The 72,089-nt window shown below is 42.0% G+C and overlaps 1 long non-coding RNA gene across 1 annotated transcript; it reads left to right on the forward strand.

The window, feature by feature from the left end:
• Nucleotides 1-34,573: 34,573 nt before the first annotated feature.
• LOC139574168 (uncharacterized) lies at nt 34,574-57,343 on the forward strand. The gene is made up of 3 exons (XR_011674734.1): nt 34,574-34,736; nt 39,725-39,932; nt 54,554-57,343. It is a non-coding gene; the product is annotated as an uncharacterized lncRNA (long non-coding RNA).
• Nucleotides 57,344-72,089: the final 14,746 nt, after the last annotated feature.

The following is a 72,089-nucleotide window of genomic DNA, read 5'->3' on the forward strand; positions in this document are numbered from 1 at the left end:
CTTCAGATCTACACAACATTAGTTTGACCTCCTCCCCTGCTCAACTCAAACCTCCTGCAGAGTCAGTGAAACTATCTTGCCAAGTCTCTGGCTATGCCCTGACAGACTATGGTACAGGTTGGATACGACATCAGCCAGGGAAAACACTGGAGTGGATTGGGATCATTTGGGGTGGTGGATCCATCAACTCTGGAGCCTCTTTTAAGAGCAGATTCACCATCTCCAGAGACAGTAGTAATGTACTGTACTTAGACATCACCAGTCTGCAGGCTGAGGACACAGCTGTGTATTATTGTGCTCGGTAGTCACAGTGATACAAATCAACACCCGACCTGTATAAAATCTCACCCACCACATAAACGGTTGGAGTTATACCCTCACTATTAAACATTTATTAAAACGTTATTCAAATATTGTGGGATTGATTCAGTGGTTGTTTCAGAAGTATCATAACATGATAACAGATTCTATTGTCATGAGTAATAGTTTGTACAGTAATTCTGAAACTGTCCTTACAACACTTCCTCAGGTTCGTGTTGTAAGTGAAATGTATTCTCCATCAATTTACCTGGTAAAATAAATACATAGAAACACAAACAGCAGGATTTCTTCCTCATTACAGAGCATCTCAAGATGACCTCATACCACGTGATCTATTAATCAAAGCCTCTTGTGATTGGTCCTCCCAGTGAGGAGGAGCTCATGCAAAACTCTCCTGTCCTCCATCTTTATTTATGTCTCTGTTGAAGGCTTTTTCTGCTGAGGACTGTCTCAACTATCTTTAGAGAACTACACAGATCACCATGTTTCCTACCACAGGAATACTCTTACTGACATTCTATCTAACAGGTGAGGATATTAGCTATGTTTATCAAATGAATAAGTCAACACATCAGAATTTATTTACTTCATCATGACCTCTCTTTTATATTTCCACAGGTGTTCATGGTCAGACACTGACTGAGTCTGGACCAGTTGTTAAAAAGCCTGGAGAATCCAACACACTGAGTTGTACAGCCTCTGGGTTCACATTCAGTAGCTACCATATGGCTTGGATGAAACAGGCTCCTGGGAAAGGACTTGAGTTTGTTGCCTTTATACACACTGGTGGATCGAGTCCATTCTATTCCCAGACAGTCCAGGGTAGATTCACCATCTCCAGAGATGACTCCAGCAGTAAACTGTTTCTACAGATGAACAGCCTGAAGAGTGAGGACACAGCACTGTATTACTGTGCCCGGTACACACATTGAGAGAGAGTGGTGAAAAAGCTGTACAAAAACCACTTCCCCATTCAACACAAGCAGCATCAATACCCTCAGATTAATGTTCTAGAATGACAATGTTCACAACCATGGAAATACATTTGGGCAATGGCTATAATTGTAATAATTTTGTTCAACATATTAGGATTACTAACAATGCAATAAACTATCCATGTCATATGTCCCATAACCAAGGCCTTTTCTAACCCCCACCATTTTCCACTAATATTGGGAGTTATTTTATTCCTGTAAATATCACTTGTCGCTCGACGCCTCTCACTCTCTCCACCTCTCTATTATACAAACAGTCTCTCATTTTGTGTCCCACAGTACGTCCCTCCGAGTCCTGGAGAGGAAAGAAGTGCAGTTCCAGAGAACCAGTTCAGCTTCAACACAAACCATGTTCACTGCATCTCTACTGCTGCTGCTGGCAGCTGTGTCCTGTGAGTCTCTTTGGATCTGGGGGAAAAAAACACATTCATGAAAATTTAATTAGACTGATATAATTTGACACTATTTGGAGCTTGTAATAATCTCTTCCTTCTTTCTCTTCCCAAAGGTGCTCATTGTGAATAACTCACTCAGCCAGCCTCTATGACTGTTCAGCCACGCCAACCACTGACCACCTCCTGTAAAGTTTCATGCTCTTTATCTAGCTATTGGACAGCTTGGATCCGACAGCCTGCAGGGAAAGGACTGGAGTGGATATGGCAAATATATACCGAAAACACAGTCTACAAGGATTCACTGAAAAACAAGTTCAGCCTCACTTTAAACTCCTCTAACAAGATAATGACTATAACAGGGCAGAACCTGCAGACTGAAGACACAGCTGTTTAATATTGTGCCTGAGACTCAGTTATTCAAACCAGGGCCAAACATGTACAAAAACTCACTCATCCTTTAAACAGTTGGAGTTACATGTATCAATCAGGTGGGGTGATATTAACCTTCTTAACAAGAAATGTGTGGAGTGGTTGAAAAACGAGTTTTAATGCCTCCAACCTAAGTGAATGTAAACTTCCGACTTCAACTGGATAGTAAACTTTTTTTTTCAGCCAGCCTCTGACTGTCCAGCCAGATCAACCACTGACCATCTACTGTAAGGGCTCATAATATTTAGGAATCTATTACACAGTGTAGCGGCTTTCTTCCAGGGGTGAAGGAGAGGACCAAAGTGCAGCGCGGTTAGTGTTCAACATGTTTAATTTGACGGTAAACTGTGAACACTTACAACAATACAAAACAACAAACGTGAAAACCTATACAGTCCTATCTGGTGCAGAACACAAACACAGAGACAGGAAACAACCACCCACAATCCCCAACACAAAACAAGCCACCTATATATGATTCTCAATCAGGGACAACGATTCACAGCTGTCTCTGATTGAGAACCATATTAGGCTGGACACAGAAACAGACGAACTAGACACACAACATAGAATTCCCACCCAGCTCACGCCCTGACCAACACTAAACAAGCAAAACACATAAGAACTCTGGTCAGGACGTTACAGTACCCCCCCCCCCCCCCTGAGGTGTGGACTCCGAACGCACCCCCTAAAACTCAAGGGGAGGGTCTGGGTGGGCATCTGTCCGCGGTGGCGGCTCCGGCGGTGGACGAGGACACCACTCCACCACTGTCTTTGTCCCCCTCCTTAGCGTCCTTTGAGTGGCGACCCTCGCCCACGACCTTGGCCTAAGAATCCTCCCTAAGGCCCCTACATGATTTAGGAGGTAGCTCAGGACAGAGAGGTAGCTCAGGACAGAGAGGTAGCTCAGGACAGAGAGGTAGCTCAGGACAGAGAGGTAGCTCAGGACAGAGGGGCAACTCCGGACTGAAGGGCAGCTCCGGACAGAGAGGCAGCTCTGGACTGAAGGGCAGCTCCGGACTGAAGGGCAGCTCCGGACTAATGGCAGCTCATGACCGGAGGGCAGCTCATGACCGGAAGGCAGCTCATGACCGGAAGGCAGCTCATGACCGGAGGGCAGCTCATGACTGGAGGGCAGCTCATGACTGGAGGGCAGCTCATGACTGGAGGGCAGCTCATGACTGGAGGGCAGCTCATGACTGGAAGGCAGCTCATGACTGGAAGGCAGCTCATGACTGGAGGGCAGCTCATGACTGGAGGGCAGCTCATGACTGGAGGGCAGCTCATGACTGGCTGGCGGCTCTGGCAGCTCCTGACTGGCTGGCGGCTCTGGCAGCTCTTGACTGGCTGGCGGCTCTGGCGGCTCCTGACTGGCTGGCGGCTCTGGCGGCTCCTGACTGGCTGGCGGCTCTGGCGGCTCCTGACTGGCTGGCGGCTCTGGCGGCTCCTGACTGGCTGGCGGCTCTGGCGGCTCCTGACTGGCTGGCGGCTCTGGCGGCTCCTGACTGGCTGGCGGCTCTGGCGGCTCCTGACTGGCTGGCGGCTCTGGCGGCTCCTGACTGACGAACGGCTCTGACGGCTCGGGACAGACGGGCGGCTCTAATGGCTCGGGACAGACGGGCGGCTCAGATGGCGCTGGGCAGACGGATGGCTCAGATGGCGCTGGGCAGGCGAGCAGTGCAGACGGCGTTGAACAGACGACCGACTCTGACCTGCTGAGGTGCACAGTAGGCCTGGTGCGTGGTGCCGGAACTGGTGGTACCGGACTGGAGACATGCACCTCAAGGCTAGTGCGGGGAGCAGGAACAGGGCACACTGGACTCTCGAAGCGCACTATAGGCCTGGTGCGTGGTGCCGGCACTGGTGGTACCGGGCTGAGGGCACGCACCTCAGGGCGAGTGCGGGGAGAAGGAACAGTGCGTACAGGGCTCTGGAGACGCACAGGAGGCTTGGTGCGTGGTGCCGGAACTGGAGGTACTGGGCTGGAGACACGCACCATAGGGCTAGTGCATGGAGGAGGAACAGTGCGTACGGGGCTCTGGAGACGCACAGGAAGCCTAGTGCGTGGTGTAGGCACTGATGGTACTGGGCTGGGGCGGGGAAGGTGGCGCCGGATATACCGGACCGTGCAGGCGTACTGGCTCCCTTGAGCACCGAGCCTGCCCAACCTTACCTGGTTGAATGCTCCCCGTAGCCCTACCAATGCGGGGAGGTGGAATAACCCGCACTGGGCTGTGGAGGCGAACCGGGGACACCATGCGTAAGGCTGGTGCCATGTACACCGGCCCAAGGAGACGTACTGGAGACCAGATATGTTGAGCCGGCTTCATGGTGCTTGGCTCAATGCTCAATCTAGCCCGGCCAGTGCGGGGAGGTGGAATAACCCGCACCGGGCTATGCACGCGTACAGGAGACACCGTGCGCTCTTCCGCATAACACGGTGTCTGCCCGTACTCCCGCTCTCCACGGTAAGCATGGGAAGTGGGTGCAGGTTTCCTACCTGCCCTCGCCACACTACCCTTTACCCCCCCCCCCCCCCCCAAGAAATGTTTGGGGTTTCTTCTCAGGCTTCTTACCGCGCTGTCGTGCTAACCTCATTCGGCGGTATCCCTCCGCACATTGCTCCATCAAATCCCAGGCGGGCTCCGGCACTCTCCCTGGGTCAACCGACCACCTGTTTATTTCCTCCCAAGTGGTGTAACTCAGATCAGGCTCTTGCTGCCGAGCTAGCTCCTCAAACCGCCGCCTCTCCGCTTTAGCTGCCTCCAGCTCTGCTTTGGGGCGGCGATACTCCTCTGGCTCTGCCCAGGGTCCTTTACCATCTAGCTCGTCCTCCCATGTCCAGTAGTCCTGTATACTGGGCCGCTGCTGCTGCTGTCGCTGCTGCCCGTTGCTACGCTGCTTGGTCCTTTGTTGGTGGGTGGTTCTGTAACGGCTTTCTTCCAGGGGTGAAGGAGAGGACCAAAGTGCAGCGCGGTTAGTGTTCAACATGTTTAATTTGACGGTAAACTGTGAACAATTACAACAATACAAAACAACAAACGTGAAAACCGATACAGTCCTATCTGGTGCAGAACACAAACACAGAGACAGGAAACAACCATCCACAATCCCCAACACAAAACAAGCCACCTATATATGATTCTCAATCAGGGACAACGATTCACAGCTGTCTCTGATTGAGAACCATATTAGGCTGGACACAGAAACAGACGAACTAGACACACAACATAGAATTCCCACCCAGCTCACGCCCTGACCAACACTAAACAAGCAAAACACATAAGAACTCTGGTCAGGACGTTACACACAGCTTGGATTCTACAGCCTGCAGGGAAAACACTGTCGTGGATTGGAATGAAATATACTGGAGGAACACATCACAAAGACTCCCTGAAAAACAAGTTCAGCCTCACTTTAGACTCCTTCGGCAATACTGTGACTTTAACAGGACTGAGTCTGCAGACTGAAGACACAGCTGTGTGTTATTGTGTTTGATGACCACAGTGATACAGACCAGCACCAGACCTATACTAAAACTCACTCACCCCTTAAACAGTAGGAGTTATATGTAATTACCAGGAGTGGGCGATATTAGCCTTCTTAGTAAAATAAATCCAAATCCCCTCATGGAATGACGAATTTAGTTTATTAAGTTACTAGTTTATAATAGTTTGATAAGATATAAAATTCAAAAGGCACTCGCACATCTGAGCAATCTTATTTGCAGGTGCATGGCAACAATTGAACAAGATGAAGGAAAAAGGAAACCGCACCCTGCTCTTGATAGTATCACTGATATTTGATAAGCTTACGTATCGGCCTCACGGCCTGTGTCAGAGCTTTCGTAATTTTTTAAAATTTTGCACCTTATGTAGACCTAGCCCCACCCACATCCGTTCCACACATCGAAGGGGGTTGGAGGCAAAGGAAAAACAAATAAGTGCTACCAAATATAACAATATGCATTTCATAAATATTACAAAAGTGTAAAAATAAGACTTATTAAACACGTCTGTAAAACCACAATGAGGACATAGCAAGTTTCCATTAGTCAGTGGGTACATCGTACGAAAAACATCAGTAATCTTCAATAGGCACATAATTCATGTTCAAATTCACAACATAACATACATATGTTTTCCACATACAATATATAAGGATATATTGAACATATATTACACAAACCTCAACCACAAAGCAACTATCCAGGCAGACAAGTGCTCAGATTTTTTTTGTATGTGCAAAGATTTAAACTCATCCAATGAACCATTGCATTTCTGTTCAAAATGTTGTGTTAAGACTGCCCACATGTGCCTAATTTGTTTATTAACTTTACATGTTCAAAACTGTGCACTCTCCTCAAACAATAGCATGCTATTCTTTCCATGTAATAGCTACTGTAAATTGGACAGTGCAGTTAGATGAACAAGAATTTAACTTACTTCTCAAAGCCATGCATGCAAGAAGCCTTGAACTGGTGCACATATATGTATCTGACCTCAGTATGATAGAAGGTCTCAATTTGTCTTATTGCCTTGTAACTGATTGCTTCTAGAAAGAGAGAAGGAACACCATGATCAAGATGAGCTAGCTACTAGTTTAACTTCTCTGGGATAGGTGGGACGGTAGCGTCAAAATCCAGAAAAAATGTAGCGCGCCAAATTCAAATATATTACTATAAAAATCAATCTTTAATGAAATCACACATGAAAGACACCAAATTAAAGCTACACATGTTGTGAATCCAGCCAACATGTCTGATTTCAAAAAGGATTTACGGGGAAAGCACACCAAAAAATTATGTTAGCTCAGTACATAGCCACAGAAAAACAGCCATTTTCCCAGCAAAAGATAGTAGTCACAAAAAGCAGAAAAAGAGATAAAATGAATCACTAACCTTTGATGATCTTCATCAGATGACACTCATAGGACATCATGTTACACAATACATTTATGTTTTGTTCGATAATGTGCATATTTATATCCACAAATCTCGGTTTACATTGGCGCCATGTTCAGAAATGCCTCCAAAATATCTGGAGTAATTGCAGAGAGCCACGTCAAATAACAGAAATACTCATCATAAACGTTGATGAAAGATACATGTTTTACACATAATTAAAGATACAATTGTTCTTAATGCAACCGCTGTGTCAGATTTAAAAAAAACTTTACGTAAAAAGCACACCATGCAATAATCTGAGAAGGCGCTCAGATTTAACAACATTTTTCCGCCATGTTGGAGTCAACAGAAATACGAAATTACATCATAAATATTCCCTTACCTTTGATTATGTTCATCAGAATACACTGCCAGGAATCCTAGTTCCACAATAAATTGTTGTTTTGTTCGATAATGTTCATTACTTATGTCCAATTAGCTACTTTTGCTAGCATGTGTAGTACACGTGTCCAAACGCTCGCACAGATGCAGGCAAACGTCGGACGAAAACTTCAAAAAGTTATATTCTAGGTCGAATAAACTGGTCAAATTTAGTTAAGAATCAATCTTCAAGATGTTGTTATCATTTATATCCAATAACGTTCCAACCGAAGCATTCTTTCATGTCTGTATAAGTAATGGAACGCATGAAGATATCATGAGGAAAGTGCGTGACCAAGAACTGGCAATCTGCCAGACAGCTGACTCATTCCCCTCCCATCCGGTCCCACAACACAGCATAAACTTCATTCCACGTTCTACTGACTGTTGACATCTAGTGGAAGGCGTATGAATTGCAAACAGATCCATATATTACATGGAATTGAATAGGCGATGACTTTAACAACGACCACTCTCAGAATTTTCACTTCCTGTTTGGATTTTTTCTCAGGTTTTTGCCTGCCATATGAGTTTTGTTATACTCACAGACATCATTCAAACAGTTTCAGAAACTTCAGAGTGTTTTCTATCCAATAGTAATACTAATATGCATATATTAGCATCTGGGACAGAATAGGAGACAGTTCACTATGGGCACGCAATTCATCCAAAAGTGAAAATGCTGCCCCCTATATCAAAGAAGTTAAAGCAATTAAAGATCTAATTGATACAAATAATGAATGCATGGGCTACATTTATGAGAATAATATATATGCATTTGCTTACCATATCAAGCTTGAAGAATGAACAGTCATTTATCACTCAAAACAAGTGTTGTGATTGCACCACAAACATATTTGTATGTTTGTGGTGTATGAGGCAGTTCACTATGGGCACGTAATTCATCCAAAAGTGAAAATGCTGCCCCCTATATCAAAGAAGTTAACTTCTTGTTTATCCAGCCACTGTTTCAGATTTCAAAAAGGCTTTACGGCAAAAGCATACCATGTGATTATCTGAGGACAGCGCCCCGCATACAAAACCATGAAAAACATTTTTCAACCAAGCACGTGCTACACGAAAGTCAGAAATAGCGATATAAAAAATGCCTTACCTTTGATGATCTTCTTCAGTTGGCACTCCAAAAGGTCCCAGTTACATCACAAATGGTCATTTTGTTCGATAATGTCCTTATTTATATCCATAAAAACTCAGTTTAGCTGGCGCGCTTCAGTCAATAGTCCACCCAGTTTCCCTCCATCAAAATGCATACAAAATGGATCCCAAACGTTACCAATAAACTTTTCAAAACAAGTCAAACAATGTTTATAATCAAACCTTAGGTACCCTAATATGTAAATAAACGATAACATTTAAGACGGAGAATCGTTATTGTCTTTACCGGAGGAAAATACCAAAGAACGCGCTCTCATGCACGCGCTTGGAAATACTACAGCCAAAATGGGAGCCACCTAGAAAAACGACAATTTCTGGCAAATTTTTCCAAAAACGAGCCTGAAACTTGTTTCAATGACTGTTGACATCTAGTGGAAGCCCTAGGAACTGCAATCTGGGATGACTTCATGACAGCCATTGAAAATAGTGGTAGGCTGAATTTCTTGGGGGGGGGGGGGTTTGTCCTCATGGTTTTGCCTGCCATATCAATTCTGTTATACTCACAGACATTATTTTAACCGTTTTGGAAACTTTAGAGTGTTTTCTATATGCATCAGTTTAAAACTCTGTATGTATCCTATGGGTCGACATGAACTGCACGCGCCTTCCCCTGGATGTCAGTAACCAATGAGAATTGGAATGGAATTTCTAGGCAGATCTGAGACCATATAAAAGCCCATGGCATGGGGGGTGCACTCTTTTCATTGTTCGTCATGGCGCAAAGCAGGACCTCAGCATGGCGTTCTGAAAAGCTCAAGTTATCGGCCTTAGATATATCCTGCTCTGATTTAATTCGATATAGGTGTTAGAAACATCATAACGAAGTTATTTTAAACCAAGTTATATATATATAGTTATGTATATTGCGATTTTCGGAATTTCCTTAGTATTGCGTTTTGAAGATTTGGGCATGTCTGCGCCACATAGCTAATGTTTGCTGCTCTTTCCAAAGTTGAAGAGGACGTTCTACAACCGAGCAACGATTATTTTGGACAAAGGACAACTTGCCCAAGATTCTGATGGAAGCTCGTCCAAAAGTAAGAGCTATTTATGATGTTAATAAGTATTTCTGTGGAAAAATGTAAAATGATTTGTCCGCCATTAATTTCGGCACTGGTCTGGCTGTAACGCACACTGTATGTCTAGTAACGTTAATTTTAAAAATCTAACACAGCGGTTGCATTAATAACTAATGCATCTTTCATTTGCTGTCCAACCTGTATTTTTTAGTCAAGTTTACGATTAGTTATCGATTAGATTAGGTGCCTCTCCAAGATGGCGCCGGCCAGAATGCCTGAAATGTTGCTACTGATCACATTGTATAACCACGATTTGTGCTGCTAAATATGCACATTTTCGAACAAAACCTATATGCATTGTGTAATATGATGTTACAGGACTGTCATCTGATGAAGTTTATCAAGGTTAGTCAAAAATTATATATCTTTTGCTGGATAGTTACGATCGCTAACCTTTGCTGCTGGTAAATTGCTTGTGTTTCTGGCTATTGTGGTAAGCTAATATAATGCTATATTGTGTTTTCGCTGTAAAACACTTAAAAAATCTGAAATATTGGCTGGATTCACAAGATGTTGGTCTTTCATTTGCTGTATGCTGTGTATTTTTTAGAAATGTTTTATGATGCGTATTTAGGTATTTGACGTTGGTCTCTGTAATTATTCTGGCTGCATCGACGCTATTTCAGATTGCAGCTGCAATGTAGAACTGTGATTTATACCTGAAATATGCACATTTTTCGAACAAAACATATGCTATACAATAAATATGTTATCAGACTGTCATCTGATGAAGTTTTTTCTTGGTTAGTGACTATTTATATCTTTATTTGGTCGAATTTGTGAACGCTACCTATGCAGTAAGAAAATGGTGGAGAGAAAAAAGTTGAGTCTTTTGCTATCGTGGTTAGCTAATAGAAATACATATTGTGTCTTCCCTGTAAAACATTTTAAAAATCAGAAATGATGGCTGGATTCACAAGATGTGTATCTTTCATCTGGTGTCTTGGACTTGTGATTTCATGATATTTAGATGCTAGTATTTACTTGTGGCGCTATGCTAGGCTATGCTAGTCAGCTTTTTTACTGATGGGGGTGCTCCCGGATCCGGGATGAGTACCAAGTAAAAGTTAAAGAAGAAGTTACAGGTCTGTGAGAGCCAGAAATCTTGCTTGTTTGTAGGTGACCAAATACTTATTTTCCACCATAATTTGCAAATAAATTCATTAAAAATCCTACAATGTGATTTTCTGGATTTTCTTTCCTCATTTTGTCTGTCATAGTTGAAGTGTACCTATGATGAAAATTACAGGCCTCTCTCATCTTTTTAAGTGGGAGAACCTGCACAATTGGTGGCTGACTAAATACTTTTTTGCCCCACTGTAGATATCCGCCATGTTGGAGTCAACAGAAGTCAGAAATAGCATTATAAATATTCACTTACCTTTGATGATCTTCATCAGAATGCACTCCCAGGAATCCAAGTTCCAAAATAAATGTTTGTTTTTTTCGATAATGTCCATCATTTATGTCCAAATTCCTCCTTGTTGTTCGCGCGTTCAGTACACAATCTAAACTCACTAAGCGCGTGCAAGTTCAGCGGACGAAAATTCCAAAAAGTTATATTACAGTCCGTAGAAACATGTCAAACGAAGCATAGAATTAATCTTTAGGATGTTTTTAACATAAATCTTCAATAATGTTCCAACCAGAGAATTCCTTTGTCTGTAGAATTGCAATGGAACAGAGCTCGCTCTCACATGAACGCGCGAGACTGAGCTCGTGGCTCCCTGGCAGACCTTTGACTCATTCCCCTCTCATTCGCCCCCACTTCACAGTAGAAGCATCAAACAAGGTTCTAAAGACTGTTGACATCTAGTGGAAGCCTTAGGAAGTACAATTTGACCCCATAGACACTGTGTATTCGATAGGCCAAGAGTTGAAAAACTACAAACCTCAGATTTCCCACTTCCTGGTTTGATTTTTTTTCAGGTTTTGCCTGCCATATGAGTTCTGTTATACTCACAGACATCATTCAAACTGTTTTAGAAACTTCAGAGTGTGTTCTATCCAAATCTACTAATTATATGCATATTCTATCTTTATGGCTGAGTAGCAGGCAGTTTAATTTGGGCACGCTTTTCATCCAAAGTTCCCAATGCTGCCCCCTACCCTCGTAAAGTTAATATCTTTTTTAACTTTAGTTTATTATTGAAGACACAGCTGTGTATTGTTGTGGTCGCCTCCACAGTAATACAAACCAGTACTGGGTCTGTACTAAAACCCACTCCTTCCTTGTAGAGTTGAATTTTGAAGTATATACCAGGAGGGGGCGATCTGAGTCTGATTCTAAATCTAAATATTAAACATCCTATGATCTAATGATTACAACATACCAGTGGAGGCTGCTGAGGGGAGGATCATAATAATTGGCTGTAACGGATCGAATGGAATGGCATCAAACACATGCAAACCATGTGTTTGATACCATTCCACTCATTCCGCTCCAGCCGTTACCATGAGCCTATCCTCCCCAATTAAGGTGCCACCAACCTCCTGTGCAACATACACTACTGGTCAAAGGTTTTTAGAACACCTACTCATTCAAGGATTTTTCTTTATTTTTACTATTTTCTACATAATAGTGAAGACATCAAAGCTATAAAATAACACATTGAATCATGTAGAAACCAGAAAAGTGTTAAACAAATCAGAATATATTTTATATTTGAGATTCTTCAAATAGCCACCCTTTGCCTTGATGACAGCATTGCACACTCTTTCCAAATCATGTCCAATCAATTGAATTTACCACAGGTGGATTCCAATCAAGTTGTTGACATTAATACCTAAAGGGGTCATAAAATTCCAAATCAAATAGCTAAATTATCCATAGAATGAAGGTCTTAAAACAATTCCATGTGTCAGCTTTGCACCCCCACCCTCCCCCAACATCTTAGACTCTAAAAGCTACTGTACAGGTAGGATACGACAGCCTGCAGGAAAAGCATTAGAGTGGGTTGATAGAAATGTTGCAGTAGTAACATATATTATAGTGAAAAGCTGAAAAACAAGTTCAGTATCACCAGAGACAGCACAGTGCTGATCACAGTGATACAAACCAGGACAGGACCTGTACAAAAACTGAATACCCATGTGAATCAAACACAAGTGCCACATATGGCCCTCATTGATTCAATATAATATGATATAATAATATCAATCAAAGAACTGCTCCATAAAATAAAACGTTTTATTGATACACTGGCACAATAAGTGGCTATGTCACTATTACATGAACACCTTGAGTTTTCACCAAAACATTTCTTAACAGTACCAGTATATATATAGTATTTTAGACCACTAGATCTACGGGGAGAAACATTTAACACCATAGAGATGCAAATGTGTTTCTGTTCACATAGACCCAAGGTCTCCTCCCATTTCAATAGTCTGATATAACTGCCCTCCACAGACCATCTCCCTCAGTCAAGACGACCACTCCCAGTCTGTGCTTCTACTTTTACAGAATTTTAGATCCGTCCCACAATGAGAGTTCTAGAATGTGTGTTCCTCCTGGCTCTCATCTCAGGTGAGTTATGTCTTTCCAGGGTAGGAGACAGGAGAGGAGCTGTGCTAATTGGCTGGTGGGTGATAGTCATCTAAACTCTCTGTCTGTGTTTCAGCTGTTCAGGGACAGTCACTCACCTCCTCTGAGTCAGTGGTGAAGAGCCCTGGAGAGTCAGTAACACTGTACTGTACTATGTCTGGATTACCCCTGAGCTGGTTACACTGGATCCGTCAGAAACCAGGGAAAGGACTAGAGTGGATTGGCCACATTGACACTGGCACTATATTTGCCCAGTCTCTACAGGGCCAGTTCACCATCACCAAATACAGCTCCAAAAACCAGCTGTACTTAGAGGTGAAAAGGCTGAAGACTGAAGACTCTGTTGTTTATTATTGTGCCAGAGACAGTGACAAAGAAGCCTGCATCGCCATGCAAAAACGGGCAATAATGCATGCCAGTTCTTTAAACACACACACACACACACACACACACACACACACACACACACACACACACACACACACACACACACACACACACACACACACACACACACACACACTACTCAACAGCAGTGGAAAACACACTGTCCACTGATATCAATGTTATCTAAATAAAACATCCACACACACATTATAAACAGTGAAAACATACTATTTACAATAACACAGAAGTACATTTTATGCAACTCAGACTTCATATTAGCTATTATGTTTTGAGCATCTTTATCAGACAGAATTATATTAATGTGATCATCAAACAGAAATACACTCAAACTAAAAACAGTCATGAACCAATTATAGATCCCTGGGCAACTCCACAATAGATTCCTAAGAGGGGATAAGCAGTAATAGATACATATAATTCAATACTAATTGTATTGTCCCACATTGGGAAATATTCCTGTTTCTTAGCTCTTCAGCATTGTATAAAAAGAAAAAACACACATCTCTTGTGAACACCGCTTATGAAAAATGTGACAAAGAGAGAAGAATGAAAGACGGAGGGGAGGGAGGGAACCAGGGAGTAGAGCTGAAGATATCTCTATCTTAGTCTCCATTTAAACCTCTAGAGGGCGGTCTATGCAACGTCTCTCCCCCCTTCATCCCTTTATAATCAGACACTCAGCTCTGGAATTTTTTATTATAGCCAGCTTGGACTGACATTACAACAAGTCCTGCACTAACCTGACTATCACTGAACAATGAGGACTGTCTGGAGTTTAGTTGTCATATACAGTAAGTTAAACATTACAATGAGCCCTGCACTAACTAATACTGAACAATGAGGACTGTCTGGAGTTTAGTTGTCATATACAGTAAGTTAAACATTACAATGAGCCCTGCACTAACTAATACTGAACAATGAGGACTGTCTGGAGTTTAGTTGTCATATACAGTAAGTTAAACATTACAATGAGCCCTGCACTAACTAATACTGAACAATGAGGACTGTCTGGAGTTTAGTTGTCATATACAGTAAGTTAAACATTACAATGAGCCCTGCAATAACTAATACTGAACAATGGAACTGATGAGCCTCTGGAGTTTAGTTGTCATGGTGATGTCCATACACAGTAAGTAAAACACTACATGGTGACTGAAGAATGTCTGAGTATCATGGTTAAACTCAATATTAGTGTAAATGCCACATCTTCAACTGAATATTAAAATGTTTTTGTTTTGCAAGTGTTTGTTGTGATATCAGACTGGATCAGTCAAGGAGACTGTTAAATTATCATGCAAAACATCTGGGTTTACAACGACAGACTATTATATAACCTGGATAAGGCAGCAACCAGGAAAAAGACTGGAGTGGGCTGGTATAATTAACTCTTGTTCAAACTCTGCTACCTGCTCAGACTCCCTGATAGGACAGTTCACTCTGACTGAGGATGTCTCCATAAATACACAGTTCTTAGAGGCCAAGATTCTGAGAGAAGAGGACTCTGCTGTTTATTAATTAATGTGCTGGACAGACACAGTGACTGGAGCTGGTGAAGCAGCTGTACAAAACCCTCAGCTCCAGTCTCTGTTAACATCAATCCCATGACCCCACCAACACTATAGGGTTGAGTAAACACATCACACTGTAAATTATAACCCGAATATAAAAAAGATATGTATAACTTGAAAAGCATAAAATATTCCTGACAACCTGTCAAGATAACTGTATGAATATCCTGATGAAATCCTGATTTCATATATGCAGTCAATCTGTCAAATATTTATCAATCTCTAGCAGCTAAAACCATTAATTTAGTCATGTCTTTCAATTTGGGGATCTTAATTGCGTGAAACCAGATTTCAAATTTCAGCAAACAGAATTAAGTTATGTGCACAAGAACAGTGTAATGCCTCTCTTACAAGCTCCAAACCCAACAATGCAGTAATCAATATCAATGTAGCACAAAACAATAACATAAGGTAGAACAAAAACACACATGAAATAAAAAGAACATGAGAAAGAAGAGAAGCTTCTGTATATACAGTCAGTTCCAAGACCATATTTACAATGTGCAGGGATACTCTAGCCATTCTGTTAGCTATTTAGCAATCTTATGGCTTGGGGATAGAAGCTGTTCAGGAGCCGTTTAGTGTCAGACTTGATGCTTCGTTGCTGCTAGCCAAGCGGAAGCAGAGAGAACAATATGTGGCTTCGGTGGTTGGAGCATTTAACAATTTATTTTATATATTTTCCGGGCCTTCTTTTCATAGAAGTCCTGGATGTCAGGGGGCTCAGCCCCAGTAATGTATTGGGCTGTCCAAACCACCCCCTGTAGCACCATGTGATCAAGGGCGGTGCTGTTGCCATACCAAAAAGTGATGCAGACAATCTAGATGCTCTCATATAGAACAGTGATGATCATTTATGTTAAAGAGCAATGGAACAAGTATGGGACAAGTTTATTGTATTAGTCCCAATAGATTCTGTCATCATGTGCTGTTCTGAGAAACAATGCTGGCAATATAAACCTTATAAGAACTTCTCTCCCTCTCAGTCTGTATTTAAACCTCTAGAGGGCGGGCTATTCAAAGTCTTCCTCCCCTTCATCCCGTTATAATCAGACACTCAGCTCTGAACTTCTCATTATAGGTAGCATGAACTGACATTACAGTGAGCCCTGCTCTAACGGTCACTGAATAATGGAACTGATGAGTCTGGAGTTTGTCATGGTGATGTCCATAGACAGTAGGAATAGACATGTACATGTAAGTTCAAAAATGTTTAATGTTTATAATAAGGTTAAAAGAGCTGGAGGGATTTTCAATGCACCGGCAGAACAGAGAAGCTACGTCTGTTAAGACGAGGGGTGGGGGTGTGTGTCTTCGTCAATAACAGCACACTATCTACCAAGAGAGTTCTCATCTGTATAATTCGTAGCCGTCTATTTACCACCACAGACATATGCTGGCACGAAGACCACACTCAACCAACTCTATAAGGCCAATAACGGAACGGTCCACAACCCTATACCCTAGAAACCCACCGGAATGGCACTGAATCAGATGTTATAGGACATGCAACCCTATCTACCCTCCGACGCTCATGGAGACGGTTGTTGATGCGGATAGTGAGAGAGATGAGTTCATCAAGTCCATTCGGCTCATCCCTGGACACCAACTCGTCCTTGAGGGTCTCTGTGAGCGCGTTCTGGACTGCTCCCTGAAGGGCCTCCTCATTCCAGACACTCTCAGGGGTGAGGGTGCTGAACTCACATGCCATCTCAGCAACACTATGGGGGCCTTGACGGAGGGACAGGAGTCGTTTAGCGGCATCCTTACCACAGACCGGGTGGTCGAAGACTTTCTTCATCTCTTCCGTGAATCTGGAATAGGAGATGCAGATGGGGGACTGTCTCTCCCACACCGCCGTGGCCCAGGAAAGTGCTGCTCCACTGAGGCAGCCAATCAGAAAGTAAATCTTGGCCCGTTCAAATGGCATAAGAGTAGGGCTGTTGCTCAAATACTCATGAACATTGAACCAAAAATGCTCTGCACACTCTGAGGTTGCCATCGTAATGCTCGGGAGTCAGAACAAACGGCTTCCGGAGTGGTGGAGAAGGACTTGGAACTGGTCGTGAGCTCTGGGCGAAGGGTCTTCAGCGCTTGGTCATGTTGCTCGAGCAGGGCGCCTTGGCTGACGAGGGTTTGGTAGAGAGTAGCTGAGTCTGCTGGGTTAATCTTTTTGGCCCGGTCATACTGTTACGCAGAGTGGAACACGGGAACCCAAGAGCAGACTCAGACGAGGAGACTGGGATGAAGTAACCAAGGTATTTATTGAGACACAGGGGGAGATGGAGTGCAGGTCATGGGAAGCTCGGGTGGGTTGCTGGAAACCAGGAGTGGAGGCTGAAGCTGGAGCTAGAGGGGTTGAGACAGGGTAAGCAGGTCCTTAAGGGAATCCAATGGGGTAGTAGAATGCGGAATCCAGGACAAAATAGCAGGATGACGAGACGTGTGACTGGAAACAGGGACCAGAGTCAGAGTGGGCAGAACTGTAGAGGAGAGGAAAACAGAGTCAGGCAAGGGAAAACAGGGACAAACGGATAACAGGATCTGAATAGTAACAAACGGCTAGGACCGTAGACTGACTGAGCAGAGATTACAATCTGGCAGTGTGGAAGTGGCAGGACTGAGTATATGTAGAGGTCTTGATTATGGAACAGGTTGAAGTTGGTGGGGATCTGCTCTGATTCACAATACTACTTTGCTAATATAATAATTGCTTGCCATAACGTAATTTTGTTAATGGCGAAAGTGGAGAGAGGTAAAAATCCTTTGCATATATTGCCTGCATTAATAAAAATATGAATAGTTAATTATGGAAAATAAGATTAACAGGATTTTTTAACTATATATATTTTTTTCTAAGGGTTTATATAATATAAATGCATTTGGCGGTTGATCTGCTTCTGTTCTGTGGGTGGTACAGTGTACTCTTTTCGAAGGATGGGTCCCGGTCTCTCCGGGGCTATGGGATCCGGGGGGTCGGGGGTGGTCTGCCGGGCATTGGGATGACAACCCAACACGGGATGAGGAGGGATTTCAGCGGGTGGAATAGTGGGGACCAATTGGAGGTTTACCAAGTAGCAATGTAAAGATCATGGTACAGCTATATAGACACTCAATCATCATGTTACTTTTTAAAGGGACGTTTACAAACATATATGTTGATAAATAGAATTGAAACTTGTGTCTCATGATGGTAAGTGGTGAAATAAGTATAGCCAGTTATAATTGTAATGTAATAAGAAAAGACCATCAGTATTGACCTGGGTAAAAGAGAAGGAATATAATATCTATTGTTTACAGGAAACTCATTCAACAATTTTAGATGAAGTTTTGTGGAAAAAGGACTGGGGGGGTGAAATATATTTCTCCCATGGGCAAAGAAACTCAAAAGGGGTGATGATATCAATTAACAGTAATTTTGATCCAAATATGCAAATTGTCCAAACAGATCATCAAGGTAGATGGATTATTTTAAATATGTCATTGGACTATAAACAGATATGGTTTATTAACCAATACAGTTAAATAATGATGATCCAAGCTTCTTTGAAAATATATATAAGAATTTATCAACTCTACAAGCAACACCAGACTATATTATTATAGTGGGGGATTTTAATACAGTTTTAAATACCTCTTTGGACCGTAAAGGAAATCACACTACAAATTATCACCCTCAGGCACTTAAGAAAGTCATGAATGTCATGGATATATTGGAATAAGTGGATATATGGAGGCTTAAATACCCTGACCTAGTGAGATATACATGGCGGAGGCTTAATCAAGCTAGTCATCTTGATTACTTTCTTATGTCATTCTCTCTGTCACCAAAAGTTCAAAAAGTATTGATAGGGGACAGAATGCGGTCGGATCATCACATAATTGGATATATATTACTCTTACAGAATTTCCACGTGGCCCTACTGGATGATAACGTTTTCCAACATAACAGATCCCCTTATTGTATGGGACACTTTTAAATGTGCCTTTAGAGGACATGCAATTCAGTACTCATCTAGAAAACAAAAGCAATTTAGATCAAAAGAGTCCATATTAATAAAGGAAATTGAAGGAATAACAGTATAGTTATATAGCAATAAAAACTGTCCTATAGATGCACAGAATAAGTTAGAGGAAAACCCCCCAAAAATTCAGGAACTTATTCAAGAAAGATCCAGTGTAATATATTATACAAATAAAGCGAACTGGATGGAATATGGGGAAAAACGCACCAAATTATTTTTCAATCTTCAACATATAAATGCTTCGAAAAGAAATGCATTGAAACGTGTTACAAATGATGGAGTCATGCATGATTCACCAAATGATATTTTGAAACAGGAAGTAAAGCACTTTAAGAATATGATTTTGTTTCAGTCTCCTCCATCTCCACTAACCGAAGCTAATTGTATGGATCTTTTTCCTATTAATAATAGGAAAAAGATATACCAAACTTATACCAAACTTTTTTGATATACTCAGAGGTTAAAAAAACATGAGCTGGCGCACACCCAGAAAAAAGTTTGTGTGGAGTTGCTGACCAACAGCGAATAAACTATCAAAATAAAGAAGGTCGCACACTCCATGTAACAATCTCCCAGCAATTTAATTTAATTCACCAACGTTTCGGCATCCCGGCTTCCTCAGGGTAATGTCATACATACTTGAACCAGGTTATATAGACACACAGTGCAATTAGTGTAACCAATGACAGTAGTGAGGGGTGTGTCATTATGATTAAGTTAATATGATTAAGTTAATATATACTCAGAGGACCATTATTAGCATGTTTTCTATGTTTTCTAACAAGAAGGTCTGATTTCATTATTACTGGAACAGGATCCAAGTGGAATATATAAAGATCCAGTCCATTTACAAAATCTGAGGCCTCTTCCACCTCAGTGTTGTGATGCAAAATTCTAGCTAAATGCTTGGAGCATAGAATTAAAAAGGTATTGTCAGATATGATTCATCCTAATCAGACAGGTTTTTTACATGGATGATACATTGGAGATAATATAAGACAAGTACTGGAAACAATAGAATACTATGAAATATCGGGGACATCAAGCCTGGTTTTCATAGCTGATTTTAAAAGGCTTTTGATAAAGTACAACTGGAGTTTATATATAAATGCCTAGAATATTTCAATTTCGGAGAATCTCTTATACAATGGGTTAAAGTTATGTATAGTAACTCTAGTAGCCATTATTTACTATTTTACAACATCTCAAAGTTTTAAACTGCCAAGTGGATAAAAAAAAGGTTGTCCACTATCGGCAAATCTATTTATTATTGCCATCGAAATGGAAGGCCAGACAAAATTAAAAGAGCTTATTTATATAACGACTATGAATTCGGAGGGCAGAAATGATTAAATATTAAAGCATTAGACCTCTCACTAAAGGCATCAGTCATACAAAAGTTATACTTTTATCCGAAATGGTTCTCTAGTAAATTAGAAAGAATGTCTCCCCCCATGTTGAAGAATAGCCTTTTTCCCTTTATTCAGAATACAACTGCTCACTTTAGGTTATTTGAAAACGAAATCATCTCCAAAATATCGTTATTTTCTAAATAAGCCTTAGAAAGTTGGTTGCAATTTAAGTTTAATCCAGCTGAAAAGACAGAACAAATAATACAACAAATATTGTGGTTAAACTCAAATATAGTATTACGTTATTTTTCGATAAAATGTTTAAAAAAGGTATAATTTTTGTAAATTATATTGTAAATAAGAGTTATGTCACACATGCAGCTAACACAGACATATGGAAATGTCTGCTCTACCCAAAATTACAACCAACTGATTGCAGCAATACCACAAAAATGGAAGAGGCAAGTAGAAGGGGGGAAAATTAAGGAACTTGTCTGTCGGCCCTGCATTAAAGACCATAAATGGTTAAAGAAAATTGTGATAAATAAAAACATATACCAATTTCAAATAAGGACCAAAAAATTGACAGCTGTGCCATATAAATTGCAAAATAGTTCGGAAGAGACTTTCGATGTACCTATTCCATGGCACATGGTTTATGAATTGACACGCAAAACATTCAAATTCAAAACTTCAAATTTTAAAATTAAATTATTATTCAAAGTTCTTGCAGCCAATAGAATGTTATATATATGGGGGATACAATCTTCCCAGCTCTGCAGATTTTGCTGTGAGGAGGCATTAGGTCATTTATTTTGGTACTGTCCATTTGTAGCTCGTTTTTGGTTACTGGTCCAGGAATGGCTGAAGAATTGCAACATTTACCTAGTCATAGTCAATCAATCAATAATATAGTAATTATTTTAGCAAAAATGTATTTTATTTCTGTAGAAGCTATAAGAATAGAAAGGTTCAGGACTTTTTTGAAGCATCACAGCACAGTTGAAAAATATATGGCAAATAGAAATCCAAATGGATGGTGTTAAGAGATAGATGGGAGTGGTTGAATTGAGATTAATAGTGGGACTAATAAACAAGATAACCAATGTAAAACATACGGGGTCTGTAAAATGTATATAGGTTCAGAAATGTTGTGAAATAGCACAGTTGCAAATATAAATCATTGTGGTTGGACATCAGAAATGGAGGAAGCGCTAAAAACAAACAAAATATAACTATTGTAAAATAGATTGTCTGTAAAATGTGTATATTATGTATACACTGAAGGTAGAAGCCTAAGTGTTATTGTTAATTAGTTTACTCCAATTGGGGGAGTGGTGGTAGGGTTTCGGGGAATAATAAAGGTACAGTTGAAGTCGGAAGTTTACATACACCTTAGCCAAATACATATAAACTCACTTTTTCACAATTCCTGACATTTAATCCTAGTAAAAATTATCTTTCTTTGGTCAGTTAGGATCACCAATTTATTTGAATAAAAATGAGAAATGAGAAAGATTTATTTCAGCTTTTATTTCTTTCATCACATTCCCAGTGGGTCAGAAGATTAAATTCACCCAATTAGTATTTGGTAGCATTGTCTTTAAATTGTTTAACTTCGGTCAAATGTTTCAGGTAGCCTTCCACAAGCTTCCCACAATAAGTTGGGTGAATTTTGGCCCATTCCTCCTGACAGAGCTTGTCACGTTCCTGACCTGTTTTCTGTTGTTTTGTATGTGTGTGATGGTCAGGGCGTGAGTTTTGGGTGGGCAGTCTATGTTTGCTGTTTCTATGTTGGTTTTGGGTTGCCTGGTATGGCTCTTAATTAGAGGCAGGTGTTTTGCGTTTTCCTCTAATTGAGAGTCATATTAAGGTAGGTTGTTCTCACTGTTTGTTTGTGGGTGATTGTCGCTGTGTCTGTGTTTGTTGCACCACACGGTACTGTCTCGTCTCGTTCATTCGGTCGTTCCTGTTCATGTGTTCTTCGTTTCATGTAAGTTCGTAGTTTAGGTCTGTCTAGTTCGTTTTGTTATTTTGTATATTTAGTCAAGTGTATTTCGTGTCTGTCTTCGTCTTACAATAAAGTCATTATGTATTCATCACCCGCTGCGCCTTGGTCTACTCACTCACCGAAAGAGAGCCGTTACAGAATCACCCACCAAACCCAGATCAAGCAGCGGGTTAACGGACAGCCACGACAGCAGCAGTGGGAAAAGGAGGATTGGACATGGGAAGAGATCCTGGACGGTAAAGGACCCTGGGCAGAGCCAGTGGAGTGTCGCCGCCCCAAAGCGGAGCTGGAGGCAGCGAAAGCGGAGAGGCGACGTTATGAGGAGGCAGCACGGAAGCAAGGCTGGAAGCCCGCAAGTACTACCCTAAAATTTCTTGGGGGGGGCTAAGAGGTAGTGGGCCGAGGGCAGGTAGGAGACCTGCGCCCACTTCCCAGGCTAACCGTGGAGAGCGGGAGTACGGGCAGACGCCGTGTTACGCAGTAGAGCGCACGGTGTCTCCTGTACGGGTGCATAGCCCAGTGCGGGTTATTCCACCTCCCCGCACTGGTAGGGCTAGATTGAGCATTGAGCCAAGTGCCATGAGGCCGGCTCTACATATCTGGCCACCAGTACGTCTCCTTGGGCCGGCTTACATGGCACCAGCCTTACGCATGGTGTCCCCGGTTCGCCTACATAGCCCGGTGCGGGTTATTCCACCTCCCCGCACTGGTCGGGCGACGGGGAGCATTCAGCCAGGTAAGGTTGGGCAGGCTCGGTGCTCAAGGGAGCCAGTACGCCTACACGGTCCGGTATTTCCGGCGCTACCTCCTCGCCCCAGCCCAGTACCACCAGTTCCGGCACCACGCACTAAGCCATCTGTGCGTCTCCAGAGCCCTGTACGCACTGTTCCTTCTCCCCGCACTCGCCCTGAGGTGCGTGCCCTTAGCCCGGTACCTCCAGTTCCGGTACCACGCACCAGGCCTATAGTGCGCTTCGAGAGGTCAGTGTGCCCTGTCCCTGCTCCCCGCACTAGCCTTGAAGTGCGTGCCGTCATCCCGGTACCTCCAGTTCCGGCACCACGTACCAGGCCTACTGTGCACCTCAGCAGGGCAGAGTCGGCCGTCTGCCCAACGCCTTCTGCACTGCCTGTCTGCCCAGCTCCGTCTGAGCCATCTGTCTGCCCAGCTCCGTCTGAGCCATCTGTCTGCCCAGCTCCGTCTGAGCCATCTGTCTGCCCAGCGCCGTCGGAGCCATCTGTCTGCCCAGCGCCGTCTGAGCCATCTGTCTGCCCAGCGCCGTCTGAGCCATCTGTCTGCCCAGCGCCGTCTGAGCCATCTGTCTGCCCAGCGCCGTCTGAGCCATCTGTCTGCCCAGCGCCGTCTGAGCCATCTGTCTGCCCAGCGCCGTCTGAGCCATCTGTCTGCCCAGCGCCGTCTGAGCCATCTGTCTGCCCAGCGCCGTCTGAGCCATCTGTCTGCCCAGCGCCTTCTGAGCCATCCGTCTGTCCAGCGCCTTCTGAGCCATCCGTCTGCCCAGCGCCTTCTGAGCCATCCGTCTGCCCAGCGCCTTCTGAGCCATCCGTCTGCCACGAGCCATTAGAGCCGCCCGTCTGTCCCGAGCCATTAGAGCCGTCCGTCAGTCAGGAGCCGCTAGAGCCGTTCGTCAGTCAGGAGCCGCTAGAGCCGCCAGCCAGTCAGGAGCCGCCAGAGCCGCCAGCCAGTCAGGAGCCGCCAGAGCCGCCAGCCAGTCAGGAGCCGCCAGAGCCGCCAGCCAGTCAGGAGCCGCCAGAGCCGCCAGCATGTCAGGAGCCGCCAGAGCCGCCAGCATGTCAGGAGCTGCCAGAGCCGCCAGCCAGTCAGGAGCTGCCCTACAGTCATGAGCTGCCTTACAGTCGTGAGCTGCCCTACAGTCGTGAGCTGCCCTACAGTCAGGAGCTGCCCTACAGTCGTGAGCTGCCCTACAGTCGTGAGCTGCCCTACAGTCGTGAGCTGCCCTACAGTCGTGAGCTGCCCTACAGTTGTGAGCTGCCCTACAGTCGTGAGCTGCCCTACAGTCGTGAGCTGCCCTACAGTTGTGAGCTGCCCTACAGTCGTGAGCTGCCCTACAGTCATGAGCTGCCCTACAGTCATGAGCTGCCCTACAGTCATGAGCTGCCCTACAGTCATGAGCTGCCCTACAGTCCGGACCTGCCAGAGTCCCTCAGCCCGGACCTGCCAGAGTCCCTCAGCCCGGACCTGCCAGAGTCCCTCAGCCCGGACCTGCCAGAGTCCCTCAGCCCGGACCTGCCAGAGTCCCTCAGCCCGGACCTGCCAGAGTCCCTCAGCCCGGACCTGCCAGAGTCCCTCAGCCCGGACCTGCCAGAGTCCCTCAGCCCGGACCTGCCGCCCCTTATCCCGGTGCTGCCCCTTATCCCGGTGCTGCCCCTTATCCCGGTGCTGCCCCTTCATTTAGGTGGTTTTAGTTGGAGGGTGGTCATTGGGAGGGGGATACAGAAGCGGGGAGTGACTATGGTGGTGTGGGGACAGCGTCCGGCGCCTGAGCCACCACCGTGGTCAGATGCCCACCCAGACCCTCCCCTGGACTTTGTGCTGGTGCGCCCGGCGTTCGCACCTTGAGGGGGGGGTTCTGTCACGTTCCTGACCTGTTTTCTGTTGTTTTGTATGTGTGTGATGGTCAGGGCGTGAGTTTTGGGTGGGCAGTCTATGTTTGCTGTTTCTATGTTGGTTTTGGGTTGCCTGGTATGGCTCTTAATTAGAGGCAGGTGTTTTGCGTTTTCCTCTAATTGAGAGTCATATTAAGGTAGGTTGTTCTCACTGTTTGTTTGTGGGTGATTGTCGCTGTGTCTGTGTTTGTTGCACCACACGGTACTGTCTCGTCTCGTTCATTCGGTCGTTCCTGTTCATGTGTTCTTCGTTTCATGTAAGTTCGTAGTTTAGGTCTGTCTAGTTCGTTTTGTTATTTTGTATATTTAGTCAAGTGTATTTCGTGTCTGTCTTCGTCTTACAATAAAGTCATTATGTATTCATCACCCGCTGCGCCTTGGTCTACTCACTCACCGAAAGAGAGCCGTTACAGAGCTGATGTAACTGAGTCAGGTTTGTAGGCCTCATTGCTCGCACACATTCTGCCCACAAATTTTCTATGGGATTGAGGTCAGGGCTTTGTGATGGCCACTCCAATACCTTGACTTTGTTGTACTTAAATTAAGCCATTTTGCCACAACTTTAGAAGTATGTTTGGGGTCGTTGTTCATTTGGAAGACCCATTTGTGACCATGCTCTAACGTCTTGACTGATGTCTTGAGATGTTGCTTCAATATATCCACATAATTTTCCTACCTCATGATGCCATCTATTTTGTGAAGTGCACCAGATCCTCCTGCAGCAAATCACCCCCACAACATGATGCTGCCACCCCCATGCTTCACGGTTGGGATGCTGTTATTTGGCTTGCAAGCCTCGCCCTTCTTCCTCCAAACATTATGGCCAAACAGTTCTATTTTGTTTTCATCAGACCAGAGGACATTTCTCCAGAAAGTACGATCTTTGTCCCCATGTGCAGTTGCAAACCGTAGTCTGGCTTTTTTATGGCGGTTTTGGAGCAGTGGCTTCTTCCTTGCTAAGCGGCCTTTCAGATTATGTCGATATAGGACTCGTTTTACTGTGGATATAGATACTTTTGTACCTGTTTCCTCAAGCATCTTCACAAGGTCCTTTGCTATTTTCGCACCAAAGTACGTTCATATCTAGGAGACAGAACGAGTCTCCATCCTGAGCGGTATGACGGCTGCATGGTCTCATGGTGTTTATACTTGCGTACCGTTGTTTGTACAGATGAACGTGGTACCTTCAGGTGTTTGGAAATTGCTCCCAAGGATGAACCAGACTTGTGGAGGTCTACAATTTTATTTCTGAGGTCTTGGCTGATTTCTTTTGATTTTCACCATTATGTCAAGCAAAGAGGCCCTGAGTTTGAAGGTAGGCCTTGAAATACATCCACAGGTACACCCCAAATTGACTCAGATGATGTCTAGCAGACGCTTCTAAAGACGTCGGGCCCTCATACCACCCTCATGGAGTCTGTTTCTGACCGTTTGAGCAGACACATGCACATTTGTTGCCTGCTGGAGGTCATTATGCAGGGCTCTGGCAGTGCCCCACCGTGCACAAAGGCGGAGGTAGCGGTCCTGCTGCTGGGTTGTTGCCCTCCTACGGCCTCCTCCACGTCTCCTGATGTACTGGCCTGTCTCCTGGTAGCGCCTCCATGCTCTGGACACTACGCTGACAGACACAGCAAACCTTCTTGCCACAGCTCGCATTGATGTGCCATCCTGGATGAGCTGCACTACCTGAGCCACTTGTGTGGGTTGTAGACTCCGTCTCATGCTACCACTAGAGTGAAAGCACCGCCAGCATTCAAAAGTGACCAAAACATCAGCCAGAAAGCATAAGAACTGAGAAGTGGTCTGTGGTCACCACCTGCAGAACCAGTCCTTTATTGGGGGGTGTCTTGCTAATTGCCTATAATTTCCACCTTTTGTCTATTCCATTTGCACAACAGCATGTGAAATTTATTGTCAATCAGTGTTGCTTCCTAAGTGGACAGTTTGATTTCACAGAAGTGTGATTGACTTGGAGTTACATTGTGTTGTTTAAGTGTTCCCTTTATTTTTTTGAGCAGTGTATATATACAGTGGGGAGAACAAGTATTTGATACACTGCTGATTTTGCAGGTTTTCCTACTTACAAAGCATGTAGAGGTCTGTAATTTTTATCATAGGTACACTTCAACTGTGAGAGACGGAATCTAAAACAAAAATCCCGAAAATCACATTGTATGATTTTTAAGTAATTAATTAGCATTTTATTGCAAGACATAAGTATTTGATACATCAGAAAAGCAGAACTTAATATTTGGTACTGAATCCTTTGTTTGCAATTACAGAGATCATACGTTTCCTGTAGTTCTTGACCAGGTTTGCACACACTGCAGCAGGGATTTTGGCCCACTCCTCCATACAGACCTTCTCCAGATCCTTCAGGTTTCGGGGCTGTCGCTGGGCAATACGGACTTTCAGCTCCCTCCAAAGATTTTTTATTGGGTTCAGGTCTGGAGACTGGCTAGGCCACTCCAGGACCTTGAGATACTTCTTACGGAGCCACTCCTTAGTTGCCCTGGCTGTGTGTTTCGGGTCGTTGTCATGCTGGAAGACCCAGCCACGACCCATCATCAATGCTCTTACTGAGGGAAGGAGGTTGTTGGCTAAGATCTCGCAATACATGGCCCCATCCATCCTCCCCTCAATACGGTGCAGTCGTCCTGTCCCCTTTGCAGAAAAGCATCCCCAAAGAATGATGTTTCCACCTCCATGCTTCACGGTTGGGATGGTGTTCTTGGGGTTGTACTCATCCTTCTTCTTCCTCCAAACACGGCGAGTGGAGTTTAGACCAAAAAGCTCTATTTTTGAATCATCAGACCACATGACCTTCTCCCATTCCTCCTCTGGATCATCCAGATGGTCATTGGCAAACTTCAGACGGGCCTGGACATGCGCCTGCTTGAGCAGGGGGACCTTGTGTGCGCTGCAGGATTTTAATCCATGACGGCGTAGTGTGTTACTAATGGTTTTCTTTGAGACTGTGGTCCCAGCTCTCTTCAGGTCATTGACCAGGTCCTGCCGTGTAGTTCTGGGCTGATCCCTCACCTTTCTCATGATCATTGATGCCCCACGAGGTGAGATCTTGCATGGAGCCCCAGACCGAGGGTGATTGACCATCATCTTGAACTTCTTCTATTTTCTTCTATTTTCTAATAATTGCGCCAACAGTTGTTGCCTTCTCACCAAGCTGCTTGCCTATTGTCCTGTAGCCCATCCCAGCCTTGTGCAGGTCTACAATTTTATCCTTGATGTCCTTACACAGCTCTCTGGTCTTGGCCATTGTGGAGAGGTTGGAGTCTGTTTGATTGAGTGTGTGGACAGGTGTCTTTTATACAGGTAACGAGTTCAAACAGGTGCAGTTAATACAGGTAATGAGTGGAGAACAGGAGGGCTTCTTAAAGAAAAACTAACAGGTCTGTGAGAGCCGGAATTCTTACTGGTTGGTAGGTGATCAAATACTTATGTCATGCAATAAAATGCAAATGAATTACTTAAAAATCATACAATGTGATTTTCTGGATTTTTGTTTTAGATTCCGTCTCTCACAGTTGAAGTGTACCTATGATAAAAATTACAGACCTCTACATGCTTTGTAAGTAGGAAAACCTGCAAAATCGGCAGTGTATCAAATACTTGTTCTCCCCACTGTATATATTGCTCATCTGTAGTCCAGGACCCTATAAATGTAGTGGAGAAGGGGTCTTATAGCCCTTCCCCTTCTATTAATACAACATAAGCATAATCAATATTATAATACATCAATCATTTGGTGCAGCCCCTATCATGACCCCAAGGTGACCTCATCAAACCCTAATGAAACCTCACTATAAACATGATTTTGGCCATAGCCATGTTATTTGATTTTATACTGCAACATAAATCCATACATTTGAAAACAACTGTTACAAACTGACAATGGATACACCTTTTCTCAGAAACAATAATCACGAACAATGAAGATTAATCCACCAACTCATTGATTAATATGATACTGTAAGAGTCTTTAGTATTGTTATATTATATTTTATTATGCATGGTTTTATGTTTCTTATACCTCACTGAGAGCAGAGATAGAGTAACATGGCATATCTTGTCACGATCGTCGTAGTGAGGAGACCAAGGCGCAGCGTGATACGAATACATCTTCCTTTTTATTTACGAAGATGAACACGAACGAAACACTTTTACAAACTAACAAAAACAACAAACGACCGTGAAGCTACAAAACGAAAGTGCAGACACAAGCTACTAACGTTTAGACATAGACAATTACCCACAAAATACCCAATGAATATGGCTGCCTTAAATATGGCTCTCAATCAGAGACAATGAACAACAGCTGCCTCTGGTTCTCAATTAGTCTAGGCAGCCATAGACATACAAACACCTATACTAGACACTGCCCCCATAGACATAGAAAAACCCCTAGACAATACAAAAACACATACATCCCCCATGTCACACCCTGACCTAACTAAAATAATAAAGAAAACAAAGAATAACTAAGGCCAGGGCGTGACATATCTAAAGAGATGTGAAGGAGCTGTTGTTGTGCTGGGAATTATCACAGTTTTTCCCATTTGTGTTTTTTCATCAGAAATTATTACTTATGGGTTCCTTCATGTGTGTGTAAAATATTACTGTTCTCAAATGTTTAATTGATCGACTTTAGATGTGTATGCATTTATTTGAGCAAAATGCTATACACCCATTGTTTAGCTGGAATGAAATGTTTGTTTCCTATATACAGTACCAGTCAACAGTTTGGACACTCCTACTCATTCAAGGTTTTTTCCTTCATTTTGACTATTTTCTACATTGTAGAATAGTTACCAAAAAAGTTTTAAACCAATCAAAATGTATTTTAAATTTGAGATCCTTCAAAGTATCCACACTTTGCCTTGATGACAGCTTTGCATTATCATAACCAGTATCATGAGGTCAAATAGCCCTTTCACAGCATGAAGGTGTGTTTTGGGTAATTTTCCTGTTGAAAAACAAGTCCCACTAAGCGCAACCCAGATGGGATGGCTATCGCTACAGAATGCTGTTGTAGCCATGCTGGTTAAGTGTGCCTTGAATTATAAATAAATCACAGACACTGTTACCAACAAAGCACCACCACACCATCACACCTCTTCCTCCATGCTTCATGGTGAGAACCACACATGCAGAGATCATCCGTTCACCTACACTGCGTCTTCAAAGACAAGGTGGTTAGAACCAAAAATCTCCAATTTGGACTCATCAGATCAAAGGACAGATTTCTACCGGTCTAATGTCCATTGCTTGTATTTCTTGGCCCAAGCAAGTCTCTTCTTCTTATTGGTGTCCTTTAGTAGTTGTTTGTTTGAAGCAATTTGTCTATGAAGGCCTGATTCAGGCAGTCTCCTCTGAACAGTTGATGTTGAGATGTGTCTGTTACTTTATTGGGCTGCAATTTCTGAGGCTGGTAACTCTAATGAACTTGTTCTCTGCAGCTATCTTCTGAATACAACCCTTACTTGGTCACAACACAACTGATTGCCTCAAACGTATTAAGAAGGAAAGAAATTCCACAAATAATACTTTTAACAAGGTGCACCTGTTAATTGAAATGCATTCCAGGTGACTACCTCATGAAACTGGTTGATAGAATTCCAAGAGTGTGCAAAGCTGTCATCAAGGCAACGGGTGGCTACTTTTGAAGAATCTCAAATATAAAACATATTTTTATTTTAACACTATTTCGGCTACTACATGATTCCATATGTGTTATTTAATAGTTTTGATATCTTCACTATTATTCTACAATGTAGAAAATAGTAAAAGAAAAACCCTTGAATGAGTAGGTCTGTCCAAACTTTTGACTGGTACTGTATTTGACTCTGATACGTGGTTGTCTCACTTAACTATATTAAGATGAATGCACTTACTGTAAGTCACTCTGGATAAGAGCATCTGCTAAATTACTATAATCCCAAATGTAAGGTTTTACATACAGATCTCATATCAATGTATTGAATATTCTTTTGAATTTGTACAGTTATTTTTTTATGTAGTTATGTACTACTTATTCTGCTAAGAGTGAGGCGGATATATAGAATTTTGCAAAAAAACATGATTATTTGTCTCTCTGAAATGAAACCATCAACTGATTTTAAACAAATAAAAGTGTGTCATTGAACAACCCATGCCACAATTAAATAGTAAAGAAACACACTATTCTCATTCAAACGTTTTTTTTTAACAATTAAAACTAATTTACCAACATTTCTGAAAATGGATATATAGCGATTAGGAATTAAACTCTTCAAATATGCTTTTAGATACCAGATGAAAGTCATTAATGTAAACTAAAATCAGTAATGGACCAAGGCTAGTTCCTTGAGAACCCCCAAAATTAAATTATGATGTTCTGATTTAGAGATTTAACTATAACAATGGAAGTGATAATAATAATAATAATAATAATAGTAATATACTGTAAAGAAATGTTTTCTTCAAACAATCTGAAAGTTTTCACGTCACACCTATTATCATTAGTAGAAACAGTAGTAAATGTCATGATGAACTCGTAGCATGATGTGCCTCTGTTCCTCCGTCTAGTCAGTGTGTCTTTCATCCACTCTGCAGTAAGAGTTAACAAAATTGACAAAATGTTGTATTTCATTTTGACCTGTTCAACCCAGATTATAACAGTTTTATCCTTTTTTTACCAACTCTACTTGCAAAGGAGCCTAACACACCACCCCTCTCTGTATAAAAAGTGGATTGTCTGTCTCAGAGTCAGTTGAAGTAGAGAAGAGCTGGCAGCTGCCTCCTGTAAGTCTCTCGAGATTTGGGAGAAGGAAAGGGTTTATGCTCAATAAAATATATTGAGAAAATATTATTTTAACAATATCCTTGACAGTCATACTGAGCTATACTATGTAGCATATGACTATTTACGTTTTTTTCCCTTAGATGTGTACTGTGGTGGTCTTGAACTCAGCCAGCCAAGTGTAATGGTTGTAAAGCCTGGAGAATCTCGGAGCATCACCTGTAAGGTCTCTGGGTATTCTGTTCGTGATAGCAGCATAAACTTTGTCACAGGTTGGGTTCGAAAGCCTGCAAGGAAAGCAATGGAGTGGATTTCCCATATATGGGCTGATGCAGATATCTACAAAATGATGCACTAAAAAAACAAGTTCAGTATTTCAAGAGATGCCTCCAGTAACTCTGTGTCTTTACAAGGGCAGAGCCTGCAACCTGAAGACACAGCTGTGTATTACTGTGTTCGCTACCCTCCACAGTGATACAAACCAGTACCAGACCTGAACAATTACCCAGAGACCCATGTGAGAATGACGCAAGCACAACATAATATAAATGTATCTCCACACCAAGATATCAACATATTAAGACTAATGCTCAGTCTCAAAAATGGTAAAATTATAATTTAATAAGCTAACCTTCCCAAAAGCTTACATCATTAAAAGCTTTTCAGACATTTAAATTCCAAGTAAAAATGGTGAACTTTTGTCCCCGTGTTGCTGATCTTCAACACATTATACTAAAGCATTATATATAGTCAACACATCATACTAAAGCCGTTATATTCAACACATCTCATAAGTAAAATCTGAACTACAGAGAGAAGAACAAAGGACAGAGAGGAGAGAGAATAAAGGAATAGAGCAGAAGATCTCTCCCTGTCAGGATATTTAAACCTCTAGAGGGCGGTCTATGCAAAGTCTCCCTCCCGTTTATCCCTTTATAATCAGACACTCAGCCCTGGCCTTCTCATTATAGGCAGTGTGGATTGATTTGGTAGCAAGCACTTCATATAACCTGACTAACACTTAACAATGAGGACTGTCTGGAGTTTAGTACTCATGGTGGTGTTTGTAAAAAGTAAGTTACAATATTCTGTGTTCACTAGAATGAATGTTCCGTCATTTTCAGTAATTTTTCAGAAGGCTACAAATAGGTATATAGACATGTTTTAAGACATCACTGTTCATGTGTATGAATGTTTGCATTCTAAAGTTTTGAGTATTTCATTTCCACAGGTGTTCATGGTCAGACACTGACTGAATCTGCACCAGTGGTTAAAAATCCTGGAGAATCCCACAAACTGACCTGTACAGCCTCTGGGTTCACATTCAGTAGCTACTGGATGGCTTGGATCAGACAGGCTCCTGGGAAGGGACTAGATTTTATGGCAGCACATTATAACAGCAGAAATATTGCCTACTCCCAGTCTGTTCAGGGTCGGTTCACCATCTCTAGGGATGACAGCAAGCAGCAGGTGTATCTCCAGATGAACAGCCTGAAGACTGAAGACTCTGCTGTTTATTATTGTGCCAGAGACACAGTGACACAGGAGGCTGTAGCACCGTACAAAAACTGTTCAACACTGATCCCAGTATGAGAGGCAATGATGCGCATCTGTCGTTCAGACACACCTTCTATGAGAGAGCAGAAGTACTCAACAGGAGTGGAAAAAACACTGATATCAGTATTACCCCCATAAAATAATACACACACATTACAACAGTGAAAGCACATAATTTACATGAACTCAAAGTCAACTTTACAGAATTTTGTTCATATTAGCAATTACATTTTGAGTATTTTGTATTGGACAGAATTATATTAATGTGATCATCAAACAGAAATATACTGAAACTAAAAACAGTAATGGATCAATTATAGATCCCTGGGGATATAAAATATCAAACATATCTAGTCTGAACATCCTATTGTCACCACTTCTGCCGAAGTTGTTGACTCTCCTTGTTCGGGCGGTGTTCGGCGGTCGACGTCACCGGTCTTCTAGCCATTATTGATCCATTTTTCATTTTCCATTGGTTTTGTCTTGTCTTCCTACACACCTGGTTTCAATCCCATTCAGTACCTGTTGTGTATTTAACCCTCTGTTTCCCCTCATGTCTTTGTCAGAGATTGTTTTTATGTCAGTGTTGTATTTCAGTATCAGACAGAATTCAATTAATGTGATCAGCAAACAGAAATATACTCAAACTAAAAACAGTAATGGACCAATTATATATCCCTGGGGAACTCCACAATATATTCCCAAGCGGGGATGAGCAGTAAGAGATACATATAATTCAATAATAATTGTATTTTCCCACATAGGCAAATATTATTGTTTCTTAGCTCTTCAGCACTGTATAAAAGATCAAACATGTCTAGTGTGAACATCGCTTATGGAAAATCTGAAAAACAGATAGAAGAATGAAAGACAGGGGAGGGAGGGAACCAAGGAATAGAGCAGAACATATCTCTATATCAGTATCTGTTAAAACCTCTAGAGGGCGGTCTATGCAACGTCTCTCCCCCCTTCATCTCTTTATAATCAGACACTCAGCTCTGGAATTTTTTATTATAGCCAGCTTGGACTGACATTACAACAAGTCCTGCACTAACCTGACTATCACTGAACAATGAGGACTGTCTGGAGTTTAGTTGTCATATACAGTAAGTTAAACATTACAATGAGCCCTGCACTAACTAATACTGAACAATGAGGACTGTCTGGAGTTTAGTTGTCATATACAGTAAGTTAAACATTACAATGAGCCCTGCACTAACTAATACTGAACAATGAGGACTGTCTGGAGTTTAGTTGTCATATACAGTAAGTTAAACATTACAATGAGCCCTGCACTAACTAATACTGAACAATGAGGACTGTCTGGAGTTTATTGGTCATGGTGGTGTCCATACACAGTAAGTAAAACACTACATGGTGACTGAAGAATGTCTGAGTATCATGGTTAAACTCAATATTAGTGTAAATGCCACATCTTCAACTGAATATTAAAATGTTTTTGTTTTGCAAGTGTTTGTTGTGATATCAGACTGGATCAGTCAAGGAGACTGTTAAATTATCATGCAAAACATCTGGGTTTACAACGACAGACTATTATATAAACTGGATAAGGCAGCAACCAGGAAGAAGACTGGAGTGGACGCGTATAATTAACTCTGGTTCAAACTCTGCTACCTACTCAGACTCCCTGAAAGGCCAGTTAATCCTGACTGAGATTGTCTCCATAAACACACAGTTCTTAGAGGCCAAGAGTCTGGGAGCAGAGGACTCTGCTGTTTATTAATTAATGTGCTGGACAGACACAGTGACTGGAGCTGGTGAAGCAACTGTACAAAACCCTCAGCTCCAGTCTCTGTTAACATCAATCCCATGGCCCCACCAACACTATAACACTATAGGATGGAGTAGACACATCATACTGTAAATTATAACCCACATATTTTTTTTTTAAATCACTTGAAAAGCATAAAATATACCTGACAACCTGTCAAAATAACTGTATGAATATCCTCATGAAAACTTTATAGCCATTCATTGTCATTTGACAATTGCAAATAAGCCCAAAACAGTTTTAATAATATATGCAGTCAAGCTGTAAAATTAATTATCAATCTCTAGCAGCTAAAACCATTTATTTGGTAATGTCTTTCAATTTGGGGAACTTATTTGCGTGAAACCAGATTTCAAATTTCAGCAAACAGGATTAAGTTAAGTGCACAAGTACAGTCGTGGCCAAAAAGTTTTGAGAATAACACAAATATTAATTTCCACAAAGTTTGCTGCTTCAGTGTCTTTAGATATTTTTGTCAGATGTTACTATGGAATACTGAAGTATAATTGCAAGCATTTCATACGTGTCAAAGACTTTTATTGACAATTACATGAAGTTGATGCAAAGAGTCAATATTTGCAGTGTTGACCCTTCTTTTTCAGGACCTCTGCAATCCGCCCTGGCATGCTGTCAATTAACTTCTGGGTCACATCCTGACTGATGGCAGCCCATTCTTGCATAATCAATGCTTGGAGTTTGTCAGAATTTGTGGGGTTTTGTTTGTCTACCCGCCTCTTGAGGATTGACCACAAGTTCTCAATGGGATTATGGTCTGGGGAGTTTCCTGGCCATGGACCCAAAATATTGATGTTTTGTTCCCCGAGCCACTTAGTTATCACTTTTGCCTTATGGCAAGGTGATCCATCATGCTGGAAAAGGCATTGTTCATCACCAAACTGTTCCTGGATGGTTGGGAGAAGTTGCTCTTGGAGGATGTGTTTTGGTACCATTCTTTATTCATGGCTGTGTTCTTAGGCAAAATTGTGTGAGCCCACTCCCTTGGCTGAGAAGCAACCCCACACATGAATGGTCTCAGGATGCTTTACTGTTGGCATGACACAGGACTGATGGTAGTGCTCACCTTGTCTTCTCTGGACAAGCTTTGTTCCAGATGCCCCAAACAATCGGAAAGGGGATTCATCAGAGAAAATGACTTTACCCCAGTCCTCAGCAGTCCAGTCCCTGTACCTTTTGCAGAATATCAGTCTGTCCCTGATGTTTTTCCCCGAGAGAAGTGGCTTCTTTGCTGCCCTTTTTGACACCAGGCCATCCTCCAAAAGTCTTCGCCTCACTGTGCGTGCAGATGCACTCACACCTGCCTACTGCCATTCCTGAGCAAGCTCTGTACTGGTGGTGCCCCGATTCCGCAGCTGAATCAACTTTAGGAGATGGTCTTGGCGCTTGCTGGACTTTCTTGGGCTCCCTGAAGCCTTCTCCACAACAATTGAATCGCTCTCCTTGAAGTTCTTGATGATCCGATAAATGGTTGATTTAGGTGCAATCTTACTGGCAGCAATGTCCTTGCCATTTTGTGCAAAGCAATTATGCGGCACATGTGTATTGTAGGTAACCATGTTTGACTGAGGAAGAACAATGATTCCAAACCCCACCCCCCTCCTTCAGCATGACAGAGTGATCTCCAGCCTTGTCCTCGTCAACACTCACACCTGTGTTAACGAGAGAATCACTGACATGATGTCAGCTGGTCCTTTTGTGGCAGGGCTGAAATGCAGTGGAAATGTTTTTTGGGTATTCAGTTCACTCGCATGGCAGAGGGACTTTGCAATTAATTGCAATTCATCTGATCACTCTTCATAACATTCTGGAGTATATGCAAATTGCCATCATACAAACTGAGGCAGCAGACTTTGTGAAAATTTATATTTGTGTCATTCTCAAAACTTTTGCCCACAACTGTACAGTGGAATGCCTTTCTTGCAAGCTCCAAACCTAACAATGCAGTAATCAATATCAATGTAGCACAAAAAATTAAACACACAATAACTAAAAATAAGAAATATGAAGATCACGGGAAAGAAGAGAAGCTACTGTATATAGAGTCAGTTCCAATAACATATTTACAATGTGCAGGGATACTCTAGCAATTCTGTTAGCAATTTAGCAATCTTATGGCTTGGGGATAGAAGCTGTTCAGGAGCCTGTTAGTGTCAGACTTGATGCATTGTTACTGCTAGCCAAGCGGAAGCAGAGATAACAATATGTGGCTTCGGTGGCTGGAGCGTTAAACAATTTATTTTCCGGGCCATATTTTCCCAGAGGTTCTGGATGGCAGGGGGCTCGGCCCCAGTGATGTACTGGGCTGTCCGCACCACCCCCTGTAGCACCATGCGATCAAGGGCGGTGCAGTTGCCATACCAAGAAGTGAGGCAGCCAGTCAAGATGCTCTCATATAGAACTGTGATGATCATTCATGTTAAAGAGTAATGGAACAAGTATGGAACAAGTTTATTGTATTAATCCCAATAGATTCTGTCATCCTGTGCTGGGGTGGTGGTGGGATATCAGAAACAGCAAGCATAGCGAGTAACAGCTAGTTACAGCAGGACGGCAGCAAGAGACACCAGTGCATGGGAATGCTTGACATCTGACATTGAGGAAGCATATGTAGAGCTGGTAAACTTAAATAGACCTCATGTAATTAGAGTGTGAATCCAATTGGTGCAATATCTGCTGTAGCAAACAGCTGATGCCACCACACTCTGGTTTCCCTTCTGAAATGGCTCCGCTTTATATATTTTTCAAGACAGCTTATTTACATTCGCCTGTATATGAGCCTAATCCAATTCAGAGTTTTAATTACTGGTAGGTGTAAATGAATGTCCTCATTGAGTATACTGAAATTTATAAGGAAGAAAATAAAAAAACGCAACATGTAAAGTATTAGTCCAATGTTTAATGAGCTGAAATAAAAGATCCCAGAATTTTTCCACATGCGCAAACGGCTTATTTATCTCAAATTTTGTGCACAAATTTGTTTACATCCCTGTTAGTGAGCATTTCTCCTTTGCCAAGATAATCCATCTCCCTGACAGGTTCGGCATACCAAGAAGCTGATTAAACAGTATAATCATTACACAGGTGCACCTTGTGCTGGAGACAATGAAAGGCCACTCTAAAAGGTGCAGTTTTGTCACACAACACAATGACACAGATGTCTCAAGTTTTGAGGGAGTGTGCAATTGGCATGCTGACTGCAGGAATGCACATCAGAGCTGTTGCCAGATAATTTAATGTTAATTTCGCTACCATAAACCCGCATCCCGTGTCAATTTGGAAAACTTGGCAGCACGTCCAACCGGCCTCACAACCGCAGACCACGTGTATGGCGTCGTGTGGGTGAGTGGTTTGTTGATGTCAACGTTGTGAACAGAGTGCCCCATGGTGGCGTGGGGTTATGATATGGGCAGGCATAAGCTACGGACAACAAACACAATAGCATTTTATCGATGAAAATGTTCATGCACAGAGATACCGTGACGAGATCCTAAGGCCCATTGTCGTGCCATTCATCCGCCTCAAGTTTCAGCATGATAATGCACAGCCCCATGTTTCAAGGATCTGTACACAAGTCCTGGAAGCAGAAAATGTCCCATTTCTTCCATGGCCTGCATACTCATCAGACATGTCACCCAGTGAGCATGTTTTGGATGCTCCGGATCGACGTGTACGACAGCGTGTTCCAGTTCCAGCCTCCTCTTATTAATTTATTTCATTTGACTGATTTAATTATATGAAATGTGTCTCAGGAAAATCTTTGAAATTGTTGCATGTTGTGTTAATATTTTTGTTCAGTAGATGAGACTGATAGCAGACTTACACTGTTAACTAAAAAGAGTAATGGGCCAAGTATATACTGTAATATACTGTAAACAACGAGCAGAACAGAACCATTCAAAATGCAGGTCATTGCATTCCATAACAGATAATTGTATTATTATGATAAATTATTGTTCTACTAAACATGTCACTGTGCAACTAGTGATTTATTCACTGTACTTCTCCTTTAATCCTGAATCTTTGACTTCTATGCAAATACATTTCCCTCTCTGTATATAAGAGTCTGTCTCTCTTTCACTCAGTTAGAGGTAAATAAGTATTGTTCCCATCAGTTCAGCTTCAACACAAACCATGTTCCCTGCATCTCTGCTGCTGCTGGCAGCTGCCTCCTGTGAGTTCCTTCAAGGGATTAGGAGTTTGAAAACCAAACATAATATTCTATGTTTTGAATAAATATTACAATTACATCATAATCAAACTGTATATTTTCATTTGCCTCCCCAGTTGTGTGCGGCATTGTTGACCCGGAACTCACCCAACCAAGCTCAATGGTTGTAAAACCTGGAGAGTCTTGGAGCATCAACTGTAAGGTCTCTGGGTATTCTATCAGTGATGATCGCTATACCACAGACTGGATTAGACATCCTGTAGGTAAAGCTATGGAATGGATCGGTGACTCAGATGGAAACTGCAAGGATTCTTTGAAAAGCAGGTTCAGCATCTCCAAAGATGGTTCCAACAACATCGTGACTTTAGAAGGGCAGAGAATTCAAACTGAAGACACAGCTATGTATTACTGTGTCAGATATAATGACACACAGTGGTGTGAAGCAAGCATGACCTGTACAAAAACAACAAAGATGTCTGTCGCATGAAACCATCGTTACCTAAGGATTACCCAGTTCACATTGTCACAGTCAAAATAGACACTCCCTGGGAATGAGATAAACTGTCTGAAAAGCTTTATACTGTACATAATTTACATAATTAATGTTTCTAAAATCATATTTTAAGCATGGATATCAGACATGTACATGTAATTTCACAGTTGTTTAATGTTTATAATAAGTTTAAAAGCAGATTTCTAAACTAAGTGAAAGTTTTCTTTGTTATTTTAGTGATAGAAATGATGAACACCCAAATGCACCAAAGGGGCTAGAGCGCCTAGTATTAAACAGAAATATTCATAATGATGATGACTAAATAACAACTATTAAAGGTTAAACCATTCATAATGATGCTGACTAAATAACAACTATTAAAGGTTAAACAATTCATAATGAATCTGACTAAAAAACAACTTTTAAAGGTTAAACCATTCATAATGATGCTGACTAAATAACAACTATTAAAGGTTAAACCATTCATAATGATGCTGACTAAATAACAACTATTAAAGGTTAAACCATTCATAATGAATCTGACTAAAAAACTACTTTTAAAGGTTAAACCATTCATAATGATACTGACTAAATAACAACTATTAAGGTTAAACCATTCATAATGATGCTGACTTAATAACAACTATTAATACATGTTAAACCATTCATAATGATGCTGACTAAAAACAACTTTTAAAGGTTAAACCATTCATAATGATGCTGACTAAATAACAACTATTAAAGGTTAAACCATTCATAAGGATGCTGACTAAATAACAGCTATTAAAGGTTAAACCATTCATAATGATGCTGACTAAATAACAACTATCAAAGGTTAAACCATTCATAATGATGTTGACTAAATAACAGCTATTAAAACCTCTCTGGAGCACCCATCTCGGATCTGGGAAAACTGTCATGAGAAACGCTGACTAGCATAGCCTAGCCTAGCGCCACAGGTATATAATATAATATCATGAAATCACAAGTCCAATACAGCAAACGAAAGATAAACATCTTGTGAATCCAGCCAACATGTCCGATTTTTAAAATGTTTTACAGCGAAAACACAACATATATTTATGTTAGCTCACCACAATATCCCAAAAAACACAGCCATTTTTTCACAGCAAAGATAGCTTTCACAAAACCCACAAATAGAGATAAAATGAATCACTAACCTTTGAACAACTTCATCAGATGACAGTCATATGACATCATATTATACAATACATTTATGTTTTGTTCGATTATGTGCATATTTATAGCCACAAATCGTGTTTTTACATTGACGCCATGTTCAGAAATGGCTCCAAAATAGCGAAAGAAATTACAGATAGCCACGTGAAATACAGAAATACTCATCATAAACTTTGATGAAAGATACATGTTTAACATATAATAAAGATACACTGGTTCTTAATGCAACCGCTGTGTTAGATTTAAAAAATGACTTTAGTAAAAAGCACAGCATGCAATAATCTGAGACAGCGCTCAGCCATTCTCCGCCATGTTGGAGTCAACAGAAATACGAAATTACATCATAAATATTCCCTTACCTTTGATGATCTTTCATCAGAATGCAGTGCCAGGAATCCTAGTTCCACAATAAATTGTTTTTTTGTTTTATAATGTCCATTACTTCTGTCGAATTAGCAACTTTGGCTAGCATGTGTAGTTCACGTTTCCATAGAACTTTACGCTAATGAACGAAAACTTCAAAAAGTGATATTACAAATCGAATAAACTGGTCAAACTCAGTTGAGAATCAATCTTCAGGATGTTTTTCTCATATATATCCAATAACATCCCAGACGGAGCATTTCTTCATGTCTATATAACGCATTGCAGACAAAGAATGACATTCCCAGTGTGCGTGGCCAAGAACTGGCAATATGCCTGACCTGTCACTCCATTGGCTCTCATTCGGTCCCACATCAGGCTAGACGCTTCATTCCACGTTCTACTGCCTGTTGACATCTAGTGGAAGGCGTATGAAGTGCATACAGATCCATAAATATAAGGCATTTGAATAGGCGATGCCTTTCACAGCGACCCATTTCAGAATTTTCACTTCCTGTTTGGAAGTTTGCCTGCCATATGAGTTCTGTTTTACTCACAGATATAATTCAAACAGTTTTAGAAACTTCAGAGTGGTTTCTATCTAATAGTAGTAATAATATGCATATCCTATGATCTAGGACAGAGTGCGAGGCCGTTTAATTTGGGCACCAATTCATCCAAAAGTGAAAATGTCCCCCTATCCCTAAGAAGTTTTAAAGGTTAAACCATTCATAATGATGCTGACTAAATAACAACTATTAAATGTTAAACCATTCATAATGATGTTGACTAATTAACAACTATTAAAGGTTAAACCATTCATAATGATACTGACTAAATAACAACTATTAAATGTTAAACCATTCATAATGACGCTGACTAAATAACAACTATTAAATGTTAAACCATTCATAATGATACTGACTAAATAACAACTATTAAAGATTAAACTATTCATAATGACGCTGACTAAATAACAACTATTCAAGGTTAAAACCTTTTCTCAATAGGGGGTGCTGTTTACACTTTGAAGATTTTTCGTTCCCAGATTAAACTGCCTCGTACTCAATTCTTGCTCGTACAATATGCATATTATTATTACTATTGGATAGAAAACACTCTCGAGTTTCTAAAACCGTTTGAATCATTTCTCTGAGTGAAACAGAACTCATTCTGCAGCTCACTTCCTGTCAAGAAGTGAGATTTCTGAAATTGAGGTCTCTGTTCCAGGGTCGGTTTATAAATTCCCTTATAAGCTATGGGGCTACATGCACTGCATACGCCTTCCCCTAGATGTCAGTAAGCGGTGAGACTTTGAATGGAGCGGATAGCACCATCTGAGGGAGTATAAAACCTCTTGGAACGGAAGTACCGACCTTTTCGACGAGGCGCCTGACGCAGGAGGGAAACCGGCATGGCGTCTTCAAAAGCTTTCGGTTTAGCAGTTCTATATCTCCGGCTCTGATTTAATTTGTTTTTTGTCTTAAAAACTTCATAAGGTAGTTAATTTAAACCGACTTATAGCAGTTTATAGCAGTTTATTGCGATTTTCTGGAGTTTCTTTGTCAGGCGTTATCACGAGTTGGGCACCTCTCCGGTACATCGGCGTTAGCAGCTAATTTCTACAGGAGTAGAGGACATCTTTCAACCAAAAGACGATTGTTCTGGACAAAGGACCACTTGCCCAAGATTCTGATGGAAGATCATCCAAAAGTAAGAGCTATTTATGATGTTAATTCGTATATCTGTGGAAAGATGTAAAATTATTAGTCCGCCATTGATTTAGGCATGGTCTCGCTGTAACGCACGCTGAATGTCGAGTAACGTTAATTTTAAAAATCTAACACAGCGGTTGCATTAAGAACTAATGTGTCTTTCATTTGCTGTCCAACCTGTATTTTTTTGTCAAGTTTACGATTAGTTATCGATTAGATTAGGTGCCTCTCCAAGATGGCGCCGGCCAGATTGCCTGAAATGTTGCTACTAATCACATTGTATAACCACGATTTGTGCTGCTAAATATGCACATTTTCGAACAAAACCTATATGCATTGTGTAATATGATGTTACAGGACTGTCATCTGATGAAGTATATCAAGGTTAGTCAAAAATTATATATCTTTTGCTGGATTGTTACGATCGCTAACCTTTGCTACTGGTAAACGGCTTGTGTTTCCGGCTATTGTGGTAAGCTAATATAATGCTATATTGTGTTTTTGCTGTAAAACACTTTAAAAATCTGAAATATTGTCTGGATTCACAAGATGTATATCTTTCATTTGCTGTACACCATGTATTTTTCAGAAATGTTTTATGATGAGTATTTCGGTATTTCACGTTGCTCTCTGTAATTATTCTGGCTGCTTTGGTGATGTTTTTGATGGTAGCTACAATGTAAAACTATGATTTATACCTCAAATATGCACATTTTCGAACAAAACATAAATTTATTGTATAACATGTTATAAGACTGTCATCTGATGAAGTTGTTTCTTGGTTAGTGACTAATTATATCTCTATTTGGTCGGTTTTGTGATAGCTACTTATGCGGTAGAAAAATTGTGAAAATATGCGGTTGAGTCTTTTGCTATTGTGGTTAGCTAATAGAAATACATATTGTGTTTTCACTGTAAAACATAAAAAAAATCAGAGATGATGGCTGGATTCACAAGATGTTTATCTTTCATTTGCTGTATTGGACTTGTGATTTCATGAAAATTATATTATATGATATCCCTGTCGCGTTAGGCTAGGCTATGCTAGTCAGCTTTTTTGATGAGGAGGATCCCGGATCCGGGAGAGAGAAGCGGTAGAGGCTTCAGCCCCAAAAAATGATTCACAGAGTAACAGACACATCAACATCAACTGTTCACAGGACACTGAGTGAATCAGGCCTTCATGGTCAAATTTCTGAAAAGAAACCACTACTAAAGGACACCAATAAGAGACTTGCTTGAGCCAAGAAACATGAGCAAATTACATTATACCGGTGGAAATCTGTACTTTGGTCTGATGACTTGAAATTTGAGATTTTGTTCCAACTGCGAGATGCAGAGTAGGTGAACGGATGTGGTTCCCATTGTGAAGCATGGAGGAGGAGGTGTGATGGTGTGGGGGTGCTTTGCGGGTGACACTGTCAGTGATATATTTAGAATTCAAGGCACACTTAACCAGCATGGCTACCACAATATTGCGCAGCGATACGCCATCCCATCTGGTTTGCGCTTAGTCAGACTAGCATTTGTTTATCAACAGGACAATGACCCAACACACCTCCAGGCTGTGTAAGGGCTATTTGACCAGGAGGGAGAGTGATGGAGTGCTACACAGATGACCTGGCCTCCACAATCACCCGACCTCAACCCAATTGAGATGGTTTGGGATAAGTTGGACCGCAGAGTGAAGTAAAAGCAGACAACAAGTGCTCAGCATATGTGGGAACTCCTTCAAGACTGTTGTAAAAGCATTCCAGGTGAAGCTGGTTAAGAGAATTCCAAGAGTGTGCAAAGCTGTCATCAAGGCAAAGGGGGGCTTTTTTGGTTACTACATGATTCCATATATGTTATTTCATAGTTGTTGATGTCTTCACTATTTTTGTACAAATAATAGTACAAATAGTACAAATAAAGAAAAACCCTTGAATGAGTAGGTGTGTCCCAAACGTTTGACTGGTATTGTACACGAAAAGTACATCTCGTAATATATGAAAATATTAAAAAAATTCTCGCTTGGGTAGGTATAATGGAATACCGTCACTACTAAAATGTATTAAAATGTTATTCACAAATATATATCATGGGATTATTCAGAGTTTTTTCACAACTATGCAACTGGGCACAGATGTCAGTTCAATGTCTAGTTTTGATTTCCATTTGGATGAGTTATCAATTCATCATGACATCAACAACAACTGTCACCATGTTTTTGGATTTAGGTTAATAAAAGTTGGGTGAAAAAAAATGCAAAATGCCTTTACATTGATGACTTTTTGCAAATTCAATCAGTTTTCCACATTGATTCAACATAATCACATAGATTGGATGTTTAAATGATGTGGAAACAACATACAGTACATGTGTCTTATACCATTTTAAAGGTCATCTTTAATCCCACCAAGGTGTCCAATTTCAAATATGCTTTTCAGCGAAAGCACCACAAACGATTATGTTAGGTCACCACCAAACCACAGAATAAGCACAGTCATTTTTTCCAGCCAAAGATAGCAGTCACAAAAAGCAGAAATAGAGATGAAATTAATCACTAACCTTTGATGATCTTCATCAGATGACACTCATAGGACTTCATGTTACAAAATACATGTATGTTTTGTTTGATAAAGTTCATATTTATATCAAAGAATCTGAGTTTACATTGGCGTGTTACGTTCACTAGTTCCAAAATCATCCAGTGATAGTGCATAGCCACATCTATTCAACAGAAATACTCATCATAAATGTAGATGATAATACAAGTTATACACATGGAATTATAGATATAGCTCTCCTTAACTTCTCTAGGGCAGCATTCTGAATTTTGGATGAAATGCATGCCCAAATTAAACTGCCTGCATCTCGGGCCCAGAGTATATGATATGCATATAACTGGTATATTTGGATAGAAAACACTCTAAAGTTTCCAAAACGGTTAAAATAGTGTCTGTGAGTATAACAGAACTGATTTGGCAGGTAAAAACCTGAGAAAAATCCATTCAGGAAGTGTTGAATAGTTTTCTATTCAATGCCAATACAGTATCCATTGACTTAGGACTCAAAATGCAGTTTCTATGCCTTCCACTAGATGTCAACAGTCTTCAGAAAATGTTTCAGGCTTGTATTCTGAAAAATGAAGAAGTAAGAGCAGTCTGAATGAGTGGACCCTGCCGTGTCACAGAGCTTTTTCCTGCGCAAGACCGAGAGAGTGCGTTTCTTGTTTACATTTTATATTGACGACGTTAATGTCTGGTTGAAATATTATTGATTATTTAGGCTAAAAACAACCTGAGGTTTGACATGTTTCTATGAACTTTACGGATACAATTTGGATTGTATCCGTAAAGCACCCCCCACAGTAAAAAAGCTGACTAGCATAGCCTAGCATAGCGTCACAAGTAAATACTAGCATCTAAATATCATTAAATCACAAGTCCAAGACACCAGATGAAAGATACACATCTTGTGAATCCAGCCATCATTTCTGATTTTTAAAATGTTTTACAGGGAAGACACAATATGTAAATCTATTAGCTAACCACGATAGCAAAAGACACAACTTTTTTTTCCCACCATTTTTTTCCTGCATGGGTAGCTATCACAATTTCGACCAAATAAAGATATATATAGCCACTAACCAAGAAACAACTTCATCAGATGACAGTCTGATAACATATTTATTGTATAGCATATGTTTTTTTTAGAAAAATGTGCATATTTCAGGTATAAATCACAGTTCTACATTGCAGCTGCAATCTGAAATAGTGCCGAAGCTGCCAGAATAATTACAGAGACCAACGTCAAATACCTAATTACTCATCTTAAAACATTTCTGAAAAATACACAGCGTACAGCAAATGAAAGCCCAACATCTTGTGAATCCAGCCAATATGTCAGACTTTTTAAGTGTTTTACAGCGAAAACACAATATAGCATTATATTAGCTTAGCACAATAGCCAGAAACACAAGCAATTTACCAGCAGCACAGGTTAGCGATCGTAACAATACAGCAAAAGATATATAATTTTTGACTAACCTTGATATACTTCGTCAGATGACAGTCCTGTAACATCATATTACACAATGCATATAGGTTTTGTTCGAAAATGTGCATATTTAGCAGCACAAATCGTTGTTATACAATGTGATCAGTGGCAACAGGTCATGCATTCTGGCCGGCGCCATCCTGGAAAGGCACCTAAGTTTACGATTATTTATCGATTAGATTGACTAAAAAATACAGGTTGGACAGCAAATGAAAGATGCATTAGTTATTAATGCAACCGCTGAGTTAGATTTAAAAAAATTAACGTTACTAGACATACAGTGTGCGTTACAGCCAGACTAGTGCCGCAATAATGGCGTACAAATGCGTTTACATTTTTCCATATAAATATGGAATAACATCATAAATAGCTCTTACTTTTGGACGAGCTTCCATCAGAATCTTGGGCAAGGTGTCCTTTGTCCAAAAGAATCGTTGCTTGGTTGTAAAACGTCGTCTTCAACTTCGGAATTAGCAGCTAACAATAGCTATGTGGCCACAACATGCCCAAATCCCCAAAACGCAATACTAAGGAAATTCCGAAAATAGCAATATACTCGCATAAACTGATATAACTCGGTTTAAAATAACTTCGTTATGATGTTTCTAACACCTATATCGAATTAAATTACAGACGGATATAGCTAAGGCCGATAACTGAGCGTTTCAAAATGCCATCTTGAGGTCTTGCTTTGCGCAATGACGAACGACGAAAAGAGAGCTCACTTCGTTCCTTGGCCTTTTATAAGCTCTGAGAACTACGTAGACACTCCATTCCACTTCTCATTGGTTACTGACATCCAGGGGAAGGCGGGTGCAGTTCATGTCGACCCATAGGATACATACAGAGCTTTAAACTGATCTGAGAACAGAGCCTCGTTTTCAGACCTTCGCAGTTCCTGTCATGGATTTCGCTGCAGAAAGACTTCTGGTTCACCCACAGACATAATTCAAACGGTTTTAGAAACTAGAGATTGTTTTCTATCCAATAGTAATAATAATATGCATATTGTACGAGCAAGAATTGAGTATGAGGCAGTTTAATTTGGAGATGATATTTTCCAAAGTGGAAACATTTACATTTACATTTACATCTAAGTCATTTAGCAAACGCTCTTATCCAGAGCGACTTACAAATTGGTGCATTCACCTTATGATATCCAGTGGAACAACCACTTTACAATAGTGCATCTAACTCTTTTAAGGGGGAGGGGGGGGTTAGGAGGATTACTTTATCCTATCCTAGATATTCCTTAAAGAGGTGGGGTTTCAGGTGTCTCCGGAAGGTGGTGATTGACTCCGCTGACCTGGCGTCGTGAGGGAGTTTGTTCCACCATTGGGGTGCCAGAGCAGCGAACAGTTTTGACTGGTCTGAGCGGGAACTGTACTTCCTCAGAGGTAGGGAGGCGAGCAGGCCAGAGGTGGATGAACGCAGTGCCCTTGTTTGGGTGTAGGGCCTGATCAGAGCCTGAAGGTACGGAGGTGCCGTTCCCCTCACAGCTCCGTAGGCAAGCACCATGGTCTTGTAGCGGATGCGAGCTTCAACTGGAAGCCAGTGGAGAGAGCGGAGGAGCGGGGTGACGTGAGAGAACTTGGGAAGGTTGAACACCAGACGGGCTGCGGCGTTCTGGATGAGTTGTAGGGGTTTAATGGCACAGGCAGGGAGCCCAGCCAACAGCGAGTTGCAGTAATCCAGACGGGAGATGACAAGTGCCTGGATTAGGACCTGCGCCGCTTCCTGTGTGAGGCAGGGTCGTACTCTGCGAATGTTGTAGAGCATGAACCTACAGGAACGGGTCACCGCCTTGATGTGAGTTGAGAACGACAGGGTGTTGTCCAGGATCACGCCAAGGTTCTTAGCGCTCTGGGAGGAGGACACAATGGAGTTGTCAACCGTGATGGCGAGATCATGGAACGGGCAGTCCTTCCCCGGGAGGAAGAGCAGCTCCGTCTTGCCGAGGTTCAGCTTGAGGTGGTGATCCGTCATCCACACTGATATGTCTGCCAGACATGCAGAGATGCGATTCGCCACCTGGTTATCAGAGGGGGGAAAGGAGAAGATTAATTGTGTGTCGTCTGCATAGCAATGATAGGAGAGGCCATGTGAGGATATGACAGAGCCAAGTGACTTGGTGTATAGCGAGAATAGGAGAGGGCCTAGAACAGAGCCCTGGGGGACACCAGTGGTGAGAGCACGTGGTGCGGAGACAGATTCTCGCCACGCCACCTGGTAGGAGCGACCTGTCAGGTAGGACGCAATCCAAGCGTGGGCCGCGCCGGAGATGCCCAGCTCGGAGAGGGTGGAGAGGAGGATCTGATGGTTCACAGTATCAAAGGCAGCCGATAGGTCTAGAAGGATGAGAGCAGAGGAGAGAGAGTTAGCTTTAGCAGTGCGGAGCGCCTCCGTGACACAGAGAAGAGCAGTCTCAGTTGAATGACTAGTCTTGAAACCTGACTGATTTGGATCAAAAAGGTCATTCTGAGAGAGATAGCAGGAGAGCTGGCCAAGGACGGCACGTTCAAGAGTTTTGGAGAGAAAAGAAAGAAGGGATACTGGTCTGTAGTTGTTGACATCGGAGGGATCGAGTGTAGGTTTTTTCAGAAGGGGTGCAACTCTCGCTCTCTTGAAGACGGAAGGGACGTAGCCAGCGGTCAAGGATGAGTTGATGAGCGAGGTGAGGTAAGGGAGAAGGTCTCCGGAAATGGTCTGAAGAAGAGAGGAGGGGATAGGGTCAAGCGGGCAGGTTGTTGGGCGGCCGGCCGTCACAAGACGCAAGATTTCATCTGGAGAGAGAGGGGAGAAAGAGGTCAAAGCACAGGGTAGGGCAGTGTGAGCAGAACCAGCGGTGTCGTTTGACTTAGCAAACGAGGATCGGATGTCGTCGACCTTCTTTTCAAAATGGTTGACGAAGTCATCCGCAGAGAGGGAGGAGGGGGGAGGAGGGGGAGGAGGATTCAGGAGGGAGGAGAAGGTGGCAAAGAGCTTCCTAGGGTTAGAGGCAGATGCTTGGAATTTAGAGTGGTAGAAAGTGGCTTTAGCAGCAGAGACAGAAGAGGAGAATGTAGAGAGGAGGGAGTGAAAGGATGCCAGGTCCGCAGGGAGGCGAGTTTTCCTCCATTTCCGCTCGGCTGCCCGGAGCCCTGTTCTGTGAGCTCGCAGTGAGTCGTCGAGCCACGGAGCAGGAGGGGAGGACCGAGCCGGCCTGGAGGATAGGGGACATAGAGAGTCAAAGGATGCAGAAAGGGAGGAGAGGAGGGTTGAGGAGGCAGAATCAGGAGATAGGTTGGAGAAGGTTTGAGCAGAGGGAAGAGATGATAGGATGGAAGAGGAGAGAGTAGCGGGGGAGAGAGAGCGAAGGTTGGGACGGCGCGATACCATCCGAGTAGGGGCAGTGTGGGAAGTGTTAGATGAGAGCGAGAGGGAAAAGGATACAAGGTAGTGGTCGGAGACTTGGAGGGGAGTTGCAGTGAGATTAGTGGAAGAACAGCATCTAGTAAAGATGAGGTCAAGCGTATTGCCTGCCTTGTGAGTAGGGGGAAAGGTGAGAGGGTGAGGTCAAAAGAGGAGAGGAGTGGAAAGAAGGAGGCAGAGAGGAATGAGTCAAAGGTAGACGTGGGGAGGTTAAAGTCACCCAGAACTGTGAGAGGTGAGCCATCCTCAGGAAAGGAACTTATCAGGGCGTCAAGCTCATTGATGAACTCTCCAAGGGAACCTGGAGGGCGATAAATTATAAGGATGTTAAGCTTGAAAGGGCTGGTAACTGTGACAGCATGGAATTCAAAGGAGGCGATAGACAGATGGGTCAGGGGAGAAAGAGAGAATGTCCACTTGGGAGAGATGAGGATCCCAGTGCCACCGCCCCGCTGACCAGAAGCTCTCGGGGTGTGCGAGAACACGTGGGCAGACGAGGCGAGAGCAGTAGGAGTAGCAGTGTTGTCAGTGGTAATCCATGTTTCCGTCAGTGCCAAGAAGTCGAGGGACTGGAGGGACGCATAGGCTGAGATGAACTCTGCCTTGTTGGCCGCAGATCGGCAGTTCCAGAGGCTGCCGGAGACCTGGAACTCCACGTGGGTCATGCGCGCTGGAACCACCAGGTTAGAATGGCAGCGGCCACGCGGTGTGAAGCGTTTGTATGGTCTGTGCAGAGAGGAGAGAAGAGGGATAGACAGACACATAGTTGACAGGCTACAGAAGAGGCTACGCTAATGCAAAGGAGATTAGAATGACAAGTGGACTACACGTCTCGAATGTTCAGGAAGTTAAGCTTACGTTGCAAAAGTAAAATAAAATCTTATTGACTAAAATGATATAGTACTGCTGGCGGTGAAGTAGGCTGGCTAGCAGTGGCTGCGTTGTTGACTTTGTTTGAACGTGTAGCTGGCTAGGTAACCTCTAACTGGCTAGGTAACCTCGACAATTTCTCAAAACTACACAATTATCTTGGATACAAGGACAGCAAAGACAACTATGTAGCTAGCTAACACTACGCTAATCAAGTCGTTCCGTTGTAATGTAAGTTGTAATGTGAGTTTCTACAGTGCTGCTATTCGGTAGAAGTTGGCTAGCTAGCAGTGTTAGCTAGCAGTGTTGACTAGGTAGGAGACGGCAGCGCAGCGCGGCGGACGAAAATAGCTGGCTAGTTAACCGAATAATTACTCTAACCAACTCTAAGCTACACAATTATCTTAGATACAAAGATAGCAAAGACAACTATGTAGCCAGCTAACACTACACTAATCAAGTCGTTCCATTGTAATGTAATCGTTTCTCCAGTGCTGCTATGCTGCTATTCGGTGGCTAGCTGGCTAGCTAGCAGTGTTGACTACGTTACGTTACGAAAATAGCTGGCTAGTTAACCGAATAATTACTCTAACCAACTCTAAGCTACACAATTATCTTAGATACAAAGATAGCAAAGACAACTATGTAGCCAGCTAACACTACACTAATCAAGTCGTTCCGTTGTAATGTAATCGTTTCTCCAGTGCTGCTATGCTGCTATGCTGCTATTCGGTGGCTAGCTGGCTAGCTAGCAGTGTTGACTACGTTACGTTACGTTCGGACGAAAATAGCTGGCTAGCGAACCTCAATAACTACACAATTATCTTTGATACAAAGACGGCTATGTAGCTAGCTAAGATCAAACAAATCAAACCGTTGTACTGTAATGAAAATGAAAATGGTAAAACAGCACCCCCTAGATTGAGAAAAGGTTAATGCAACCGCTGTGTCAGATTTCAAAAAAACTTTACGGAAAAAGCACACCATGCAATAATCGGAATTTCCGTTATTTATGTACATTTAGCTACTTGGTTAGCGCGTTTGGTAAACAATTCCAAAGTCACAAAACGCGTTCACTAAAACGTGACGAAATGTCCAAAAGTTCCGTAACAGTCAGTAGAAACATGTCAAACGATGTATTGAATCAATCTTTAGAATGTTGTTCACTTCACTGCGCTACGGATACCGAATACGGGTTAACAACCGCTGAATTGCAGGGGGCCAAATTAAAAAATATTACAAAAATATTTATAATCATTCAATCACAAGTGAAATATACCAAAACACAGCTTAGCTTGTTGTTAATCCACCTATCGTGTCAGATTTTGAAGATATATTTTACAGCGAAAGAAATCCAAGCTTTTGTGAGTGTAGCTTTCAATGCTTCAACAGCTAACCCAAATTAGCATGGTCACGAAAGTCAGAAAAGCAATAAAATTAATCGCTTACCTTAGATAATCTTCGGACGTTTCCACCTACGAGACTCCCAGTTACGCAACAAATCTTCTTTTTGTTCGATAAATATTACTTTTATCACAAAAAAACACCATTTGGGTTGCGCGTTATGATGAGAAAACTACAGCCTCGTTCCGGTCCTGAAAGGAAGGTGAAAATTTCCAAACGTATCAGATTAAAAAATATTACAAAAAATATTTATAATCATGCAATCACAAGTGAAATATACCAAAACACGGCTTAGTTTGTTGTTAATCCACCTATCGTGTCAGATTTTGAAAATATATTTTACAGTGAAAGAAATCCAAGCTTTTGTGAGTGTAGTTTTTAATGCTACAACAGCTTAGCCTTATATTAGCTTGGTTAGCTTGGTCACGAAAGTAAGAAAAGCAATAAAATGTATCGCTTACCTTTGATAATCTTCGGGTGTTTCCACTCACGAGACTACCAGTTACACAACAAATCTTATTTTTTGTTCGATAAATATTACTTTTATCACAAAAAAAACGGCATTTGGGTTGCAGTGGTGGCAGTGGTGACTAATTCTCCTCTCATCCGGCCCCCCTTCACAGTAGAGTCATCAGACAAAGTTCAACAGACTGTTGACAACTATTGGAAGCCGTAGGAAGTGAAAACTCATCCATATCTTGCTGGGATTTCAATGGGAGCTTGGTTGAAAATCCACCAGCCTAAGAATTTCCACTTCCTGTTTGGATTTTTTTCTCAGGATTTTGCCTGCCATATGAGTTCTGTTATACTCACAGACATAATTCAAACAGTTTTATAAACTTCAGAGTGTTTTCTATCCAATACTAATAATACTATGTATATATTAGCAACTATGACTGAGGAGCAGGCTGTTTACTCTGGGCACCTCTGTGCACCTTTCATCCAAGCTACTCAATAATGCCCCTGCAGCCATAAGAAGTATAGGACAATACAGTGCCACTGACACGGCCCGCTACCAAACCTCTTTCATGCCGTCCCTAGGAGGGGTGCGTCACTTGAGTGGGTTGAGTCACTGACGTGATCTTCCTATCTGGGTTGGCGCCCCCCCCTTGGGTTGTGCCGTGGCGGAGATCTTTGTGGGCTATACTCGGCCTTGTCTCAGGATGGTAAGTTAAGTAAGTTGGTGGTGTGGGGGCTGTGCTTTGGCAAAGTGGGTTGAGTTATATCCTTCCTGTTTGGCCCTGTCCGGGTGTATCATCGGATGGGGCCACAGTGTCTCCTGACCCTCCTGTCTCAGCCTCCAGTATTTATGCTGCAGTAGTTTATGTGTCGGGGGGCTAGGGTCAGTTTGTTATATCTGGAGTACTTCTCCTGTCTTATCCGGTGTCCTGTGTGAATTCAAGTATGCTCTCTCTAATTCACTCTTTCTTTCTTTCTCTCTCTCGGAGGACATGAGCCCTAGGACCATGCCTCAGGACTACCTGGCATGATGACTCCTTGCTGTCCCCAGTCCACCTGGCCGTGCTGCTGCTCCAGTTTCAACTGTTCTGCCTGCGGCTATGGAACCCTGACCTGTTCACCGGACGTGCTACCTGTCCCAGACCTGCTGTTTTCAACTCTCTAGAGACCGCAGGAGCGGTAGAGATACTCTTAATGATCGGCTATGAAAAGTCAACTGACATTTACTCCTGAGGTGCTGACTTGCTGCACCCTCGACAACTACTGTGATTATTATTATTTGACCATGCTGGTCTTTTATGAACATTTGAACATCTTGGCCATGTTCTGTTATAATCTCCACCCGGCACAGCCAGAAGAGGACTGGCCACCCCTCATAGCCTGGTTCCACTCTAGGTTTCTTCCTAGGTTTTGGTCTTTCTAGGGAGTTTTTCCTAGCCACCGTGCTTCTACACCTGTATTGCTTGCTGTTTGGGGTTTTAGGCTGGGTTTCTGTACAGCACTTTGAGATATCAGCTGATGTACGAAGGGCTATATAAATACATTTGATTTGATTTGATTTGACAGAGACTGGAGATCAGAATTGTCGCAATGACTCTCACAGTAAAATAAGTGCCTGATACTTTTTTGTACAGTGCTGCAGCCTCATGTCACTGTGGCTGTTGGGAACATTAATAAACAGCGGAGTCTTCAGTCTTCAGGCTTTTCTATTGTAAGTATAGGTTGTTTTTGGAGTTGTGTTTGGTGATGCTGAACTGGCTCTGGACAGACTGGGCAAATATAGTGTCACTGCCAGAGTGTGCCCAGTCCACTCTAGTCCGTTCCCTGGTTTCTGATGGATCCAGTGCATGAGGTTTGGCCTCGGGCACACTCGTTCATTCGCTAGGGCTGGCTCACCTTTGAAGGAATCCGGAAGTTTCCGGATATAGATTCTGACCAAATTCACTGAACATATCAATATAAAGTGACTATTTAATCATACATACTTAGAGTATGGAATAAACATATTTACAGTTACTTTTGTCATAATTATTACGCTTTAAGTCACACAGAAACATGATATTTTCCATCATTTTGGTCAAAATGTATGAAAAGTAACTATTAATGCATCCATTCCGTAGTCTAAGGATTTATGTTTGATAATCCATTCTGTTCCACACTGGCCCTGCTCTCCTTTTCTCAGTGGTGGCTGTTTCTCTCACACACCCCTCTCTCTTCCCCTCTGTGACCCTCACAGCTGTGTGGCACCACGCTTGGTGAACTCCAGTCTGTCACCTGGGTGTTTCAGGGTCCCAGTTTAGCATCTCTGATGATTCAGATAGACAGTTAAAGCAGTTAAGTATCTCAGGGACTGCAGGGACTGTTCCTATACACTTTCATGATCTAATTCTCACTACCTTGTTTCAGCTGAGGAGAAACTGTCTTTTACATAAGCCATCTGGTGTCTGGTAACCATACAATGTTTCAACCACATGGACACGATTTGACTTTGATTTGATTAAATGGTGAGATGGATCAAAGAATCAGACAATTTAATCACAATTTCATTTATATGATAGACCTTGTTAACAGTTGTATTAATTCTATTATTTAATATTTTCAGTCATTCAATGCTACTCACACATACTTTTATTGACAGATCATATTCATAGTTTGTGTTTGTAATAAATATAACACACTTTTCAAGAATTGCATTGAACAATGAGCCCTTATCTAAAGTAATACATTGCTCTATATGGTTTCTCATATCTGTCCTGGGCACTTCCCCCTAAGTACTTTAGTATGTATTGATTCTAATTATTTATAGGGAAGAGAGTTTAAGAATGTGTTTTTATCAGGTGTGTCTATCAAAATGAGTGTTGGGCGTCGTAGTTCAAAGCTACTCAAGCATGACTTCTAACACAGGATGCACCTGCACTCTGATAAATCAATTTCCCTGATATAGCATCTTGATTAACCCTAAAAAATGACCAACATATAATTGTAAAAGTGCAGTAACATTTTAATCACTGCACCTCCATAAGAATATCATGTTCATGTTGCTGTCCAAATCAACTTTTGTACTTATCTGAACTTGCACATTATTTCCCCTTGATTCCAGCATAACATTTAGTTTGGTATAACAAGGGTTAATTTAAGCTGTCTACCTATCAGCCCTCGGATGACCCCCCCTGCAGAGGGAATGGTTGTGTTATCCTGCTCAGACGTTGCATGCATCAACCAATGGTTGGGTGCCACGTCATTGACTGTGTCATTGACTGACAGATGGTCATTGAGATCCTATTAAAGTACTAATTCCTAATTCTATGCAGATTGCTATAACATACAATGTGGTTAGCTGATAGGTGAAATACCTATCCAGGCGTGATAAGATTTGGCAGGCTTCACCAACGCACAGGCTATTGCGTCAGACCAAACAACAATTTACCTGTGACTGTGTTCAGAACATAACACGGCTTCTTGTGCCTTATTGCTTAATTACATAATCTACACTGAGTGTACAAAACATTAAGAACACCTTCCTAATGTTGAGTTGCACCCCTCCAATTGCCCTCTACAAGGTGTCTACAAGGTGTCTCTGTTTTTTCTTGGTCAGGTCATGTGATCAAGGACAACACCTGACGCAACTGATGAGCCATAACTTGACCTCTGATCTTAGAGTCATCAGTCCCTCCTCCATGACATCATAATGTAAATCCAGATCCCTCAGAGTTCATATATACTTATGTTCTGCTGCTGACTTGTTGTCTTGTGTGGAACAGCTGAGTTCATATCTCCACCCTCAGTATGACAGGAAAACTCTACCTTCTGCTGCTCTCTCTCTGTCTGCCATGTGAGTTCTGCTTGGATTTACTCATCAACTGTTGTTAGTGAAAATATTTTTTGTAAACTCTCTTCTGATTTCCTTAAATGTTCTGCGTCCTTCCTTTTTCTCCAACACATTTTTCCTATATCTTTCTCTCTCTCCATCAGGTTTAAATGGCCAGAGTCTGGAGTCCTTTCCCTCCAGTCCAGTCCTGAAAAAGCCTGGAGAAACTCTCAGTCTCTCCTGTAAGATATCTGGATACACTGTTGACAGCCACCACACACACTGGATACGACAACCAGCAGTAAAATCCCTGGAGTGGATGGGTTTTTCTGGAATAGGCCTAGGTTACCATGCTAAAAGGTTTGAAGGACGCATGGAAACCACTAAAGATACAAGCAACAGCATGTTGACTTTGAAGCTGTCTGGTCTGAGAGCAGAGGACTCTGCTGTGTATTACTGTGCAAGAGAGACACAGTGGTGTGAGTGAGTAGAGGATCTGTACAAAAACCCCTCAGAGAATCTAACTGGCTGCAGAGTCAACAGAGGGCAGTAGAGCATCAGTACAGCAGAGTAACATCCAATGAAAGGCTTAACCACAACATGCCCCTGAGAGCCTAAACAACTGTCAACACAACTACATGTACATGAACACAATGTACACCAGAGGAGGCTGGTGGGATGAGCTATTGGAAGACAGGCTCATTGTATTGGATGGAATGGAATCTATTCAAATGGAACGGTGTCAAGCACATCAATCAAACATCAGTTTTTAAGGTCTCTGTACTGGCTGCCTGTATGTTTTAGAATTAATTGTACAATTCTTCTATTGGTTTTTAAATCAATCCACGATTGTGCACCACGATACATTACAGATATGCTTTTAAGTTGTGTAACAAGTAGGTCTTCTGGAACTGGCCTTTTAACTATCCAAAGCCTAGGACCAGGAGGCATGGAGAGGCAGCCTTTAGTTACTATGCCCACAGCCTGGAATAGCCTGGCAGAGAACCTGAGGGGGTCCAAAACTGTGGACATATTTTAAAGGGATCTTATTAAAACACACCTTTTCAGCATTGCTTTTCCTTAGGGTTATTTTTAGTCATTCAGTTTTATTATTATTATTTGAATTTGTTTTTTTCCTGTGAAGCAAATTGCATTGCATTCCATGTCTGAAATGTGCTGTATAAATGAAGCTTGATTTGATTTGATCATGTGGAAACCACATGTTTGACTCTGTTCCATTTACTCCATTCCATGACTTTTTCCTGACCTTGTGACCTTAGCAGGAAAACCTTTATAGACTCAAACAAGGGGCTCAGAGTTATTTCTGCCCAGATCATGTGATCAGAGAATACTGACCCTGTATCATAGATGTATAGAGATCTTTACTTGGAAATAACCTGTTTTAGCATTGACATTGCCATTAAGCACACTATGTTTGTCTATTGTTGTGACTTAGATGAAGATCAGTTCAAATTTGATCACCAATTTATGCAGAAATCCATGCAGTTCCAAAGGGTTCACATACTTTTTCTTGCCAATGTAAATTGAGAAACCACAACCTGAAACAGGCCCTACCTATGTATCGAGCAGGACCGAGCACGCCCCCATTCTCATCGACGGGGCTGTAGTGGAGCAGGTTAAGAGCTTGAAGTTCTTTGGCGTCCACATCACCAACAAACTAACATGGTCCAAGCACACCAAGACAGTCATGAAGAGGGCACGACAAAACCTATTCCCCCTCAGGAGACTGAAAAGATTTGGCATGGGTCCTCAGATCCTCCAAATGTTTTACAGCTGCACCATCGAGAGCATTCTGACTGGTTGCATCACTGCCTGGTATGGCAACTGCTTGGCCTCCGCCCGCAAGGCACTACAGAGGGTAGTGCGTATGGCCCAGTACATCACCGGGGCCAAGCTTCCTGCCATCCAGGACCTCTATACCAGGCAGTGTCAGAGGAAGGCCCTACAAATTGTCAATGACTCCAGCCACCCTAGTCATAGACTGTTCTCTCTTCTACCGCACGGCAAGTGGTACCGGAGCGCCAAGCTAATCAAATGGCTTCCCAGGCTATTTGCATTGCCCCCCTCCCCCCCCCCCCCCTCTTCTACACTGCTGCTACTCTCTGTTATTATATATGCATTGTCACTTTAATAACTCTACCTACATTACCTCAATTACCTCGACACAGATGCCCCTGAACATTGACTCTGTACCGGTACCCCCTGTATATAGGCCCGTAATTGTTATTTACTGCTGCTCTTTAATTATTTGTTATTCTTATCTCTTACTTTTTTTTTCTTCTTAAAACTGCATTGTTTGTTAAGGGCTTGTAAGTAAGCATTTCACTGTAAGGTCTACACTTGTTGTATTTGGCGCAAGTGACAAATAAAAATGTATTTGATTTGATATCACAGGATAAAATCACATTCAGATATAATGGAATACTGTCTATTATAAATCTTAATAAAATTGTTATTCACCAAAATTAATATTGAGGAATTCAGATGGTTTCATTCTGACATACTTTGATGACACAGGAACAAGTTGTACAAATACTCTGTCATAAGTAATATGTCAAATCTCATTTTAAGTTGTCCAGGGTCGATGTTGTTATATTCCATAACAGAGCATCTCAAGATGACCTAATACCAGGTGAACTGTAGGTATTTATCAAAGCCTCTTGTGATTGGTCCTTCCAGTGAGGAGGAGCTAATGCATAACTCTCCAGTCTTCTTGATTAATGTCTGTGTTGAAGGCTGTTTCTGCAGAGGACTGTCTCCACTACATTTAGAGAACTAAACAGATCACCATGTTTCCTACCACAGGAATATTCTTACTGACAGTCTATCTAACAGGTGAGGATATTAACACAGGTGTGAGTGTTGACGAGGAAAAGGCTGGAGATCACTCTGCCATGCTGATTGAGTTCAAATAACAGACTGGAAGCTTCAAAAGGAGAGTGGTGCTTGGAATCATTGTTCTTCCTCTGTCAACCATGGTTACCTGCAAGGAAACACGTGCCATCATCATTGCTTTGCTCCAAAAGTGCTTCACCGGCAAGGATATTGCTGCCAGTAAGATTGCACCTAAATCAACCATTTATCGGATCATCAAGAACATCAAGGAGAGCAGTTCAATTGTTGTGAAGAAGGCTTCAGGGCACCCAAGAAAGTCCAGCAAGCGCAACACCAGCACAGAGCATTGCTCAAGAATGGCAGCAGGGACGTGTGAGTGCATCTGCACGCACAGTGAGGCGAAGACTTTTGGAGGATGGCCTGGTGTCAAGAACAGGCAGCAAAGAAGCCACTTCTCTCCAGGAAAAACATCAGGGACAGACTGATATTCTGCAAAAGGTACAGGGATTGGACTGCTGGGGACAGGGGTAAAGTCATTTTCTCTGATGAACCCCCTTTCTGATTGTTTGGGGCATCCGTAGAAAAGCTTGTCCGCAGAAGGCAAGGTGAGCGCTACAATCAGTCCTGTGTCATGCCAACAGTAAAGCATCCTGAGACCATTCATGTGTGGGGTTGCTTCTCAGCCTAGGGCGTGGGCTCACTCACAATTTTTCCTAAGAACACAGCCATGAATAAAGAATGGTACTGTTACGTTCCCCAGTTTCTGTGTTGTAGTTTCTATTTGAGTGTGTGTGTTTCAGGAGATGGCTTCCTGGAATTTCTCCCCAAGCAGCTGATTGGTCGGCCCCAATTGATGATTGGAGAGCTGACCCCGCCCCCTCGTCAAGATACAGCTGTCTCTAATTACCATTGCCACCTGAAGCTATAAAAGCCAGTGTTCTGTTCAGAGAGAGAGAGAGAGAGAGAGAGAGAGAGAGAGAGAGAGAGAGAGAGAGAGAGAGAGAGAGAGAGAGAGAGAGAGAGAGAGAGAGAGAGAGAGAGAGAGAGAGAGAGAGAGAGAGAGAGAGAGAGAGAGAGAGAGCATAGGCAGGCTGAGATCATTGCTGGAGAATTTGATTGTGATTTCGTGTTGGTTGTTTATCAGAAAGCGTTGGTATGTACTGTGTTAGTTGTTGCTGGGAGCAGTTGATATGTTCTGTGTGAGATTGTTGCTCAGCTAGAACTTATTTGATGTCCTTTGTTTGAATAATTGTTTGATATGCTGTTTCATTTGATGTCCTTTGTTTATTAGTTTGTTTGATATTCTGTTTCATTTGTTCCCAGGGGGGAAGGGGAAGGCACATAGGGAGTGCTTGGGCAAGAGGCCCGCGGGCATACATATATCCGTAGTATATTCACTGTCTATGCACACTAGGTAAGACCTGGGTGGACCACCCCCTGTATTTTTGTTAGGGCACCAGGTGGTGCTAAGTTAGGTAAGTAGTGGGTAGGCAGGTTAGATAGGAGAGGGGGTTTGACATTTACTTTCTTTGCTTTGGTTCCGTCCAGCCCCTTTTCCCCATATTATCGTGTAAGGAAATAAATCCTAGTAAGTGGTCAATTCTGCCTTTTTGTCATCCTTACTCGCACCTACAGTCCATATCTCTTTCGCTTCACGGAGAGTTGAGTTGTAGCAGGGTGTTGCGTTCCCTCTTCACAGAGGCGTGCTTAACAGGTACCAACACATCCTCCGAGAGCAACTTCTCCGAATCATCCAGGAACAGTTTGGTGATGAACAATGCCTTTTCCAGCATGATGGAGCACCTTGCCATAAGGCAAAAGTGATAACTAAGTGGCTCGGGGAACAAAACATAGATATTTTCGGTCCATGGTCAGGAAACTCTCCAGACCTTAATCCCATTGAGAACTTGTGGTCAATCTTCAAGAGGCAGGTGGACAAACAAAAACCCACAAGCGCCAAGCATTGATTATGCAAGAATGGGCTGCCATCAGTCAGGATGTGGCCCAGAAGTTAATTGACAGCATGCCAGGGCGGATTGCAGAGGTCCTGAAAAAGAAGGGTCAACACTGCAAATATTGACTCTTTGCATCAACTCCATGTAATTGTCAATAAAAGCCTCTGACACTCATGAAATGCTTTTAATTATACCACTAGAGCAATGGGGAGAAACATTTAACACCATAGAGATGCAAATGTATTTCGATTCACATAGACCTAAGGTCTCCTCCCATTTCAATAGTCTGATATAACTGCCCTCCACAGATCTCCCTCAGTCACGACGGCCACTCAGTCTCTTCCCTTGCTTCTAGAATCTTAGAACTTTTCCACAATGAGAGTTCTAGAATGTGTGGTCCTCCTGGCTCTCATCTCAGGTGAGTTAACTGGAGATATTTCATTTCAGTGTAGGAGAGAGGAGAGGAGCTGTGCTACTTGGCTGGAGGGTCACAGTAATCTAAACTCCTTCTGTTTTTCAGCTGTTCAGGGACAGTCACTCACCTCCTCTGAGTCAGTGGTGAAGAGCCCTGGAGAGTCAGTAACACTGTCCTGTACTGTGTCTGGTTTCTCCATGGGTAGCTACAACATGCACTGGATCCGTCAGAAACCAGGGAAAGGTCTAGAGTGGATTGGCCGCATTGACACTGGCACTGGTACTATATTTGCCCAGTCTCTACAGGGCCAGTTCACCATCACCAAAGACAACTCCAAAAACCAGCTGTACTTAGAGGTGAAAAGCCTGAAGACTGAAGACTCTGCTGTTTATTATTGTGCCAGAGACACAGTGACACAGGATCCTGCAGCGCCGTACAAAAACTGGTCAACACTGAACCTAGTATGAGGGGCAATGAGGCGCATCGGTTTTTTAAACACACACACTGCAACAGTAGTGGAAACACTGTCCACTGATATCAATGTTATCCACATAAAACATCCACACACATTATGAACAGTGAAAGCACACTCTTTACATTAACACAGAAGTACATTTTATGCAACTCAGACTTCATCTTAGCTATTCTGTTTTGAACATCTTTATCGGACAGTTTTATATTAATGTGATCATGAAACAGAAATAAACTAAAAACAGTAATTAACCAATTATAGATCCTTGAGAAACTCCACAATAGACTTCCAAGAGGGGATACTAATTGTATTGTCCCACATAGGCACATTTTCTTGTTTCTGTGATGTTCTTGATTGTATGAAATAAAAATTATAGTCTGAACATCCCATATGAATAATCAGAAAATAACAGAGAGAAGAATGCTGCGAATTTTCATGCCAAACCGTAGTGTATTAAAGGTTTAAAAAGGCTTCTGAAGTTTTTCATTTCCACTTCAAAATGTCAGAATTGATTTAAATGTCCATTAATTATAATCCACATTTCCTGTTGCTGCAGGATAATTTTCCTGATGAAGAAAACTGGCTCAAATTAAGATCTATGCAATGTTGTGGTGACATTTCTGCAGCTTGGATCAGACAGGCTCCTGGGAAAGGACTGAAGTGGGTTTCCTATATTAGCAGTGGTAGTAGTTCTACTACCCCTAGTCAGTTCAGGGTCAGTTCACCATCTCCAGAGGCAATAGCAAGCAGCAGGTGTATCCCCAATGCTGTTTATTATTGATGCACGTCAAGACACAGTGACACAGGAGGCTGCAGCGTTGTAAGAAAAGTGCTTGATCAGTTTCTCTTACTCTTAGAAAAAAAGGTTCCAAAAGGGTTCTTTGGCTGTCCCTGTAGGAGAACCCTTTTTGGTTCCAGGTAGAACCCTTTTGGGTTTCCATATAGAACTCTCTGTGGCAAGGGTTTAACATGAACCAAAAGGGTTCTACCTGGAACCAAAAAGGGTTCTTCTAAGGGTTATCCTATGGGGACAGCCAAATAACCCTTTTTGAAACTTTTTCTTCTAAGAGAAGTGCTTGATCAGTTTTCCTACAACGCTGCAGCCTCCTGTGTCACTGTGTCTTGACGTGCATCAATAATAAACAGCATCTGGAAATACACCTGATGCCATTCAAAGTTAGTTAACTTCTTTGATATAGGGGGCAGCATTTTCACTTTTGGATGAATTGCGTGCCCATAGTGAACTGCCTCCTACTCTGGCCCAGATGCAAATATATGCATATTATTATTACTATTGGATAGCAAACACTCTGAAGTTTCTAAAACTGTTTGAATGATGTCTGTGAATATAACAGAACTCATATGGCAGGCAAAAACATGAGAAAAAATCCAAACAGGAAGTGAGAATTCTGAGACTGGTCATGTTAAAGTCATCGCCTATATAATTCCCTGTAATATATGGATCTGTTTGCACTTCCTGCACCTTCCACTAGATGTCAACAGTCTGTAGAAAGCTGAATGAAGCCTCTAGTGTGATGTGGGGCCGGATGGGAGGTGTTTCAGTCATTGGTCTGGCAGATTGCCAGTTCTTGCTCACGCTCTTTCCTCATGATATCGCCTTGCGTTCCATTACTTATACAGACATGAAGAAATGCTCCGGTTGGAACGTGATTGGATATATATGATAACAACATCCTGAAGATTGATTCTCTACTAAGTTTGACCAGTTTATTCTACTTGTAATATAACTTTTTGAAGTTTTCGTCCGACGTTTGCCTGCATCTGCGCGAGCGTTTGGACACGTGTACTACACATTCTAGCAAAAGTAGCTAATTAGACATAAGTAATGGACATTATCGAACAAAACAACGATTTATTGTGGAACTAGGACTCCTGGCAGTGCATTCTGATGAACATAATCAAAGGTAAGGGAATATTTATCGTATTTTTGTTGACTCCAACATGGCGGAGAAATGTTGTTAAATCTGAGCGCCGTCTCAGATTATTGCATGGTGTGCTTTTTACGTAAAGTTTTTTTAAATCTGACACAGCGGTTGCATTAAAAACAAGTGTATCTTTAATTCTGTGTAAAACATGTATCTTTCATCAACGTTTATGATGAGTATTTCTGTTATTTGACGTGGCTCTCTGTAATTACTCCGGATATTTTAGAGGCATTTCTGAACATGGCGCCAATGTAAACCGAGATTTGTGGTTATAAATATGCACATTATCGAAGAAAACATAAATGTATTGTGTAACATGATGTCCTATGAGTGTCATCTGATGAAGATCATCAAAGGTTAGTGATTCATTTTTTCTCTATTTCTGTTTTTGTGACTACCATCTTTTGCTGGGAAAATGGCTGTGTTTTTCTGTGGCTATGTACTGAGCTAACATAATTGTTTGGTGTGCTTTCCCGTAAATCATTTTTGAAATCAGACATGTTGGCTGGATTCACAACATGTGTAGCTTTCATTTGGTGTCTTTCATGTGTGATTTCATGAAAGATAGATTTTTATAGTAATATATTTGAATTTGGCGCGCTACATTTTTTCTGGATTTTGGCCAAGTGGGACGCTACCGTCCCACCTATCCCAGAGAAGTTAACATGTCAAATAACCAACAGTATCAATAATACATGTGGTCATTCAGTAAAATTATCATCAATGTCAAGCAGCTCAAACCATTTATTTTGTAATGCCTTACAATTAGGTACGCTTATTGAACGAAATCAGATTTCAAATGTATGTAATTCAGAGGTATTACATCAGCAAACATAAGAATGAACATACTTCTGGGTAGAATATAAGGGTTATTAAAGTAAATATTGTAATGAACCAAGTACAGTATAGGTCTCATTGGGAAGCCAATAATTACATTTTGCTGTTCTCATTCTGTTCCAAAAAGTAACAACCATTCCAATAAGCATGCACAGTGATACTAGTCGTTTATTTATTTCTCCCTTTCAAGCCAACTCTCTCACTCTATGCAAAGCAACTCTCCTCTCTGTATATAAAGAGAAGTGTCTGTCTTTCACTCAGCTGCTGTAAAAGCAGCTCCCACTAGTTTAGCTTCAAAACAAACCGTGATCCCTTCATCTCTACTTGTCACGTCTGCTCCCACTCCTCCCATCCAGCATTCAACGTCGTTACGAGAGGCGTTGCCTTCAACTAGTGGAGGATACTCTACCACCAGTCGATCCAGCGAGCCAGCACACCAGCCCAGTTCAGCGATGACCGTTTGTCCTTCCCGGATAAATATGACGGCACCCCATCTAAATGCAGTGGCTTTCGACTACAGTGTTCCCTATACTACTGTTCCCTACACTACTGTGCAACAGATGGGAGCTCCTACCACCGAGAGGTCAAAGGTTGCCACGGTTATTTCTCTGCTGACTGGGCAGTCATAGGAATGGACCGCGGTTGTCTGGGAAAGAGGAGGAGCTGGATTCGTATGAGTGGTTCATGGCTCGGTTAAGAGGTAGCTTTGATCATCCACCGGAGGGCAAAGAGGGGGTGAGCAGACGGCTGCCGAGTGTGCGCTCACCTTCCGGACAGTAGCATCATCCAGCGGATGGCATGAGCCGCCACTTCGTATGCTAGAAGAGGGTCAACGAGGTGACGAATACGTCACAGCTTCCCAGTGACTACCGTATCTCATCTTTTCATGTCTCCCTTCTCAGGTCAGTGGTTCCTTGTCCCCACGACACCCCTCCGACCCCCTGGACGTCAAGGGAGCTCCCGCCTATGCGGTCAGATCCCTACAGGACTCCCAATGTCGTGGGGGTCAGCTGCAGTACCTGGTGGACTGGGACGGGTATGGCCCAGAGGAGCGGTGTTGGGTTCCGGTGGAGGACATTCTGAATCCCAACATCATCTGTGATTTCCACGTTGCCGGTTTTCGAACCACCGGTCCTGGGATACTTTATTACATGCACCTGCGCTTCATCATTACGCACGCCTGCGCTTCATCATTACGCACGCCTGTGCTTCATCATTACGCATGCCTGGACTCCATTACCTCCCCTTTTATCTGGCACTCCCTTAGTTTCCTTTCCCAGGCAGTATTGTTTGTTGTTCATGTTTAGACGCTACTCCTACATTGTATCTTTACATTAAACTTACAAAAGAAAAGAAGAGCCGCATACTCTAGGAGCTCAGATGCAATAATTTAATAACCTAATAACCAACGTTTCGACTAACTTAAACTTACCACCTGCTTCTCGACTGTTACAGTACTGCTGCTGTTGGCAGCTGTATCCTGTAAGTTATTCTGGGGATGGAATGAAATGATGACAAAGAAAAGTATATTTATAATAGAAGCAATTCTATCAACAGCATAAACAAGTATTACCGATGTATACTATTTGGAATCTTATCAATTGCTTTGTTGTTTTTTACAAATGTGCACTGTAGAGTTGTGCTATCTCTGTGTATTCTCTTACAGCTACGCGGTAGCCTGGAACCGGCAGCCTGTAGGGAAACCAATGGAATGTATTTTTTATATTTGGGGTGATGGTAGTTTTTACCAAAACGTTGCACAAAAAACAAGTTAATCTTTAAAAGAGACATGTCCAGCAGGACTTCAGTCTGCAGTTTCTGTCCTGTTAGAGTTGAAGACACAGCTGTGTATTATTGTGCTCGATGACCACAGTGATACAAACCAACACAGGACCTGTACAGAAGTTATCAACCATCTTTCTCCAATCCTTTAGAGGATGAGCTAGGTTAAATCAAAGAAAGACATGTAAACATGTGAATGTCTGATAAAGCAGTAGTGATCCCCTCCATCATGAAACATTATGTCTAAAGCACATTTTATAAATGTCCTGGTGATGCTTGTACATAAAAACAAACAAAAAACAAACCCAAATGTGGGGATTAATTCACCTTTTTATAATGTACATTCAAATGTTATCCATTCTCTTGAATAGTAATGCTTTAGGGCATATAACACAAAATTGTCAGTTCGATCCACGGGACCACCTATACCTAAAATGTATGCAAACATGGCTGTCACTTTGGATAAAAGCGTCTGTTAAATGGCAAATATATTATGGCATATACGTTATATTATATATTATGTTTTTCTGTTCCCTATTGCCCTGTAAGGAGGAGTCAATGCAAAACTCTGGCCTCTTCCGTCACTACTTATCTCACTGCAGAGTGGAAGAGAGGGGCTGAAGCCCTGCCTAGTCTAAGGAACAGAGACATATTGTACTAAGAGTTCATCATGACGTTTACTATTGTGTTTCTGCTGATGACAATAGGATTGACAGGAACACTTTTAGACCATTTTTATTTGTAACAGAATATTTGCTGAGATTTTGAGTCCATGTATTATCCCTAATAGTACTTTTTTACTCCAGAGGTGTTCAGGGTCAGACACTAACTGAGTCTGGACCAGTGGTAGAAAGCCTGGAGAATCCCACAAACTGATGTGATCATATTCTGGGTTTGGTGGAAATATTTATGCAGCTTGGATCAGACAGGCTCCTGGAAAAGATCTGCAGTGGGTTTCCTATATTAGCAGTGGTAGTACTATCTACTACTCCCAGTCTGTTCAGGGTCGGTTCACCATCTCCAGAGACAACAGCAAGCAGCAGGTGTATCTCCAGACGAACAGTCTGAAGACTCTGCTGTTTACTTTGTGCCAGAGACACAGTGACACAGGAGGCTGCAGGGATGTACAAAAACTGATCAAGCACTTCTCTCACTGTGAGAGTCTGTTGTTCTGATCTCCAGTCACTGTTAACATAAATCCCATGGCCCCACCAACACTAGGAGTGTAGACACATCATACTCTTAATTATAACCATAATATACATGATTACTTGATAAACATAAAACATATACATGGCAGCCTGTCAAGATAACTGTATGAATATCCTGATGAAACATTAACCGAAAACCTTAAAGCCATTCAAAGTGAGTTGACAATGGCAAATAACCCCAAACAGCATCCATAATATTTGCAGCCATTCAGTCAAATGAATTATCAATCTCTAGAAGCTAAAACCATTTAGGCCTATTTGGTAATGTCTTTCAATTTGGTGAGTTTCTTTATTTAAATAAAAATAGATGTCAAATTAGTACAATATTAAATACAGAACCATGAAGGTCAATAATGTTAAAGTATTGTTAAAGTATAGATGGAACAAGTTAAGATGGAACAAGTATACTGTAGATGGAACAAGTTTAGATGGCAGGAGTTTAGGTGGAACAAGTATAGATGGAACAAGTTGAGATGGAACAAGTTGAGATGTAACAAATATAGATGGAACAAGTATAAAAGGAACAAGTTTAGATGGAAGAAGTATATTGTATTAATCCCAATAGATTGTCATCCTGTGCTGTTCTGAGAAACAATGCTGCCAATATCAACACTGAAAGAACACCTCCATCTCAGTCTCTATTTAAGCCTCTAGAGGGCGGTCTATGCAAGTCTACCTCCCCTTCATCTCTTTATAATCAGACAGTCAGCTCTGGCCTCTTCATTATAAACAGCTTGGACTGACATTACAGTGAGCCCTGCACTAACAATCACTGAACAATGGAACTGATGACAGTCTGGAGTTTAGTTGTCATGGTGATGTCCATACACAGTAAGTAAAGTATTAAATGGTGACTGATGAATGAGTATCATGGTTAAACTCTAAATGAGTGTAAATACCATATATCCAACTGAATGTTGAAATATTTTTGTTTTGCAGGTGTTCAGTCTGGATCAGTCTCTTTCTCATGTGAAAAGACCTGAAGACACTGTTAAATTGTCATGTAAAACATCTGGGTTTACAAAGACAAGCTTCTACTTGCACTGGATAAGGCAGAAACCAGGCAAAGCTCTGGAGTGGATTGGGAGAGTTAACTCTGGTTCAACAGATGCACCAGTCTACTCAGACTCCCTGAAAGGCCAGTTCACACTGACTGAGGACGTCCCTACAAGTACCCCGTTCTTAGAGGCCAAGAGTCTGAGATCAGAGGACTCTGCTGTTTATTATTGTGCTCGAGAGACACACTGACTGAAGCTGGTGAAGCAGCTGTACAAACCCCCCCCCTAACCACATGGATAGGTGTTGTACTACTTTCTCTGTTTGTGTCACACTAGAATAATACTGAGTATCATTACTGTAAAGAATACAAAAATATCACAAAGAACTACACACTAAAAGACTCCAGCCTCTAACATCCCAGCTGTCTCTTGCCCAGTCTGGTCAAGCGTTCTTTTTGTCACAAAAACAAGTTTTTAAAGACCCAGTGCAGTCAAAATCTAGATTACCCTGTGTTTTATATATTTCCACACTGAGGTTGGAATAATACTTTGAAATTGTGAAAATCTTGATAATGCCATGTTAGTGTAAGAGCTTTTGGGGGAAAAAACAGCAGAAATTTTAGCCTGTTTAGGCGGGAGAGAGTTTTGGCCTCCCATGGTGACATCACCATGCAGTAAATGAGTTAATACACCGATAAGAAGGAGAGTATGAGAGTTGCAAACCTCTCTGCCAATAATAGCACATTCTCTGTTTTCCCCTCCCCACTCAGACCACTCCCAGACAGTCCTAGCAAAATTCTTGCTTGATAAGTTGCTCTTTGATGTAAAGCTTTTTATTTTTTTATTTTTTTACAGTTGTCATTGAAAACAATCACAGTATGGTACTTAATAGTTACCCAGGAATAATTTCATATTTAACAAATTACTTAGGCCATTTGAACCTCTTCCCCATCTCAGACTATCTAATCTCTGTTTATCATCCCAACCATTGAGGAGGAGTCAATGCAAAACTGACCTCTTCCATCACTACTTATCTCACTGCAGAGTGGAGGAGAGGACTGAAGCTCTGACTAGACTGAGGAACAGAGACACACCATAACTACTAATAGTTCATCATGACGTTTACTATTGTGGTTCTTCTGATGACAATGGGCTTGAAAGGTGAACACTGTTAGGCTGATTTTATTTGTAAAAGAATGTTAGCTGAGGTTTGGAGGTATTTTATCTAATGATACTATGTCTCCACAGGTGTTCATGGTCAGACACTGACTGAGTCTGGACCAGTTGTAAAAATAACTGGAGAACCACACAAAGTGACATGTACAGCTTCTGGGTTCACATTCAGTAGCTACTGGATGGCTTGGAACAGACAGGCTCCTGGCAAAGGACTAGAATGGATTGCCATAATAAGATATGATAGTGCTGAAATCTTCTACTCCCAGTCAGTTCAGGGTCGGTTCACCATCTCCAGAGACAACAGCAAGCAGCAGGTGTATCTCCAGATGAACAGCCTGAAGACTGAAGACTCTGCTGTTTATTATTGTTCCAGAGACACAGTGACACAGGAGGCTGCAGCACCGTACAAAAACTGGTCAACACTGGTCTCAATATTGGAAGCAATGAGATGAGTCTGTGCTCCAGTCTGTGTCAGCATCAACCTCATGGCATTAACAAAACACATACTGGTCTACACATAACATACTCTCATAGACAGGTTATACTCTCAGTTATATCAAAAAATATATATTAAAGATATGCCTGCCCTCGTTATATAGGAATATGAAAAGAGTTGAAATATGTATAGAAACTTGAGGCACACCAACAGAGTGCTATTCTGATTGTGTGCCATTCGATGAAACATTGAAGACAATAATAGTGTTAATAATAATAAAGTTCAGCAAACAAAAAAGAGAACCCAGAACTAAATAAATGTTGTAATTGATTTGAATTTTCATATTGCAGGTTAATGCAGCTTATAACAGTCACACTTAATCAATCTACTGAATGTGTCACTGTGTTACAAGTCAGTTTTGTTTTTCCTCTTTTACAGTACCAACTCTCTCACCTTTATGCAAAATGTCTCTCCTCCCTGTATATAAAAGGGAATATTTGTCTCTCAGTATGAGCTAACAAGTGCAGTTCCCATATGTTCAGCTTCAAAACGAACCATGTTCTTTGCTTTTCTGCTGCTGGCAGCTGCTTCCTGTGAGTTTTTGGGACTGATACATCAGCTATAATCAGAACA

The sequence above is a fragment of the Salvelinus alpinus genome, chromosome 1, assembly GCF_045679555.1.
Source record: "Salvelinus alpinus chromosome 1, SLU_Salpinus.1, whole genome shotgun sequence".
Lineage (NCBI taxonomy): Eukaryota > Metazoa > Chordata > Actinopteri > Salmoniformes > Salmonidae > Salvelinus > Salvelinus alpinus.